Here is a 72,089-nt window from a genome sequence, read left to right on the forward strand (position 1 = left end):
ATATCACCCAACTAGTGAATTCTCATCGTATTCAAAATATTTAGAATGGTTTCAATCCTGGAGCTCATATTATATATATATATATATATATATATATATATATATATATATATATATATATATATCTATAAATTTTTTATGAATTTTCCCAGAAGTCAAGATCATGTTGAGATTAAAATGTTTTATTTAATGAAATTTCCTTCAAGTATTTTTTACAGTCACTAAATTAGTTTTATCCCTCACATAGAGGGTTTTTGACTGAAAATAATTTGTTATCATGCTATAACAGTTTATCCCTAAGTTTCCATTAAGGTTATTATGGCTATTGGGCTGTAAACCGATTTTCTTTACGACTGTTCCCTTTAGAACTAGTATCAAAGATTTGCGTGGTTACCACAATACAATTAGTTCCTTTACAGACACACTTCATGGTGTATAATATTTTCTTGAAACTGTTTCAAGGAAAAATATTTAAATTAATATTTTTGTATTTGATTCAGTTCATTTCTTTTCAAGTGAATGGTTTCTATGATTACTGCTACAATGTTATTTCCCACTTCCAGTCAGAGTATAAATGGTTCTTGATTACCTTTGTTCCTTGAATTTATTACCAACCTTTCGATTTTGTACCCATCACTGAGTTTGTTCTTATTCTGTATGTGTAGGGTTGTAAACCCTCCGAGCCTTATTGCTCTTAATTATATTTACACACCGATGGCTACTATCTTAGAGAATTGTAGTTTTGGTTTATTCACAAGTTTAATTATTTATCAGATTACTAAACATTATACAAGTAATTATGGTCTCGGTTCTTGCTTATTTTCTTATGAGTATTTGTAAAATTTTCTTTTTATGCAGAGTTTTAAAAATAATGAATACTTCAGATTGTTCGCTTATTTTCCATCGCATACAAAGTGTTTTATATGTAAATATAGTTCTCCACGTTGATACCCTATTTTTTAGGCTACTTTTGTTATGCTGAATGAATGGTCTTCACTGGAGGAAGAGCCACCTCTTACATGAGCATCAGGGTGACCATGCTGACCCCCCCTTTGTGTGGTCTCCCTCTCTGGCACGACATGTCTATGAGAAAATACCCACAACCGAGATGGATTGGCATGACACAAAATTGTCCATGGACCCTCTTCCCAACTGCTGCACCCAGTTGGTTTTCAACCAAGTACCCCTGAAGTAGGATAATTTATAGTAGTGACAGTATACCAAAACCACACCGCCCCCATACCCCAGGCACTGAAGACGAATACCCACATAGGAGAGATAGACGAAACCCCAACCTTAACCAAACAAATGTTGTAGATAAGTAAGAGAAATAGAAGGGGTAAGAAAAAGAGAAGTTTTTTAATACCAGAGCTTCCCCGAGAGGAATAATTACTGCTAGGGGTGTTGCAATTAACCACCAAATCAACCTCTCTTGGTGTAGAGAGAATATAGACAAGAGGAGAGACCACAATTTTTCACAAGACACCTGAAAAAGGAACAAAGAATACCCTGGGAGGACTTGGACTACCAAAAATGGGTTGACCATAGATTCACACCACCAGAGGTATACCAATATTCCCAACTACTTACAACCTCACGGATTGAGAAAGACCCCAACAAGAAACCAAAAGCCCACATTATCACACAAACATTCAACTCCAACTGATCGATGAAGAGAGGATTCCAAACATTCAACATAGACCATGAGTAAGGTTGGTATGTTACTCGAAGTCGATGCACCAAACAATGACACCAACCCAGAGAAGGGAAAGTTGATAGAAGAAAAAGAGGCCAACCAATTACCCCAACACCGCTTTGAGGAGCTATCCTTGCCAGAAATTTTTCACTCGAGTTTGAGGTAAAACCCAACGAATTGAACCAAGATTCCAAGCCAACTTCCACATGAAACCCTTCACCACTCTAACCTTTCGGCTTCCATCTCAGGCCTGAATAGCTACCAAATTCAACACCACCCTTCTCAACTTCCTTTCTCATTGCCTGACATGAACAATTGTTTGTCATCCTAAACCGTGCCTAAGACAAAGTAGGGTTGTAATAATTGTATGCTCCCAAGTCATCCATCGTCGGGCAGTAAACCTAGCCGCGCCCTGCTTTGTTATTTGCATGAATGACAGGTGGTCAGGGGGGTGGGGATTCCAAGGCCTCATAATCCAAGGGCCGGTCACCCCAGCGGGTGAAACCTGTTATTTAGCAAGGCCATTACATGATTTGATAAGGGTTAATACTAACATTTGTTTCCTTTTATTAATGCGGCGCTTGCCATTTTGGTGTAGTGACCTTTTAAGGTATGCGCCATCTCTCATTTTACCCATTGATTTTAATTATTTAATTTTTTGGGAATCTATGTTCTTGTGCTTTACATTTTTTCCTTCTAAATGAGTGCATGCCAGGGTTTCCCTATCTCCTCTAAGAAATGATTTAAAGCTTAAACTTACTTGGAATTATTGGTGCTTTTGCTGACTTATTCAAAATTTCCATCCTCTTCCAAGTGCTCTTTGAAATTATATCACCCAACTAGTGAATTATCATCGTATTCAAAATTTTTAGAATGGTTTCGAGCCTAAAGCTCAATTTTTTTTAATATGAATTTCCCTAGAATTCAAGATCATGTTGAGATTTTAATGTTTTATTTAATGAAATTTCCTTCAAGTAACTTTTATGATCACCGAATTAGTGTTCTTCCTCGCATAGATGGATTTAGACTGGAAATAATTTGCAATGAGACTACGACTGTTTAGCCATAAGTTTCCATTAAGGATATTATGGCTATTGGGTTGCAAACCAATTTTCTTTGTGACTATTCCCTTTATGACCGTACTTCATGGTGTATAATTTTTTCCTGAAACTATTTCAAGGAAAAATATTTAAATTAATATTTTTGTATTTTATTCCATTCTTTTGTTTTCTAGTGAACGGTTTTTGTCATTACTGCTAAAATGTTGTTTCCCACTTCCATTTAGAGTATAAATGGTTCTTGATTACGTTTGTTTCTTGAATTTATTACCAACCTTTGGATTTAGTACCCGTCACATAGCTTGTTCTCATTCCATATGTGTAGTGTTGTAAACCCTCCTGTCCTTGTTGCTCTTAAGTATATTTACACACTAGTGGCTATTGTCTTAGAGCACTATAGTTTTGGTTTATTCACAAGTTTAATTCTTTATCAGATAACCTAACAATATACAGGTGATTTAGGTCTTATTTCTTGCTTATTTTCTTATGATTATTTGTAAAAGTTCCCTTTTATGCAAAGTTATAAAAATAATGGTTGTGAGTACCCTTTATTGGGTGTAGGAATCCCTTGACCGGTAATGGTGGGATATACGGTAAATCCTAGAGGGTGGAGACCTTTTTTGGCCTAAGAATCCCTTGACCAGTAATGGTAGGATATGTTAGCGCTTGAATTTGGCCTCAGGCTGAAAAAGACAAAATCCAAGGCAACATCAAACCACTTAGCCTCGTAGCTAGCCCTACGGGGCAAGAGAGGGCTCTCTCCGGGTCTATCTCGGCAAAAGGTTTTCAAAGGGCGGAGATGACCAATAAAGAACACTGATTTTAGGCTAGTAAACTGATTGAGAAAGTTTTATTTCAGATTTTTTAGGGTTTTGGTGGAAAACAGGAGGAGAGCAATTTTGGGTGCAGGGATGGGACACAGCTTTTGCAGAGGTCTTTTTGGGGCAAGGTAGGAGATTGTCTTGATGCCTTTGATTTAAGTGAATGAATAGGAATGACCGGTGAGGAGCTAAAGAGAGCAAGAAACTTTCGAGAGTTCTCTTTAGACAGAGGAAAACATAGATATTAAGCAAACTTAAAGGCATAGCATACAAATTATGAATTCTCCCTTAACACTTCATTTACTTAATGTGCAGAAAAGAAAAGTGGGAAAATGATACACATAACACACTTACAAGTACATGAGAGAAGCGCACCATCAATACAAATAACCACAGGAATCCCAAAAAGTGCTGCAAAACCCTGGTCTTTCCTTTGCCAAAATTGCAGAGATACAAAGTGTAATATAATAGAAGCTTATCCCTCAAGAGTCCAACCATGAAAATGACTAAGAAAATACATAATATAGGCAAGCTAACACCTTTCCTTGCCTCTAGGGGTCGAGCTCATCATCCTAGGAGCTGTTTCAACCAATTCTAAACTGAGCACTACAATCTAGGCAATCAAAACAACTTGCTTTTATAAGCTAGGAAACCAATTCATTCATTAAATTTTTGACTTTTTATGAATGAATCTTCTACAAGAGATAAATAAGTGCCATGACATCATAAAATTACATCAAGGAGGATGAAAAATCACTCCAAAAAGTCAAAACTAGTCAAATCTGCGTTTTGCTGAGCTGTAGGTGAAAATCTGGCAAACTTCCCTGATGCGTAGCGCCCCAATCCTCAACGCATAGCGCGCCTTTGAGCCAACTTTTGAGGCACTTCCCAACATCCAAATGAGGCAAAAGTAGGCTTGTTGGAAAGGTCTAGATGTCTACTTTCCAGACCAAGTAGAATTTCTCAATTTGGTGGTCATTTTCCCCTCCAAAATTGCAATCTCCCAAGACTGCTCCCTGTGTGTCCAAAAAGTGGCAGAAAGTCATTTTTTGCATGTTTTTTGACCTTCTGAGGGCTCAAAACCTGATGAAATGTCTTGGTAATTGCTGAGCAAGTGTAATTTGTCATGAAAAATCCAAAAATGCTGAGTTTTTGAGGAATGGACTTGCCCATCTTCAGGGTAGCGCGCGGCGCGCTACGCGTTGAGAGCAAAAACCTGTGTGTGGCACAAAAAAGTCAAAATTGACCAAAATTGCTCAAAATTTCCTGAAATTTGAGCTGGAAGTGCATCATTGAGCACCATGCTCCTCCAAGGAAACCTTAGCCAAAATATGAAGGGGATCGGGCCTTTTCCTCCGTTTTAGTGCCTTGGCCAACCGTCCTTTGAGCACCTTCATTCTTGCTTTACACACATGCATTCGAGCCCAATAGTGATTCTTCATGTGTCGGAGCATGTCTTTTTCCGTGTTTGCCTTGGCCAGCAACTTTTCCAAATGAGTATTGACCCGGATGAGCATAGCCTCTCGCTCAATGGGTGTCAAATCACCGGGTCTCTTGCGAGCCAAGTTGCGGTCTTCATGGATCCTCCGCAACTCATCAAGAGAGTGTTCATCCTCTAATTGCTTGTTGCGCTGCTCTAAATAAGTAATTGTCCAATTTTCCATCTCCAACTTTTGCTGCAACAAGTCATTTTCAGCCCTTAATTGCTGGATGATCTCCTTTGACTCTAGGCTAGGAGAAATGATATCAAGGTCAACAACATCTATGCCTGGAACACCTGATGGCCCCTCATCAATCTTGGGCTGTTTGCCTCTCTCTGGTACCTGTGCTGTTGTCGAAAGCGAGGCCCCTTCCAGCTGATGTGGAGATAACACTCGTTGTGCTGATGAAGAAGGCGAGACCCCTTCCATCTGATGTGGAGATAATACTCGCCGTGCAGATGCAAATAAGACCCTGTGGCCTCTCTGATATGTAACATAAGGAGGAGTGCTGACATGCTCGGGCTCTGGAATATCAAACTGATGTGAAGGCCCTCCCTCATCACGAACAACCTCAGGAGGTGGCTGTGGCACTGTGAACAAGTCACGAGAAATGAAATCCTCCCATGGAATACCCTATTGTGCCAACTGATGCATGACCACAATCTTGATCAGTGCATAATGATAAATGCTCTTGTGTTGCTGTGCTGGGCTCTTTCTTTGCACCAAGGGCACCATCCTCTCTATATTTCGGCACATGAAAAATGGAATGTTCATCATTCGTACCCGTGTGAAATGCATCAACAAACGGATATGGTACGAATACAAACTTGAAAATCTGCCCTCACAAGTGAAATAGCGAATGATGATCCTCATCAAAGGTGCATACTCGTCTCTTAAGAATCTGAAGGGAAAAACACCAGTTAGGTACCTCATATATGCAGGTTTGATATATGGATCATAATGAAATCTGTCCAACTGTTGGCGCTTATTCCATTCTTCTCCAATATTGGGTATCCCTGTTGCTTGAGCAACAATATCAGGTGACAATGTGAAGTCCACTCCTGCAAGATTCACATGCCCATTGTGCAAATGTAGGACAAACAAGCGGGCCAATTCCTTGTGGTGTTGAATTTGGGAGATTCTCTCACAATATTCATAGCATGATAGATATCGGAAACATGACACTGCAAGTGGACAATCTTGTAGATAAGGCAAAGAGGTGGGTTCCTCCCTGACATGCTGACCACCCTTACCACCCCTGTGATGCCTCCTTGGCACCTCTACCTCTGGTGTTGATTCACGGTCATCACTTTGCTCATAATCTGTTTCGGTTTCTGACATGGTTTTGGAGGCAAGTGACTGAAAAATAATGCTGACTGTGCACCCAATGAACTGCTATTTTGACTTGTTTAAATTCTGTTACCAAGGGGACAAACACACATGGGAAATGTTAGGGAAAAGGGAAAATTGAGGGGATTAGGGAAAACAAATGTGAAAGGAAATTTTAGGAAAGGAACATGGAACATATACAATCATAATTTGTAGGATTGTAATGGGAAGTGGGGTTTAGGAAATTTACATAGGATTTTAGGAATTAGTAGGGTTTAGGGATTTTAATGATTTTTAGTAGGGAAATTATATGATTTGCATGGAAAATGTCAAGGAAAATGGTGAGGAAAATATGGGGAAAGAGGAATGGGAAAATGGGTAACCTTGGGCAGCAAATTTCAATGAAACCCTAGCACATTTGCATTTTTAATATTTGATACAGCAAGGTAGGGTTTTACTCCATATTAGCATGGCATTTTTGCATTTTCATTGCTCATTCATCTTAGCCAAACCAAAACCACCATGGATTAGAGGCCTACCTGAAAGATTTGGAGAGAGAAGCAGCTTTGATGGCTTGCTGGCGATTTCCTGAGCAAGAAACCCAACGCGTAGCGCGCCCAGCCTGATGCGTAGCGCGCCTCCAACGCGTAGCGCCTGAGCTAATTAACACTGGAAAATGCGCACTGATGCGTAGCGCGCCCCCAACGCGTAGCGCGCCTCCTCTGATGCGTAGCGCGCTGCTGCAACTACTCAATTCGCCCAATGAACTTTGAAATCGACTTGACAAGTATTCTCTTGAAGTGTTGAGAGGCAAATGAGTTACTAATGAGGAGTGGTATGCTTTTATAGGCTTCCTTTTAATTTTTACTTGCCCAAAACCCACTTTGTAATGTTTTGAATGTTGACACTTTTTGCTTTAATTGGCTCTGACCTTTAATTTCATTTCTTTGAAAAATTGGTTGAAATGATGATTTCTTCTGAAAATTTTTGCAGGGATAGCTTCTGGGATGCTTTGGCAAAGGAGACCAAGGTTGCACTTCGACATTTGAAGAATTTGAAATTTTGAGAATTTTTACAAAAATGAGATAATGACCTTGTTTTCAAAAACAGAGTTTTTGAGAACAAGGCAAAAATTAAGCTGTACAATGATAAGAAATGTTTAATGAAGGACATCCCTCTAGCCTGCTGGTCCTTGATGACCTCTCAAGACAAAATTAGACTCAACCCTAGACCTAAGACCTTAAAACTTAAAGCAAAATGAATGACCCTTTGAGGACTTTATTTATTTGAACAAACCTGAACTAGCAGTGCCAAACAAGATGGGAATAACGACATAAACTCCTTCCACCGAGATTATGGCATGCCTAACGGAATGCAACATGATCACACTGATGAGACACCTAACTATGAAATGCAAAGAGCTTTTGATCTCTGGTGGAGGGCTACTAGACCGACTCTAACAGGATACACGGTAAATCCTAGAGGTGGAGATGGACAAATTCCTCACGTTTTAGGTGGAGAGATTCAAAGGCATCCATGCTTGTATAGGCCTAGTGATCCCTTGGCGAGATTGCGATAAATCCTAGTTATATAGATGAGGGCTTGGGCCTAGGAATCCCTTGGTGGATTGCGGTAAAGCCTGAGGAAGCCCTGGTTGTTTTGTTGTAAGTCCCATATTCATGCTTGGAATATGGCACGGGGGTGATTGGCTGAAAGAAAGATTTGGTTCAGCCCAATCTATGGTTAGGTGGTTCGTGGAAGTCTTTAACTTGGTTGGATTATGCATACAATAATAAGAAATCCTTTTCCTTTGATATTTCATGTGTAAATGTACTTGTTAATATGTGGTTTTTATGAATGTTCTACTCTTGTTTTTATGTTGGTTATAAGCATGGTTGGCATGACAGAATTTGGTTATGGATCTCATCATGATTTTATTAGTACAATAATTGTGAATGAATATATGACCTAATATATGATAATGCAACTATTGTGATAAGGCATCAATTCTTCTTGACGATTCTTAGATAAATATGAGACCCTTATTCTAAGATATGTGGTTATGACCTATAGATTACATGTTTGTGATATGTTTGACAAAATTCCTGTCATGGCTAGTAGGGGTCAAGTAAATTCTTTGTACCAATACTTGCATTAGTAGATTTTATTCATTGTTATTTATCATTTCTAGAAGTTTCATGAAGTTCTGGGTAGAGGCTTGAGACCTAGCCCTAGAAAAGTGGCATTGAATTCAAGGTTGTTGGTTCAAAAGTGTCTGAAAAAGGCCACAGTTGCATGCATGCCTTGCTATGGGATTGACTGGAGGGTCTCAGTCACATGCATGGCTTATCATGGGAGAGACTAGGGCTCTAGCTCAAAAAAATGACAAGTTGTCTCAGGGGTTGGGCACCTGGAAGGGTTGGTTGTCTCTTGAAGGTTCTGTAGCTCCTGCGAAAGGTCATATTGGTTTTGTTTGTTGGTTCCACTTCCGTAACTATACATTGGGATTTAAATCACATTGTAGTAACTCTTCGTCAGATGTTTACCCCAGTGGACTGGTAAGCTTGGGTAAATGTGGGAGGAGGGTGGTACATAGTGGTATCAGAGCATGGTTCAACCCTTAGACTGGATGGGTGAAATGTGGTTTTCATGCATGCATGTAGGGTGTATATGTGCTTTTTGTGTATGCATGCTGATGGTCATTGTTATAGTTGTGTTTCCATGTGGAAGTTGATGATGTTGTTTTTGGTATGTGTTTGTCATGAATGCATGTGGGTTGTATATGCATTTGTTATGCATGTCAGTGTCTATATGTTGTTATGCATGAATTTTCATGGTTATAGTTATGCATGTATAGTAGGTCAGACATGCATTGTGAGGTCATTGTATGTAGTTTGTGTTATCATAACATTGTTGATAAGATATGATGTTGATATGTTGTATGAGATAGAGCAGGAGAAGTAGACTATTAGAGCGAGGTTGCAACACTAGACCTCGGGGTAAGAGCAGATCGTCAATCAGGTTTGTATGTTAGGCATGCACGTATGTTAATTAATGGTGGTTATGACAATTAGGGTTACGTACACATCTATTAGTCTATGGTTGTTGTAGTTACATGTATAATAGATGCTAGTTAATTAGTGCAGTCATATGCATATGCGTTGGATAGTCATGAATGATAGTAACTTCTTGTTGTATACATTGTGGTTAAATGCATGATGAGTATGGTTATTGCGTTAAGTTCTTGATGTTATAGGTATCATGCTTATCTAGATTGACCTGTGCAGATGGATATGGTTATGATATTCAAGTACGAGTCAATATATTTTTGATATTATGTCATACTAATATGGACTGACTTATGCAAATGTGACAACCTCCCCTAAGATACATTGAGGTATGAGTTTGATTATGTCATCTATTTGGTTTATTTAATATGGTATGTTTATAGGTTGTTTGAATGTTTGATTAATCACATGATATGAGTATGTGTATACAAGATTGCATGAAGTAATGATCTTGTCTTACGATGATTGTACTAACATAATATGTGTTGCGACAATTGATATGTACTTGAGTGTAAGTGTATGTTAGTTGTAGTATTACGTCTGATGACTGTGAGTTCACTGTTGATTATTACATGGTTGTTACTCTTGGTAAAGGTTGATTTCCAACTAATAGACTGATATATTTTTCTTTGGAACATGTGACTGACATGTGTGAATAGTTGCAAAGAAACATTCCTGGTATTAGAATGACAAGGTAAAAATTGATTTGTTTATATATCTAAAAGTTGGATGATGTGACAGTACATAGTAAAACTCAATTGCAGTGAGGAAAAACGTAAAAAGGAAGGAATCAGCTAAGAATTCCTTTGGAAATGTTTGGAAACCATAGTTCCAAATGAATGAGCACTTGCATGAGTATAGGAAGTCTTCTTAACCTAGATTTTGTCTGAAATTATGTGGATATGTGCTATATCTATGAACATGTACTTGAGAGGTAAACAAATGGTTTCTAATTATGGTTGGATCTGTCAATGAATTGGAATTCCTTGAGAGATGACACATGTGCAGGTGTTCAGGACAACTTGCTTGATACAACAAGGTAAGGTAACTGGTGTATTATTATATTTATTTATACACTGATAGTTATGTGTTTATGGTAGTATGATGTAGGGATTCCATGGAAAAGGAGACTGCCATGAGATCTTGAAGAAGGCTCGGGTTGATATTTCCTTTGGAAGCATTGGGAACCCATGGGCATTGAGTCATGGTGTTTTCTACTAGTTTGTGCTTTTTTTCTTTTGTGATTTGTTTGTGCTTGATTTGTAGGTGTTTTTATTTATTTATTTATTTTATTTATGTCTAGTGTATGGCCATACCACTTTGTTTGTGGTGTTGTATTGTTATTGGTTTTTCATGGTTTTCTTCTTGGTTTCTTTTGGTTCTTGCCTTTTGTGTTTTGAGGCTATTGGGAATTGATTTGGGAAGGAGGAAGTTAATGGAGCTTGGGGAGAGCTGAATGGAACCCAATAGGAAATTAAAGACACAAATGGAGCTCGGTGCATAAGGAAATGGAAGATGGAGGCAAGAGTATGAAAACCAGTTGGACTGGTTTGGTCCAATGGGATAAATGGATAGTGGCAAGACAATCATGAAAAAAGTAACACGTAGGTAAAGTGAATGGATGTGAGGCATCCGATGCCTTGGCTAAGTTGGGAACTATTGTTCTTAATGTTTTGCATGGATAAATGAAGTTCTCTTAAACTTGACCTTATGATATATGGTAATCTTGTTGTGATCATGGTTATGATAATGTCTATATATGTATATATTTATGTATGTCATTGTCGTAAGAAAGCATGATTTTTTAATGCTAATGTATATATGTATATATGTATGTATGTATGTCATTGTCTGACATGATCATGGTTGTTTTATGCTAATGTTTATATGTATGTATGTATGCCATTGTCTGACAGGGTCATCAGGAATCATTCTTGTGGAGGAATTATTGCTTATGCAGGTGAATGGCATGAAGAGGTTCTTTCTTTATGAGGAATCAAGTGGCAAGAGTAACCTTGACAGATCTAAAAGGCCAGTATCACGTGGATATGAATTGATGTTATATGTTTGTACTATGTCTATGTTTATGTTATGCACATTCTATGCTGGGGGATACATCAACATAATGAAATAAATATGATTTACGACATGCTGGGAGAAGTGAGGATGGTGGAAAGACATTGGAAGCAAGGTTTCTCGGTAGAGACATTGTGGTCTTTGGATGTGTGGTACTATTTTTGTGTATATATGGTGTTGTGTGCATGTTGGATATGTGATGCTATTTCCATATGGTGTTGTGTACTTGTGGGATATGCAGTGTTGTTTACATATGGTCGTGTGCACATGTTGGATATGCAACGTTGTGTACATAAGGTACTTTTTACATGTTGCATATGTGGTGTTGTGTGCATATGGCGTGGTGTGCATGTTCTACATATGGTGCTATGTACATGTGATGTTGTGTGTATGATTGTACATGTGGTGTTGTGTGCATGTGGTGCCGTGTACATGTTGTACATAGGGTGATGTGTGCAAGTGGTGCTGTGTACATGTCGTGAATGTGGTGTTGTGTACATGTGGTGCTATGTGCATGTCGTGCATGTGGTGTTGTGTACATGTCGTGCATGTGGTGTTGTGTACATGTCGTGCATGTGGTGTTGTGTACATGTGGTGCTGTGTACATGTGGTATTGTGTACATGTTGTGCAGGTGGTGTTGTGTACAGGTGGTACTCTGTACATGTTGTACATGTGGTATTATGTTCATGTCGTAGATGCTGTGTTGTGCACATGAGGTATTATGTGCATGTTGTACATGTTGTTTTGTGTACATGTGGTATTATGTATGTGCATTGCATAGTCATGTTATCGTGACATGTGTATTCATTATGTTGTACTTTGTGTATGCATTGTGTTGTGTTGTACACCAAATTTAGGTGTATGTATTATGTTGTGTTGTACACTAGATGTAGGTGTATGTATTGTGTTGTGTGGTACACCGAGTGTAGGTGTATGTGTTGTGTTGTATGCAAAGTGTAGGTCTATGTGTTGTATGCCAGGTGTAGGTGCATGTATTGTATTGTGTTGTATGTCATGTGTGGTTGTATGTGTGTGATGCACACTATGTGTCTGTGTACGTGGTTGAAGAGAAGTCACTGGGGTTTTGTCAGGTGTGGCAATTGATTCGGTATGCATATGGACAAGAAAAAGGATAGAGGTAGAAGCTAAGGACCAATTAAAGGATAAGCATCAATATTTTATTTCAGTTTTATTATGCATGTGATCTATGATTCTGATTTACTATGTTTACATGTGATATATGATTCTGATTTATGATGGTTATGTGTGATCTATGATTTTGGTTTATGATGATTGCCTTAAATTCATGATTTTGATCTATGATGATTGTGTTTTGAGCTAGCTAGATGTGATATTTTTATACATGATGATTTGGTCAAGAGCTGGTTTGGTTTGCTGTGACAGGAATTGAACATAAGTGCAAGTGTATCTTATTGATGGGCCACCAATGAGGTATGATTGGGATTTATTTCAATTTGTTTTAGATCTAATAGGAATTATGTGCTTGGTACAAGAAAGTATGGAAATGCCTGGACTGGGTGGTTGAAACTGACTGCAAGAATTAGAAGCGTAAGTGAAAGGAATTGGAACAAGAAGCAGTGTGCTGGTAAAGCACTTCAGGAGAACGACCATTTTGGGACACTGGTATTATTGTAGTGGCTACAACCACCCTCCAAAATATTGGCTTGCATGCAAATTTCAGAGCCTATTTAGATCCTATGATCAATCATCCTTGGTCATTTGTTGGTAAGCTGATGATTTCAAGCTCCCCTCCTTGATCCTAAAGAGTTGTTCGCATTCTCATATTTTTGTTGCATATGTCATTTTTAGGCATAGCGGTTGTTGTCCATCATGCAAAGGGAATGTTGTCTTGCTTCAAGGGAATTGTGTGCGTATGAGTGGTTGTCATCACATAGACATGTTTCACACTCACCTCACACACTCATGTAACAAAGGTTGTTGCATCAAGAAAAGTATGTATTACATATTCTTGATGGTCTACTTGTCCATGTGCGACCACAGTCGAGTCCTATCAATGTTTGCATATGTTTCACTGATCTCACACTTAGCCATTTTCCCAAGCAACCTAGCCTGATCTAGCTTCCTGGAACAATGCGCCTTGTTTTTTGCAACCATCAAGCTACCTCGATTGCTTGCTGAAACCCCGCAGTGCATAGAAACACCAATCTCTCTGATCCGAATTTAAATAGTAACGTAACAAATTACAGATATAACCATAAATACAAATATGTAGTAGAAATAACACTTCCTTTGATTAATATCAAATAATGAAATATGCTTACAAACAGTATGGAAATGATACTAGCTTGACGATAGTAGCTTATCTCTGAGAAGAGATGTGGTGGCTACATGCCTCTAAACTGCGTTACAATGAGGCTCAAGGGCCTTTTTATTATTGAAAAATAAGAGAAAACCATAAACAACCAAAACCCTAACCCGAGGAGATGTAACGACAAGAATTTATGGGCCCCGTTGGGGTTAGTTGGGCAACCAACTTCCCAGGGTCGTGACTTGGTCATATTATCTCTGTTTGACACGCATGATACCTGTTTGAAATATCTGTCTGAGGACTACGATGAAAAGACGACTTATCAAAAGTCGATGGTGGTAGATTGCCAAAATAACGTTCTCTAGGGCCTCAAAAGGGCTCCAGAAGTTTAGGACCCAAAAAATTGCTAAAAATAGTAAACTGTGCTACAATTAAGGAAACTGAAAAACTGAAAGAACAATGGTGGGGGTCCACGTGGAATTGGCGGGTGGACACCAATATCCACCTGGATCATTTCTCCCCCCTTAGGAAGTAATGGTCCCCATTGTGTTGAGTTCCTCCATAAGATGAGGAAACTTCTGCTGAACTTGGTCCCTCGTGAGCCACTTGCCCTGGTGAAGGAGTTGGCCTGCTTTGACAACTCGATACAGTTGGATCTTCTGCTGGCAAGTGTTCTTGATCTGCATGTCCATGATCTGATTAGTTGCAACTTGTTCCATGCAATCTGGATTTAAGTCTGTCATTGTGAGTTGTTCTACAATGTCAGATGTGTCTAGTAATGGTGGAAAGTATGGCCGAAGGCGATCCACATTAAACATTGGGTGCGGGCCAAGGAATGGGGGAATTCTGAGATCAAAAGAATTATCTCCCACATCCTTGGTGATATGTATGGCCCATATCGAAGCAGGTGAATCTTGCGGTGGGGCCTAGCGAGGCACTCCTTCTGCAAATGTAGCCAAACTTTGTCGCCCACCTAGAACTTGTGTGGCACCCGATGCTGATCATGCCGTTGCTTGTACTTGGAATTGGTTTTGTCCAATATGTCATGGACCTATTGGCGGATGTGTTGAATATGCTCAATGAAGTTATTTGCCTTGTCGGCTTTGGACTGGACATGAGCCGAATCTCCTTGAGTCGCTGCAACTGGTATGGCCACATCAATGGGACATAGTGGATGGAATCCCAAGCCCACCTGAAAAGGGTTGTGGCCAGTCGAGCTATGGAGAGCCTGATTCTATCTATGCTACACATAAGCGAGGCTCTCATCCCATGTGTGTGGATGCTTTGAGTTGTACATGCGCAGAATGTGTACGATCATCCTGTTGACGACCTCTGTCTGGCCATCAGTTTGGGGATGGAAAGTTGTGGACTTAGTGAGATTGGTGTCCAACATCGACTAGAGACTGGACCAAAATGTACTGAGGAACCTGTTGTCCCGATATGAGATGATAGACTGTGGGATCCCAAAGTGTACCCACACTCGTTCAAAGAAGAGTTTAGCAATGGCTTCTGCTATGATACTCTTCTGACAGGTTGCCATAATGGCCATCTCCGAGAATCGATCGAAGACCATAAAAACACAATCATTTCCATGCTTAGTAGAAGGAAGGCCTGACATGTAATCCATGGAGATGGATTCCCAAGGTCGGCAAGGGGTAGGCAGCAGAGTATATAGACCTTGCTTCTTGATGGTCAGTTTGGCGATGGCATAGGTAGTGCAAGATCTGATGTACTTCTTGACATCCTGTCGAAGATTTAGCCAATAGAAATACTTCTGCAGTACTGCCACAGTTTTTTCGATCCTGAAATGCCCCACGGATTGACTGTAGTGCACTTCCCAAATCATCTTCGCACGCTCCCTTGAAGGAACACAAAGGTGTCCCATATGGCATAATAGAGCATCTTGGAGGTGAAAACCTGGAACTTTCTGACCCTCCAAGAGTATATGGTATTTGTGGCCGATTCTGAGTTGCTTTTGTAGAGAAGTGGCCAATCAGAAGTCTCGTGCCCACAAGAGTTGAGCACGGTAGTTAACGCCGTGATTAGTGGTCAACTGAGGTAGTCTACAACATTATTTGTGCTTCCCTTATTGTACTTGATATTCAAATGGAACTGTTGTAGGTATGTGGACCACTTCTGATGGTGATCATTCTGCAACTTCCCTTGCGTTTGTATGAATTGCAGGGGTCGGTGGTATGTGTGGATGTTATGAAACCAGCTCAAGAAAAGATAGAAAAGATAGATCAACACCTTAGAATTCAGCCTCTTCGAGGGGGCAACCTCCTTTACATTACATAAATGAACAATTCTTGGATGATACAAATGAAAATACCTCCTTTCTATATATAGGAGTCTAAGGGGACATAACATAATCAGAGCCGACATAACAATAATAATGTAAGGGCACAATAATAACAATAGTGAGCTTCTATGGGGTAGAAGAGTAACAATATGGGCACTACATGGGTACATCAATATAATAAGGGGGTTGTACTAATAACAATAAGGGGTTACACTAGTAGTATAGGGGCCTAACATGCCCCTCTCCTTCAAAAAGTGTTGTCCTGAACACTTGAGTAGTTCTTGATGCTTTCGTATAAAATTCTTGTCCTCCCATGTGGAATCTTCAGCAGGTAAGTTCTTCCACTTGATGAGATACTCTGAAATTGATCGATTTTGTAGCTGTCAGGTTCTTGTTTCTGTGACTATTCCAGGTTCCAAAATGATTTTTCCTTCCTCTTCAATTTCTGGCAATATTGTTTGCATTGGAATCTTTTGCAACTTTTGAATAAGTGGCCATACTTCTTTGTCCTTCTTCCATTCATCCCTTGCTTCGTTTATCCAATCTGTTTGGATAATAGAAATAGCACAAAACAATGCTTCCACATCCTTATCCTTGAAGAGTCTTCCCATTCGGTAAGGTCGCCATTTGTTAAGTGCATGTAGTATTGCCAACATTTCCTTCTCATAAATAGTTTTCTTTATATGCAGCAGTAAAAATACCCAATCACCTACATCAAAACATTTTTCACTATGATGTTGATCTCCCTGTTGTTTCATTTGATTTTGCACCAAAGTGGCGTTATCCTTTAAAAGTTGGATAACTTGTTGTTGATGCTCGATGTGATCTTTCACTGCTTGAACCTTTTTCTTCTTGATATGTCCTTCTATCTTTAGAGTTTGAGGAGTGGTAATTTCTTCCAATCCTTTACAAGATATGTTCGGATTCATTTCTTGACGCTCGATGTGATCTTTCACTTCTTGAACATTTTTCTTCTTGATATGTCCTTCTAGCTTGATAGTTTGAGGAGTGGTAATTCCGACCAATGAATTACAAGATATGGTTGGATTCATTTCTTCTTTCTTGACGTGATCTTTCACTTCTTTCACCTATTTCTTCTTGATATGTCTTTCTATCTTGAGAGTTTGAGGAGTGGTCATTCTTGCTAATAGTTTACAAGATATGGTCTGATTCTTTTCTTCTTTCTCTGTGGTTGAGTCCTGGCATATATCCTCTTCTTTTGATGTTTCTTGATCCTTTTCTTCCTCCTCTTCATACTCTATGTAAAATAATTTCTTCTCGGCACACTTATGACCTTTAGTGCATTTGCTATCACAATTGTAACAAAGCCCTTTTTCTCTTTTTTCTTCCAATTGTTGTGGTGTAACCCTTGTAGGTTGTGGAAGGCTAGGAGAAACAACACTTCCATCTTTATAGTTGTGAGGGGTAGACTTCCTTGTTGCCATAATTTTACTTTCCAATATGTCACAAAGCCCTTTCACTCTTTCCAATTGTTGTGGTGTTGCTCTAAAGAAGGTGTTTCTCTTTGTATCCTCATAATGTGCTATCATTTCCTCCGTGAGAATTGACCACGTAACAAGTTGTTTACGAGAACAAAGCCCTTTATACCATAAAAATTGATCTGGTTCTAAATATGAAGATGCAATACATACCTTTTGTAACTGTGGTACACCATGTAGATCAAAATATTGCTCCATTTGAAGTATCCAATTTACCGGATCCTTCCCATCAAACTTCCTCATCTTGCTTTTTCTTGATTTTAGGACCTTGATCTTGAAACGACTATAACTCTGTAATTTCAGATATTTAAGTTCTAAATTTGATACCTATAGTAGCCCTCTATGTCCTCTTTCCAATGCCACCGGTCTGATCCAAATTGGATTCTCTAAGAAAGAGTTATGCACAATCTCCCGCAGTGACCTGATTATAGACTAGTTCAGTAGAGCGAACTTGTATGAAGTGCCACGTGTCACTGTTTCAACCTTTGACTCTGAAAAATATGTAAAAGCAAACTACAGTCCGTCCTCTTTCTGTACCTTCTTACGAAATTTCAATCCGATGCTCAGAAAGAAAGTTATGACGATTTTCCCCAGGTCACCAGTTTTGAGTGTAATTCAGGAGTCTGCAAAAAGACCAACTTCCTCAGCTCATATCTCCGAAAATATCGCGCGAAAAGCTCTGAAATTCGGACCCAAGGTTCAGCACTATTTCTTCTCAAATGGGTTTTTTTTCGACTTCTGAAATGTCACAGAAAAAAAGTTATAGCGAAAATGCCACGATGACCTGTTTGGAGTAGCGAAACCCTAGAATCCAAAGCTTTGATACCAAATGTTATGAAACCAGCTCACAAAAAGATAGAAAAGAGAGATCAACGCCTTAGAATTCAGCCTCTTCGAGGGGGAAACCTCCTTTACATTACATAAATGAACAATTCTTGGATGATACAAATGAAAATACCTCCTTTCTATATATAGGAGTCTAAGGGGACATAACATAATCAGAGCCGACATAACAATAATAATGTAAGGGCACAATAATAACAATAGTGAGCTTTTATGGGGTAGAAGAGTAACAATATGGGCACTACATGGGTACATCAATATAATAAGCGGGTTGTACTAATAACAATAAGGGGTTACACTAGTAGTATAGTGGCCTAACAGTGGATGACTGTTTCCTTCCCCAAAATGTAATGCTTCCATTATCAGCAAGCCTGCATGATGGAATACATCTCTTTATCATAAGTGGGATACTTTCGAACCGTGTCTAAAAGTGTCTCATTGTGACATGCCACTGGATGCCCTTATTGAGTAAGGACTGCCCCAATAGCATAGTCAAAGGTATCTGTCTCAATCTCAAATGGTTGTTGCAAGTTTGGTAATGTGTGCACTTGTGCAGAGAAGAGGTGATGTTTCAACTCTGTAAATGCATTTTGTTGAGATTCAAACCAAAAGAATTTTGCTTTTTCTCCTCGTTTGGTAACTTGACTCAAGGACCAAGTGATATGAGAGAACTCGAACACGAAATTGTGGTAGAAATTGGCAATACCTAGAAAGCTGCAGAGCTCTATCATAGTGGTTGGGGCTGTGCAATCCCAAATGACTTGGATCATGGCTAGATCCACATGCACCCGCCATTCATCAATAATGTATCCCAGATACTGAACTTGGGTCATGCCAAAATTACATTTCTCCAAATTGGCACACATCTTGTGCTGCCAAAGTGTTTCGAGAACCTATCAGATGTGGTGGAGGTGCTCTTCCCAACTTTGGCTGAAGATCAGGATGCCATCCAAGTATACCACTACAAATGAGTTGGTGAATGGCTGTAAGATGTCATTCGTGAGTCTCATAAAGGTTGCAAGAGAATTCCTCAACCCGAAAGGCATAACCAACCATTCGAAAAGGACTTCCTTGGCTTTGAAAGTAGTGTTCCAGACATCGAAAGGTTCGATTGGTATGTGGTGATATCTGAACTTCGAGTCGATCTTGCTGAAATATTTTTCTCCCTTTAGTTGGTCCATAAGGTCATCAATTCATGGGATCGGGTAACTATTCTAGACAGTGATCTTGTTTATCACTCGATATTCAATACAGAGTCTCCAAGTCCCATACTTATTTTCTACCAACATGATCGGGCTCCCACAAGGCGATTAACTTGACTGAATGTGACTTTCTGTAGCAGCTTCTGATTTTTCCTCTTGATTTCATCATTCTCTAGAACAGAGCGTCAATAGATTTTTCCATTGGGTAACGACACACCTAGGGTCAGATCAATGGAGTGCTTGACCTGATAGTGCAGAGGCACCCCTGCAGGGGAGGTGAATATGTCCTCGTACTCCTCCAAGACCTTGTCCATTTGTTGTTGTCGTGTGGAGGGGCCTTGTATAGAGTTCGTGTCCACTATCTTCTTCTTTCCTTGAGGGTGTATCATCTGGAAAACAAATTTCTGGTTTTTGAAATTAGCTTACTGCATCGTTTTGCGGTAACCAGAGAGATGGCAGTAGGCGGGGCTATCTCCGATATCTTGTACAACTGATTTCCTAATGTAACAATAATAGCATGAGGCCTTGACTCATACACAACATGTCGCTTCCACAAGTATGGTTGGCCTAATAATACATCACAAACATCAAGGGGAGCAAAGTCACATAAAACCTCATCCGTGAAGGGCTTGATGCTGTATGGAAGGTGACATTGTTAGCTCATGCACAAATCCCGTCCTTGGTGAAGCCACCCGATGGTGTATGGTTGTGGGTGTGCTGTGGTCGGTAAGCCCAACCGCTTCATGACCTCTTCTACAATGAGGTTCTTTTGGCTCTCGCTGTGGACAATGAGCTATAGCGAGGAACCCTTCACCCCACACCTGGGAGTGGAAGAGACACTCCTCCTCCTCTAGATCTTCGGGTTCCTCCTTCTGCATCTCTGTTGTCACGCTCCCAACTCTTTCTTCACGAGTTGCATAACATGTGGCACCGGCTAAACAATTAAACATTTCCATTTCGAAGTTATTTCCCAAACTACGCCTTACATTCACATATTTTTCCATTTTAACTTATTAATGTGCAGGATACATTAATAAATCATTAACCATGAAAAAGATGAGATAACACAATATATGTAAGTAATATTTATAAATCTGCTATTTTTATAAATTTCCCGAGAGCATAGCTCGATTGAGTTTTTACAACTTACAAATGGGGGCTGCCATGTGGTGAGCACTAGTATTACAACAATAATGTTCCAACTCCTGGGGCTTCCTACTTTACTTTTATCAACTTGGTAGTTCGTAAAAAACTTGGAAGCAACGGTGCTGTATGCACAAGTACTAGCTCTTACTGCAGGCTGTCACTTGGTCAGCTGGTGCAAGATCACTAGGAGCTTAAGCCAACTTCTATGAATTCTCAGAAGAAGCTTTTAACTGTGATGAAAGAAAGCTAACTCTACGAGGACTATTCTACTTGCAGAAAGAGAAAGAAGACTGGAATGTAAGACAAACCCTAGCAAGCCCTAAATTACCCAACCAACCCTACTTTTGCAGAAAAAGAGATAGAAGCTGATGTGATGAGTGCCATTGACTACTGAAAAAGGTAAATTACATTTATTCAAGCTACTTCTGAAAAGAAATGAGAAGAAAACATCTTTTTTTGCTTTTGAGTGTTTTTATGTGAAATTATTATGCTTGTAATTTATCTGGTTGTGATTGTGCAGAGGTTTGGTGGCGAAGGAAGATGGATCTGGTTTTTGCAGAGGCGAAGGAAGGTGTGGAGAGGTCCTAAGAAGCCCCTAGTAACCTTCTGAAGACTTCCCTTGCAATCAAACTTCGAAAAATCACTCACAAGAAATTCTACGGGAGGCTGCAGGGGATCTACAGGAGGAGGCCAAGAGCTATTTTTGGAGGTTTTGAATGTGGAAAAATGATGGGAAAGGGTAGCTGAAGGCTAGATGAAGGTGTTGAGGTGTCTAGAGCTTGTCAAGGAAGATCAAGAGGGAACATGATGGTTGGATTTGTTCAAATGGCAAGAGGGAAGCTTATGGAGAAAAACACAGAAATTAGGGCAGATTGGTGAAATGTTGCGAATGACTTGGGAAACCTATGAGAAGTGAGCTGGTGCTGGCTATTTTATGGATGTATGGTGAGTTGAGGTGTTCTGCAAGAGATCTGTACATCTACTTAGAAAAACTGATCAAAGAAATAACTAACTATGCCATGAAAACATAGATTTCTCTAACTTGACCTAATTTCTGACCTACAAACAGAAAATGCTAAATAGTAACTTTTGAACATAAAAGCATGCAGAGAGATCTATGGTAAAAGAATAGGAAATGATCTAGGCAACTAAATCTGAACCAATATCAATCTTTCCAAATCAAAGTATCACACTAGCAGTTGCATGGAAGAGCAAAAACTGTGTTTTTGGTGGCAGCAGTAGTGCCTTGACCTCAAATCATAGTCCCAGGAAGGGAGAAAGGAGATCAGGGCCTACTGTTGGCCTTTTTGAATCTTATTCTGTCACTGCAGTAACCTACTTGAGCAACTAAAAAAAAAAAAACTATGCAAACCATCAAAATCAACCTAATCTAACAAAGTAAAATGAATCTATGTAACAGAAATTAACTCATGAACTGAAGCAAAAACATATAAGTACAAAGTAAGAGGTGTTGGGAAGCTTGGGTTGGGCCCTAACCCAAGAGCTTCAGCCCTCTGAAAGAGATCAGTGCTGGCTCAAAAACTATTTCATCTTCATTACCAAAAATAATAGTCACATTACATGAACTGTTCTCAAAAGGAACTCGAAAATAAGCTGAACAATGTGCTGCACAAAAGTGCAAAAATTCTACTAATAACTGGCTAAAATCCAACTAAAAAAACTGAGCACCTAAGCCCTGCTATTTATACAACTCGAGCCTCCAACAACTCTCCTAAAATCAAGGAGCTCAACTTCCCAAAACTGCAGATAAACAACAGTCCTTCTTTACTTGCTCGGCTGCCCCTTGGATGCACTAATGTGGTTGCTTGTGCTCCAAGTTTTTGATGGATAATTTGAGGTAAGGGTTCATAAATGAAGGGGACACCCTCCTACAAATCCTCTCCCTTGTTCTTCCTCGAATTTGGCTGCCAAATGCTCATTAAACCTTTGATTTTGTCTCAAAATTGACCAAAAATCTGCATAAAGCACACATTAGACTTTTTGGCATAATGACTAACCCAATTCACTCTATTAGCATAAATATAATAAAAAACATGCAATAAACTAATGAGAATGGTGGATTAAGCTGAGTTAGGAGGCTAAATGAGCCCATATAATTACCCATTTCTGGGGCTCATCATCACCCCCCTACTGAATGGGTTGCTCATCCTTTGAGCAACTAGTCTATCTCCTCATCCATGATGGCTCTGATGGATTCCTTAACATCCCATGCTTCTGATGTGATATCCTCCTCTTTATCATGGAATCTTGCCTTTCTATCCACCTCCTCCCACTGTTGTCTTTCTTCTTCCTCTTTTTCCTCTTCTTTTGTCTTCTCTGCCTCTGTTAGCTTTGCTTCCTCAAGCTCTGTTTTGGTTTCCTTCTCATCTTGTTTAGTTTCTGCCTTCTCTGCTTTAGTCTTTTTCTTCTCTGGTTTAGTTTTTTTCTTTTCTGTTTTAGTCTTTTCCTTTTCTGTTCTGGGTTTCCTCCTCTCTGCTCTAGTCTTTTTCTTCTCTGTTTCAGGTTCTTCCTTCTCATCTTCTGTTTTGATTTCCTCCTCTGTTTCAAGTTCTTCTTTCTCTATTTTGGTCATTTCCTCTTTTTCTGTTTCCTCCTCATCTTCCCCTGCCATATTTCTAAAAATCTCCCAGGCTATGGGTATTGTGAAGGTGTGGAGGGCCTCTTCCACTAGTAATTTAATCAGCCCATGGTGAGCCAATTGGTTTGGAACTCCTGCCTTCAATTTACTACTGGAACCTATTAGGGATTGGAGGAGAAAATAAGGAATACTGAGTTTTTGGGGTGTAGGAAGATCCATGCCATATCTTAACTCATGCAAAAGTCTGAAATGGTACCCATAAACTATGTTGTACCTTCCTTCACAAGAGATGTACTTGATAATCTGATAGCTGACCTCATCCCAGGAGTAAGGTATGCTTGTTCTCCTGATGCCATTTTTGTCCTCTACAGGATGCTCATCTGGCTAGAAGAAGGTGTTCTTGGCAACTTGACCTAGTGGTTTTTCTTCCTTGCTCTAGGGTAGTCCAAGTGGGAGACTGGTAACCCTACTGATAAATTCTGGGGTGATTTCTATAGTGAGACCCTTGAGATTGACAGTGGCATGAGTTTTTGAGTGAGGTGTCAAAGACAAGGAAAATTCCTCTGTTACTTCTTCATCATACCCATGAAGCTTTTCAAAGAAGGGCATCCAATTTGCTCTAGTAAAGAGTGCTACCACCTCTGGGTGTTCATGTAGCCTGGTTGAGTTTAGAGGTTCCTTCCTCATACATCCCCCTGTCGTGATGTTCAGAGTCTTTTGGAATATCTCAGGTGAAGAGGGAGACAACAATTTTCAAAAACCAGGAAACAGAGAAAAAACTGTGTTTTTCTTTAAGAAACAGGCAGATTTTTTTTTTAATGCAATTACTCTTCTCTTCAGGCTTAATTCTTCCCTAAAATTGCATCATTCACTGTATATGTGAGTATCCAAGGTGGAGAAGGAGACAACACTTCTTTTGCAGAAAGAGGAAACAGATGAAACTGTGTTTTTTCAAGAAACAGGCAGACTTTTGAATGTAATTCCTCTCCTTTTTCAGGCTTAATCCTTCTTTAAAATTGCATCACTCCTTGTATATGTGAAAACCAGGGTGAAGAAGAGACAATACTTCAGAAACAAAGAATAGATGAAAACTATGTTTTTCTTAAGAAGCAAGCAGAATTCTTTGAATGTAATTCCTCTCCCTTTTCAGGCTCCATTCTATCTTACAACCACATCACCCCTTGTATATATGAAAATGCAACGTGGGTTTGCACTGAGCCTACCTCTTCGAGCCCAAATTTGGATGAGAATCCCGTTTTTCCTTCTGCAAGACTGCTCATTGGTCCTCCTGTAGAACTGTTACAACTTCCTGTAGAATGCTGATAGCAGAAAAATGGCTGAAAATGATAGCGGATGATGATTTCGAGGTTATGGTGGTGGTATAGAGCTTACTACAGCTAAGTGGACGAGGATGAAATGGAAGAAAAGGTGGTGAAGGTTTCGAGGAGGCATATTTAGGTTTTCTTTGAGATATTTCCACTGATGGTGAGCTGGCAAAGATGTGCATGGGAATTATTTGGATTGTTGGTCCATACTATAGTGCCATCATGAAACCTTATGCTTTTGGTCCACAATCACCTCCCATCATTTGCATTGGAGTTTAAACAGCCACCACTACCTATTTTCAGATTCTCATGAGTTGACTGGACACACGTGCAGTGTGAACTCTGGCTGAGTGCTGTTTGAACTGGACGAGGGTGGCCAGTTAGCTAGCCACCGATCTAGTTTAATCGCAACCATCTCATTTGTCCATGCAGTTTTTAAACTATACCCATGCAACAGAGGAATGAGTTTAGTCACTTACCTGTTAGTCGAGAATTGTGTGCTGCCGTGCTATTGCATGCTTAGGCTTTGGCATTCTATCCATGGATTTCTGCTACTGGCGCCCGTGGCTTTTGGATTGGTGGCTCAGCTTCCTTGTACAGGTGATCTTCAATCAAGATCCTGCTCCTTGCACGTTCTACACATCTGTGGCTGCACCGATTCTACTTCTGGAGCTTGATTTTTAAGGGTATCAGCTGCTATGCTTTGTTGCTGTCTGATGTGTGACTGTTTTTCTTGTGTAGGCATCCTCTGGTTGGATCTAAGATGTAGGAGTCTGCTTCAACCTTCAAATTTGCATGCTCATGCTGCTGATGCTAGATTTTAATGGGACAATGACTTGTTTTGTCCATATCTGAAATTTTCTGAGCATGTTTCCATCATCATTATGCATCTCCCATAGAAAAATTGTGGTCAATGGATTCATGGATTTTGAGAAAAATTGAAAATGGATGAAGGTGATGGAGGTCGTTTTCTTGGAAACCGTGCATTGGAATTGGTTGAAATTGCTTGGGCATATTACTATCACCCATATGCATCTCCCCATGAAATAGGTTTTTAAATGGATGCACGGATATGGAGAAAATGCAAAAATGGCTGAAGGTGATGGAGGATGATTTCTTGGAAATCGTGCACTGGAATTGGCTGAAATTGCTTGGGCATGTTTCCATCATCCCTATACAAATCCCCATGAAACAATTTTTTAAATGGATGCACGGTTTTCAAGTTAGGGAAAAAACAAATATCTACCCTATGTATTTTTGTATCAGAGCATCCTGCAGTTTTTGGACAGTAAGAAAAATGAGCTTGGGGTGTGATGCAAGCTTGGAAATGATGGAAGAGAGGTTTGAAGGTTGCAAGAGGATTTATAAACCATTTATGAAGCTTTTCTATTCCCCAAACTGCTTTTAAAATCCATTTCTAGCTCTCTGTAATTTCTACAGGAGCCTCCTGTAGAAAACATAGTTTTCAGAAAAGAAGCACAGTGAGGTGGAAAGAATGTCAAGAATGATGGATAAGTGTGAGGGAAGGTAGGATAGGTGCTGTTATTGGTTTCAGATCTTTCTTGGCACCTGCTACTGCTTCTTGAAGTTCTCCTGCAGACCTGCAATACAACTGAAAATTCATTTTTTTCTTTTTTCTCTTTTTTTTTGAAAACAACTAGGGCGCCTCGAGGTTTTCACCCTAATTTCTTGCCCTAGGCACCTCCAAGGGAGGTTTTCAACCAGGGATTTTATTCTCCTTTTCTTTTCTCTTCTCTTCAACCCATTGATTGTCTCATGGAGGTTTTCAATCAATGAGCCAATCTAAGGCGCCTCCGAGGAGGTTTTCACCTTAGATTTTTATTTTTTTCCTCTTATTTTTCATTTTTCATTTTTCTTTTTTCTCTACCCTACCCTACTTGAAAAAAAAATCATTGTCAAGTATAAGAATACTTCCAATGGAGCCATGTGCACATCGAGATGATAGACAAAATGATGTGGTGGCTTGAAATGCATGCTTTGATAGGTATCTGGATTTTAGAAACCAAATGATTTAACTTTGAAGGGATCAAGCATAGTTGAGGAAGAGAGTACTGCTGCAACTTAATGACTTTCTGGAACCATATTTGAATATAGTTGTGATGTCCTTGGTCCTTTTGCTGATCTGGATCATTCTTCAGGTTACCTTCTACCATGACCTTCACATCTTCCTCTTTTTGCTGATTTTTCTCTTGAATACATGGAGGATTTGATGGTAACCATGAGGGAGCCCTCTCGATCTCTGATTTTGATGTCCTTTCTTCATCAAGTGTAGCCAATGGCTCTTTGATATTCTCTTTGCATCTTCTTCTGATGGATGTGGTCCTTCAATGATATCAATATAATCTCTTTTTTGCAATACTCTTCCTGAGCTATGGTGAATATCATTGAGCTCAAGAGGAGTTGTTTGGAAGTGTTGCACCTCAACATTGTAATTGGGTTGAGCTACTCCAATTTGCGGGTTTGGAAATGGTGGTTCCCCACTATATACTTGTTGGGCCTATCTGTTGTTCAGGTTCTGTTGAGTAGACATTTGGGGTTTCCTTGGTGGAGCAGGAGGCGATGGTTACAGTTGAGCAGGTGGTGGAGGCAAAAGAGCAGGAGAAGTGTTGTATTGGGGCCTCCACCCTTGATGAGGTGTATTCCACTGAGGTTGTGGCTGAGCATAGGAGTGAAATGAATGAGTAGCTGGTTGAGCATGATATTGAGGAGGATATGACCAAGGAGGGGGTGTGGACCAGGAAGGATGAGCAAGGGGACCCCAAGAAGGTATGAATGTGACTTGGTTAGGGTTGTAGTATGCCTGAGATGTCCCTTGCATCCCCTGCTAGTATGGTCTAGGTCCATGCGACCTCTTTTGGTTTATGTAATAGATCTGTTCAGTGACTCCTTCGGCCCCTTGGTATACAAATTTAAGTCTGGGTAAGGACAAACACTTGTCTGTAGAATGATTTTCTTCACAGATTGAAAAAACCTCCATAGAGTTCAATGGGCATTCATTCCTAGGATGCCTCCTGGTGCATTTAGGGCAAAAAATGGCCAAAGCCATCTCTGATTCCTCTTATTTTCTGTTGATATGCATGGCAAGAATCTACTGCATCTCACTCTTGAAGTCTTCCCACATGTTTCCAATTTCACCTTTAATGGATGAGTTGGAAGAAAAGGTACTGCTCCCAACATTTCTGTTTTCAGCCATTGGCTCTAGAGGAATGTTTTATTCTTTTTCTTCCCCTATAGGTTCTTCAAATATGTCTGGCCATTACCTAAGGGTGTTTCTTGATTGCAGCCACCACAGAAGAGAGAAAGTTGGCTGTGTGAAGCAGTGGGGGTGTTGGGCAAACATTTTTTCTGAATTATCTCTACTCCTACGAGGCATGAAAGGAAATCTTTTTGGGTGGTTTTTGTTTTTTCTTCTTGTACCTGCAAAACTGAAATTGATTGAACAAACAAATTGCAACTAACTGAAATGAAATTGCAGAATTGAAATGAAAGCAAGGAAATGACTAATCTACTTTGCTGAAATGGAAATTGTAGAATTGAAATGAAAGCAAGGAAATGACTAATCTAATTTGCTGAAATGGAAATTGCAGAATAGAAATGAAAGTAGGGAAATGACCAATCTACTTTTGCTGAAATGGAAATTGCAAAATTGAAATGCAAGAAGGGAAATGACTAATCTAATTTTGCTGAAATGGAAATTGCAGAATTGAAATGAAAGCAAGGAAATGGCTAATCTACTTTTGCTGAAATAAACTACTTAGCAGAAAGTTGCAGTAGGAAATAGAAGAAAAGAAGTAATCACATAATACTCTGATGCTTCCTCGGAAACGATGCCAAAAACTGGTGAGCAACAGTATTGCAGCAATAATGCTGCAACTCCTAGGGCTTCCTACTTTACTTTTATCAACCCGGTAGTTCGTAACAAACTTGGAAGCAACGGTCCTGTATGCACAAGTACTAGCTCTTACTGTAGGCTGTCACTTGGTTAGCTGGCGCAAGATCACTAGGAGCTTAAGCCAACTTCTATGAATTCTCAGAAGAAGCTTTTAACTGTGATGAAATAAAGCTAACTCTATGAGGACTATTCTACTTGCATAAAGAGAAATAAGATTGGAATGTAAGGCAAACCCTAACAAACCCTAAATTATCCAACTAACCCTAATTTTGCAGAAAAAGAGATAGAAACTGATGCAATGAGTGCCATTGACTATTGAAAAAGGTAAATTACATTTATTCAAGCTACTTCTGAAAAGAAATGAGAAGAAAACATCTTTTTTTGCTTTTGAGTGTTTTTATGTGAAATTATTATGCTTGTAATTTATCTAGTTGTGATTGTGCAGAGGTTTGGGGGCGAAGGAAGATGGAGTTGGTTTTTGCAGAGGTAGAGGAAGGTGTGGAGAGGTCCTAAGAAGCCCCTAGTAACCTTCTAAAGACTTCCCTTCAAATCAGAGTTCGAAAAATCACTCACAGGAAATTCTACAGGAGGCTGTAGGGGATCTACAAGAGGATCTACAAGAGGAGGACGAGAGCTATTTTGGAGGTTTTGAATGTGGAAAAATGATGGGAAAGGGTAACTGAAGGCTAGATGAAGGTGTTGAGGTGTCTGGAGCTTGTCAAGGAAGATCAAGAGGGAACATGATGGTTGGATTTGTTTAAATGGCAAGAGGGAAGCTTATGAAGAAAAACGCAGAAATTAGGGCAGATTGGAAAAATGTTGCAAATGACTTGGGAAATCTATGAGAAGTGAGCTGGTGTTGGCTGTTTTATGGATGTATGGTGAGCTGAGGTGTCTTGCAAGAGATCTGCACATCTACTTACAAAAACTGATCAAAGAAAGAACTAACTATGCCATGAAAACAAAGATTTCTCTAGCTTGACCTAATTTCTGACCTACAAACAGAAAATGTTGAACAGTAACCTTTGAACAGAAAAGCATGCAGAGAGATCTATGGTAAAATAACAGGAAATGATCTAGGCAACTGAATCTGAACCAATATCAATCTTTCCAAATCAAAGTATCACACTAGCAGTTGCATGGAAGAGAAAAAACTGTGTTTTTGGTGGCAGCAGTAGTGCCTTGACCTCAAATCATAGTCCCAGGAAGGGAGAAAGGAGATCAGGGCCTGTTGTTGGCCTTTTTGAATCTTATTCTATCACTGCAGTAACCTACTTGAGCAACTGAAACAAAAACAACTATGCAAACCATCAAAAGCAACCTAATCTAACAAAGTAAAATGAATCTATGTAACAGAAATTAACTCATGAACTGAAGCAAAAACATATAAGTACAAAGTAAGAGGTGTTGGGTAGCTTGGGTTGGGCCCTAACCCAAGAGCTTCAGCCCTCTGAAAGAGATCAGTGCTGGCTCAAAAACTGTTTCATCTTCATTACCAAAAATAATAGTCACATTACATGAACTGTTCTCAAAAGGAACTCGAAAATAAGCTGAACAATGTGCTGCACAAAAGTGCGAAAATTCTACTAATAACTAGCTAAAATCCAACTAAAAAAACTAAGCACCTAAGCCCTGCTATTTATACAACTCGAGCCTCCAACAACTCGCCTAAAATCAAGGAGCTCAACTTCCCAAAACTGCAGATAAACAACGATCCTTCTTTACTTGTTCGACTGTCCCTTGGATGCAATAATGTGGTTGCTTGTGCTCCGAGTTTCTGATGGATAATTCGAGGTAAGGATTCATAAATGAAGGGGACACCCTCCCACAAATCCTCTCCCTTTTTCTTCCTCAAATTTGGCTACCAAATGCTCATTAAACCTTTGATTTTGTCTCAAAATTGACCAAAAATCTGCATAAAGCACACATTAGACTTTTTGGCATAATGACTAACCCAATTCACTCTATTAGCATAAATATAATAAAAAGCATGCAATAAACTAATGATAATGGTGGATTAAGCTAAGTTAGGAGGCTAAATGAGCCCATATAATTACCCATTTCTGGGGCTCATCACCGTGCAACTTGGTTAATCCACCGACTTGACCGCTGCACTGTGCAAGCCTTCTCGACCAACGTTTCACCGTGCACAAGTTTTATCGTTCCACCAAACTCCACCAACCGTGCTCGGGCACACTTGCCTACTGACTCGTGTCGCCTTACTGTGGCCGCACCTGCCCATGGGCTCATGTCGCTTTGTTGCGAGCGCACTGCCCACGGGCCGCCCTGCCCAACTTGCCTCACTCGATACCACGCTCTACGTTCAACCTTCTGCTGCCCGCTGTAAACCTGTTCACTCGATTGTGTGGCAACCTGTGGCTCGTTCATTTGGTCTGTCCACCACCTATGGTTGCCACCATTCAGCCCGACCTACAGTTGCGTTGTCTACCCTTACGCTATTCCGTCATTTTGCTTGTCTGGCAGGCGCATCTCTTGCATCGTCGCTCGGGTAGTCCCCCCTATTCACTTGGACTCCTTTGAAATGATGTGTTGAGATGTTCGCTACTCCTTTTCCACCAAAACACCGCTAATATATATGGTTGTCCACCCATGGTAGGGCCTTCAACCTCCATCAAGCCAACCCTCCATTTTTTTATTTCGCCATTCTTTAGTGTCGACCCATGGTGTGGGGCGCCCATGTGCAGGATCGCCCACCCATATAAACTCGCCGCCCCGCCAACACTTAGTCATTTTTCCACATGACTTTGTGCGACGCTCCTTGGCTTGTTCGGTTAACCCGACTCGTCGTGCGGGCGTGCCCTCCATCTCGCCAGTTAAATGTGACCGACTTGTCTCACCCATCACGCGCCCATGCTGACTTGTGCCAACTCATTGGTTAAACATGCTCGCCTAATGCGCATGACTCGCGAAATTGCAATGATGGCTCGTGGGCTTTACATCCTCCCCCACCTAAGGTCATTATTGTCCTCGACAATCCAACTATCCTCTGTAGCTTCCTATCGTACTTCTCAATCTTTCTCTTCCACCTCCATAGTGAGTCCTCCGTCTCCGAGCTATCCTCCTCTGATGCATCCTTCCATGTAATGAGAAATTCCCGTTGCATGTTAATCCCAAGACCTGTCATTTGAAGATATAAGATCATCTCCAAAACAAGGTTTGGCCTGTCAACAATCATGGCTGGTCCCCTTGGTGGCTCCAGCCTATCTGGATGTTCTACATCAAGTCGAAACTTCTTCAACTGACTAATATGAAAAACAAGATGTTTGGAATGCATGTGGTGTGGAAGTTCCAACTCATAGGCAGCTTCTCCCACTTGCTTCTTCACCCGAAATGGCCCCTCATACTTCCTTGTCAAAGATCTCGCAGTCCCCTTTGGTGGCTGAAACTAATCTTTGGTAATCCTGAGAAAAACCATATCTCCCACATTGAAGTGTGCATCCCATCTATACTTATCTGCCCATATCTTCATCCTCCTTGCAACCTCGTGCAAGTGCAACCGTACCAACTCTAAGGTCTCATCCCATTCTTTCATAAACTTCTTCGCATGAGGACTCCTCAAGAAACATCTCATCAATACAGTATGAGGAGCAACTGGAAACTGTTCATTCACCAACTCAAATGGACTATACCCTGTTGCAGAACTCTTCTGCATGTTGTAGTTGAACTGAGCTACATCCAAGAGTTCAAGCCAATTCTTCTGATCAGCCGTCACATAATGTCTCAAGTAGTCCTCCAACAATGCATTGATTTGCTCAGTTTGCCCATCTGTATGTGGATGGTAACTCGAACTCATTAACAACTCTATCCCAACTAGCTTGAATAATGTGGTTCAAAATCTACCTGTAAATCGCAGATCTTGGTCCGACACAATTCTCAATGGAATTCCCCAATACTTCACTCTGTTCTTAAAGAACAACTCCTCAATCTTCTCAGCTCCACAAGGTATCTTCGTTAGAATGAAGACGACATATTTGGAGAAATGGTCAACCATGACCATAACTGAGTGATGAAGTCCATCGAGACACTCATCCATGGTTTCTCTGGAACAATAACTGAGTGATCAAGTCCATCGAGACACTCATCCATGGTCTCTCTGGAATCGGTAAAGGCTGTAACAATCCTCCCTACCTCTGGGTGTCCGATTTGTCCTGCTGACAAATAATACATGTGTGCACATACTCCTCTACATCCTCCCTCATCTTCTCTGAAAATAATCCTCTCTCTAACAATTCCAAAGAACGACACTGCCCTGGGTGGCCAACCCAAAAAGAATCATGGCACTCCTTCAAAAGGTGTTCCTAAGTCCAGATGTCTTCGAAACATAGAGTTAGTTCCCAAAGAATAAGATTCCATCTCAGAGTAAAAACTTTTGTGTCTTCCCCTCCTTTATGTGCTTCACAATATTCTCTGCTTGAGTATCAGTCTCAATTCTCTCCTTGAGCTTATTTTGCATCTCCTTGGTCATATGTACCCAAATCCTACTTCGTGCTGCCTGGTCTTCCTCCCCCTCCAATGGTGCTAACTGTCCCTTTCCACTAAAGGCATCTACAACTACATTGAGTCTACCTAGCCTGTACTCAATAGTCATGTCGAACTCTGCCAAGAAGTCATACCAACGAGCTTGCTGCACTGATGGCTTTGATTGTGATGCAAAATAACTCGTTGCAATGTTGTCAGTCTTGACAACAAAGGGCTTCCCAATCAAGTAATGCCTCCATACCTGCAAATAGTGGATGATTACAATCATCTCCTTCTCATGAACCAGATACCTCTGTTCTCTATCATGTGACTTCCGACTCTCATACGCCACCATATGCCCATCTTTCATAAGAAATCCTCCTATCGCAAAATCTGAAGCATCTATGTGTACCTCAAATGGTTGCTCAAAGTTAGGTAGCTTTAGTATTGGTGCTGAAACCATCCTCTTCTTCAAGTCTTCAAATGCCATCCGACAATTTTGTCCGTCTAATTCCATCACTTATCCTTCTTTAACAGGTCTGTCAGTGACGAGGTCACTTTGCGGTACCCCTCTACAAACTTCCACTGGTAGTTTGTCATTCCCAAAAACACCCTCATATCATGGACATTCTTTGGTTTGGCCCAATCCTCTATCGCCTTCACCCTGTTAGGCTCCATCCGTATGTACCCTTGACCCACAATGTGTCCAAGGAACGGAATATCGGTCTGGGAAAATATACACTTTGAGTTCTTCAAGTACAACTAACTCTTCTTAAGTGCCTCAAACACCAAAACCAAGTGTTTCTCATGATCCTCCATGCTATCACTATACACCATGATGTCGTCCAAGTATACTACTATGAACGAATCCAAGTATGGACGCAGTACATCATTCATCAAAGTGAAAAACGTAGTAGGAGCATTACACAACCCGAATGGCATGACAAGGAATTCAAAGCTTCCATACCTTGTCACAATCATGGTCTTCCTCTCATCTCCTTCCGCTATCCACACCTGATAGTACCCATGCCTCAAATCTATCTTGGAAAACACTCGGGCTTTCGAAAGTTTATTGAAGAAATCTGCAGCTAATGGAAAATGATGCCTGTTCTTTATCATTTGCTTGTTGAGAGCACGATAATCACAACACATTCGTAGCTCATTCGTATCTTTCTTCCGCTGGAACAATACTGGAGCTCCATAGGGGGACCTTGAAGGTCTTATGAAACCTGCATCAGTCAACTCCTTCAATTGTCGTTTCAATTCCTCTAACTCTGGTCCTGACAACTGATAAGGAGCTTTTGCCAGAGGTTGCTTCCTTGGCTTTAGCTCAATGCTATGGTCCACCGCACACCTTGGTGGAAGTTTCTTTGGTAGCTCATCGGGCATCAAATCTGCATACTTGGCCAGCACCTCAGAAATTTCAGCTGGAACAGGCGTCCCCACTCCATCATCGCTATCAACTTCTCTGATGACTATCGCATATGTCTCTACATCTGACTCCCACATAGCCTTCTCCAAACTCAGTGCAGAAACATGCTGCACTTTGAATTCCTTCCTTTGTTTATGAGTAGTCAAAGTCCAAGTCTGTGACCCTCCAATCAGCATAATCTCATCGTAGAAGGGAATAATAACCACTCTATTTCCCTTCAAGAAATCCTGCCCCAATATCATGTCAAAGTCATTCATCTCCATCACTGTGAAGTCCAATCGACCCTGCCAGTCTTATATTCGAACCGACACTTTGTGTGCCAACCCAACCATTTTAGCCCTTGATTTCATTGCTTTGACCTCCACATCCGACGGGATAATCTGCAGCCCAAATTCCTTCCCTAAACGTGTAGTCATGAAGTTATGTGTGGCATCCATGTCCACCAATGCTTGGATGGTCTTGTCATGAACTACCAAGTCCAGGAACCCCAAATTATGGATCCAAGATTTCCTTTTCAAAACTTCAGACTGCATACATACCTGGTCTCTGCAATTTTCTCTGATACCATCTATCACGCCCCAACTCTTTTTTCACGAGTTGCACAATGTGTGGCATCGACTGAACACTTAAACATTTTCATTTCTAAGTTATTTCCGGAATATGCCTTACATTCACATATTTTTCCATTTTAACTTATTAATGTGCGGAATACATTAATAAACCATTAACCATGCAAGAGATGAGATAACACAATATATGCAATTAATATTTATAAATATGCTAGTTTATAAAATTCCCTAGGAGCATAGCTCGATCGAGTTTTTACAACTTATAAAGGGGGGTTTCCGTGCAGCTTGGCCAGTCCATAGACTCGGCTGCTGCACCGTGCAAGCCTGCCCGACCAATGTTTCACCGTGCATGAGTTTTATCGTTCCATCGAACTCCACCAACCGTGCCCAAGTGCACTTGCCTATCGACTCGTGTTGCCTTATTGCGGGCGCACCTACCCATGGGCTCGTGTCTCTTTGCTATGGGCGCACCACCCACGGGCCACCCTGTCCAGCTTGCCTCACCTGATACCGCGCTTTACATTCAACCTTCTGCCACCTGCTGTAACCCTTTCCACCTGGCTGTGTGGCGACTTGCAACTTGTCCGTTTGGTTTGCCCACTTCCTATGGTTACCACTGTTCAGCTCGACTTGTGGTTGTGCTATCCATCCTTACGCTGTTCCGTCATTCCGCCCATCTAGCGGTCACATCTCCTGCACCACTGCTCGGGTAGTCCCCCTGTTCACTTGGACTCCTTTGCGATGATGTGTTGAGATGTTCGCTGCTCCTTTGCCACCAAACTGCCGATAATATATATGGCTATCCACCCATCGTAGGTGCTTCGACCTCCATCAATCGACCCTCCATTTTATTATTTTTCCATTCTTTAGCGTCGGCCCATGGTGTGGGGTACCCATGTGCTGGACCGCCCACCCATATAAACTTGCCACCCCGCCAACACTTAGTCATTTTTCCACATGACTTCATGCGATGCTCCGTAGCTCATTTGGTTAACCTGACTCATCATGTTGGCGCTCCCTCCAACTCGCTGGTTAAATGAAACCAAGTCATCTCACCCATCGCAGACCCATGCCAACTCATGCCAACTCGTCGGTTAAACGCGCTCGCCCGATGTGCCTGACTCGCGAACTCGCGATGATGACTTGTGGGCTTTACACTTGTGGTGACGACAGTGGCTTTGGGATCTGCATTAATAATCTACTTCCCTTTGTCATTCCCCTTGTTGGGTTCTGACTCAGAGTCGGAACAAGCATCTAATTCTAAAGCCTTCAGCGCAGCCACCAGTGATTGATTGGCCCGACACTCGCTTTTGTTGTGGGTGGAGCTCTTATGGAACTCACACCTCTTTCTCATGTCCTTCTTTGGCTTTGCAACATTGTCCTTTGCTTGTGGCCTTTACGGGTTGTCCTGGGCCGTCCCGCCTTGGTTTTGTCCTTTGTTCTACAGTTTTGGGGCACCTTTACCTTGCTTCGGATTCACAGATCCAAAATCTTGCTTCTTTTTTTTAAACTTCTGCACGATCTTGATAGTGTATCAGTACGTTGTGCCAAGCGAGGAGATGTCTAAGAACTCCATCTCATCCTGGATGTATCTATGTAGGTGGCCACGGTACTTAAGTACCAAATGTTTCTCAAAATCCTTGATACCCAACTTCGTGCGCAGGGTATGAAAAACATTGGTAAACTCCAGCACATCTTGGTCCCTTCCCTACCGCAGCGTGGTCCACTTTATGTATTTGTCCTCATAGCTCCCGATAGGGTAGTACTGCTCCTTGATGGCATCATGGAATGAATTCCAAGTGGGAGCGACTGAAAATAGTGAGTTCGTACTTTCATCCTTCTGCTCACAATAGGTTTCGCACCAGTTCTTGATGTGGGGGCGGCTTTGAGAAGAGAAAAATTAATCTTTTCTTGGCTGGAAAAATCATGAATAGGAAAATATCATTCTAATAGATTCAACCATTTATCTACGACGCTTCCATCTATTGGGCCCTCAAATATGGGAATGTCAAAGTTTGCTTGTACCTTAAAAGGCGTGGAGCCTCTAGAGTGGCTGTTGGATGTGGATGCGCCGCCGGTGGGCAACTGTTGAAGGATCTGGGAAAATTTATCCATCATCGCATTCCTTTGTTTCTCGAGGGCCTCCTAGAGCAATATTTTGATAGGATCTCCTGCTCCCTTGTCTTTATTTTCTTCCTCCATGGGAGGCCGCTAGGATTTACGAGGTTGGGCTTGCAAAGGTTCGACAATTTCGAGCCCTAACTCCTTATATCCCGACCTCGTTGGGGACATGAAAAGAAAAATAGAGAAAGAGTAGACCCCTCTGATACCATTAATCTGGATTTAAACAGGAATGCAAAAAATTATAGATATAACCATAAATACAAAGATGCAACACAAAAAACACTTCCTTTGATTAATATCAAATAATTAAATATGCTTACAAACAGTATGGAAATGATACTAGCTCAACGATGGTAGCTTATCTCTAAGAATAGATGTGGTGGATACATGCCTCTACACTATGTTACGATGAGGCTCAAAGGCCTTTTTTATTATTGAACAATAAGTGAAAACCCTAAACAACCAAAACCCTAACCCAAGGAGATGTAACACCAAGAGTTTATGGGCATCGTTGGGGTTAGTTGGGTAGCCAACTTCCTGGGGTCGTGACTTGGTCATATTATCTCTGTTTGACGTGCATGATACCCCGTTGGAAAGATCTATCCAAGGAATATGATGGAAAAGATGAAATAATTAATGTTGTTGGTATTAGATTGCCAAAAAAACCTCGTTTAGGGCCTCAAAATGGCTCTGGAAGTTTAGGACCCGAAATACTGCTAAAAATTGTAAATTGTGCTACAATTAAGGAAACTAAAAAACTGAAAGAAAAATGGCGGGGGTCCATGTGGAATTGGTGGGTGGCCACCAATATCCACTTGGATCATTCCTCTCCCCTTAGGAAGTAATGGTCCCCATTGCATTGAGTTCCTCCATGAGATGAGGAAACTTCTTCTGAACTTGGTCTCTGGTAGCCACTTGCCCTGGTGAAGGAGTTGGCCTGCTTTGACAACTCGATACAAATGGATCTTATTCTGGTGAGTGTTCTTGATCTGCGTGCCCATGATCCGATCAGTTGCAGCTTGTTCCATCCAATTTGGATTAAAAGTTTTTGGTGTGAGCTGTTATGCAATGTTCGATGTGTCTAGTAATGGTGGAAAGTATGACTGAAGGTAATCCACATTAAACACTGGGTGCAGGCCAAGTAATGGGGGAATGCTAAGCTGAAAAGAATTATCTCCCATAACCTTGGTGATGGTGTATGACCCATATCGAAGTGGGAAAATCTTGTGGTGGGGCCCAATGAGGTGCTCCTTCTGCAAATGTAGCCAAACTTTGTCGCCCACCTAGAACTTGTGTGGCACCCGATGTTGATCATGTCGCTTCTTATACTTGGCATTGGTTTTGTCCAATATGTCATGGACCTGTTGGTGGATGTGTTGAATGTGCTCAATGAAGCTATTTTCCTTTTTGGCTTCGAACTAGATATGAGCCGAATCTCCCTGAGTCGCTGCAACTGGTATGACTACATCAATGGGACATAGTGGCTGGAATCCCAAGCCCACTTGAAAAGGGCTGTGGCCAGTCGAGATGTGGAGAGCCTGGTTGTAGCTATGCTAGACATAGAAGAGGCTCTCATCCCATATGCGTGGATGCTTTGGGTTGTACATGCGTAGAATGTGTACGATCATCTTGTTGACGACCTCTATCTGGCCATCAATTTGGGGATGGGAAGCTGTGGACTTAGTGAGCTTGGTGTCTAGCATCGACCAGAGATTGGACCAAAATGTACTGAGGAATCTACTATCCTGATATGATATGATAGATTGTGGGATCCCAAAGTGTACCTAGACTCATTCAAAGAAGAGTTTAGTAGTGGCTTCTACTGTGATACTCTTCTTGCAGGCCACCATAATGGCCATCTTCGAGAATCGGTCAATGACCACAAAGACACAGTCATTTCCATGCTTAGTAGAAGGAAGGACTGACATGTAATCCATGGAGATGGATTCCCAAGGTCAACTAGGTGTAGGCAGCGGAGTATAGAGACCTTGCTTCTTGATGGTCGGTTTAGCGATGGCGCAAGCAGTGCAAGATCTGATGTACTTTCCGACATCCTGTCGAAGATTTAGCCAATAGAAATACTTATGCAGTACTTCCAAGGTTTTCTCTACCCCAAAATGACCAACTACTCAACTATAGTGCGCTTCCCAAATCGTCTTCGCATGCTCACTTGAAGGAACACAAAAGTATCCCATATGGCATAACAGAGCATCCTGGAGGTGAAAACCTGGAACTTGTTGACCCTCCAAGAGCATATGATATGTGGCCGAATTCTGGGTCGCTTTTGTAGAGAAGTGTCGAATTAGAAGTCTCATGACCACAAGAGTTGAGCACGGTAGTTAACGACATGATCTGTGGTCGGATGAGGTAGTATGCAACATTATTTGTGTTTCCATTCACGTAATTGATATTTAAATGGAACTGTTGTAGGCATGTGGACTACTTCTGATGGCAATCGTTCTGCAACTTCTGTTACATCTGTATGAATTGTAGGGGTGGATGGTCTGTGTGGATGACTGTTTCCTTCCCCGAAATGTAATGATTCCATTGTTGGTAGGCTTGCACAATGGAAAACATCTCTTTATCATAAGTGGGATAATTCCAGACCGTGTCTAAAAGTGTCTCACTTTGATTTGCCACTAGATGCCCCTGTTGAGTAAGGACTGCCCCAATAGCAAAGTCAGAGGCATCTCTCTCAATCTCAAATGGTTGTTGCAAGTCTGGTAATGTGAGCACTGGTGTAGAGGAGAGGCGATGTTTCAACTCCGCAAATGCCTTCTATTGAGATTCAAACCAAAAGAATTTTGCTTTCACTCCTCCTTTGGTGACTTGACTCAAGGGCCAAGTGATATGAGAGAACCCCAACACGAACCTGCAGTAGAAATTGACAAGACCTAGAAAGCTACGGAGCTCTGTTAGAGTGGTTGGGGCTGGCTAATCCCAAATGAATTGGATCTTGGCTGGATCCACATGCAGCCCTCGTTCATCAATAATATATCCCAGATACTAAACCTGGGTCATGAAAAAAGTACATTTCTCAAAATTATCACACATCTTGTGTTGCCGCAGTGTTTCGAGAACCTATCGGATGTGGTGGAGGTGCTCTTCCCAACTCTAGCTGAAGATCAGGATGTCATCAAATTATACTGCTACAAATGAGTTGGTGATTAGCCGTAAGATGTCATCCATGAGCCTCATGAAGGTTGCAGGAGCATTCGTCAATCCAAAAGGCATAACCAACCATTCAAAAAGGCCCTCCTTGGCTTTGAAGGGAGTCTTGCACACATCAGAGGGTTTGATTGGTACTTGGTGATATCTGGACTTCAAGTCGATCTTGCTAAAATATTTTTCTCCCTTTAGTTGGTCAAGAAGGTCATCAATTCATGGGATCGGGTACCTATTCCGGATAGTGATCTTGTTCAATGTCCGATAGTCAATACAGAGTCTCCAAGTCCCATCCTTGTTTTATACCAACACGATTAGGCTCCCACAGGGCGATGAACTTGGCTGAATGTGACCTTTCTGCAGCAGCTCCTGAATTTTCCTCTTGATTTCATCATTCTCTAGAATGGAGCATCGATAGATTGGTCCATTAGGTAATGACACACCTGGGGTCAGATCAATGGAGTGCTTGACCTGACAATGCAGAGGCACCCCTGTGGGGGAGGTGAAGATGTCCTCGTACTCCTCCACGACCTTGTCCATATATTGTTGTTGTGTGGAGGGGCCTTGTCTAGAGGTTGTGGCCACTTTCTTCTTTCCTTGAGGGCACATCATCAGGAAAATAAATTTCTCATTTTTTGAAATTAGCTTACTACATTGTTTTGCAGTAATCAGAGAGATGGCGGTAGGCGGGGCTACCTTCGGTATCCCGTTCAACTTATTTCAATAACAACACAAGGCCTTGACTCATACACAACATGTCACTTCCACAAGTATGGTTGGCCTAATAATACATCACAAACATCAAGGGGAGCAACATCACATAATAACTCATCCGTGAAGGGCTTGATGCTGTATGGAAGGCGACATTGTTGGCTCAGTCACAGATCCCGTCCTTGGTGAAGTCAACCGATGGTGTATGGTTGTGGGTGTGTTGTGGTTGGTAAGCCTAGCCGCTTCACGACAAATTTTTCAATGAGGTTCTTTTGGCTCCCACTTTCGACAATGACCTGTAGTGGGGAACCCTTCACCCACATCTGGGAGTGGAAGAAATGCTCCTCCCCCTCTGGATCTTCAGGTTCCTCCTTATCGATCTTTGTGGTGGCGACGCTAGTGTTGGGCTCTGCATCAATAATATGATTCCCTTTTTCATTCCCCTTGATGGGTTCTAACTTAAAGTTGGAACATGCATCTGATTCTGAAGCCTTCAGCTCGGCCACTAGTGATTTCTTGGCCCGACACTCGCTTATGTTGTGGGTGGAGCTCATTTGGAACTCACACCACTTTCCCGTGTCCTTGTTCAACTTTACAGTGTTTTCCTTTGCTTTTGGCCTTGACGAGTTGTCTTGGGCCGTCCTGCCTTGGCTTTGTCCTTTGTTCTGTGGTTTGGGGGCACCTTTCCCTTGCTTCAGATTCACAGATCCAAAGTCTCGCTTCTTCTATTTAAACTTTTGCTTGATCTTGATGGCATATCGGTACGCCGTGCCAAGTGAGGAGATGTCAAGGAACTCCATATCATCCTGGATGTATCTATGTAGGCAACCATGGTACTTGATTACCAAATGTTTCTTCGAATCCTTGATGCCCAACTTCGTGCGCAGGGTATGAAAAACATTGGTAAAATCTGGCACGTCTTGGTCCCTTCCTGCCACAGTGTGGTCCACTTTATGTATTTGTTCTCATAGCTCCCAACAGGGTGGTACTACTCCTTGATGGTGTCCTGGAATGAATTCCAAGTGAGCAGCTGAAAATAGTGAGTTCGTACTTTCATCCTTCTCCTCATAATAGGTTTTCCACCAGTCCTTGATGTGGGGGGCGATTTTGAGAGGAGAAAAAGTAATCTTTTCTTGGTTGGAAAAATCATGAACATAAAAATATCCTTCTAACAAATTCAACCATTTATATACGACATTTGCATCTATTTGGCCCTCCAATATGGGGATGTCAAAGTTTACTTGTACCTTAAAATGTGTGGATTCTCCAGAGTGGCTATTGGATGTGGATGCGCCGCCAATGGGCAACCGTTGAAGGATCTGTGCAAAGCTATACATCATCGCGTTCCTTTGTTTCTCAAGGACCTCCTCAAGCAATATTTTGATAGGATCTCCTGCTCCCTTGTCTTTCTTTTCTTCCTCCATGGGAGGCCGTCGGGATTTACGAGGCTGGTCTTGCAAAGGTTTGACCAGTTCGAGCCCTAACTCCTTATATCTCGACCTCATTGGGGACATGCAAAGAAAAATAGAGAAAGAGAAGACTCCTCGGATACCACTAATTCGGATTTAAACATGAACGCAAAAAATTACAAATATAACCATAAATACAGAGATGTAGCGGAAATAACACTTCCTTTGATTAATATCAAATAATGAAATATGCTTACAAACAATATGGAAATGATACTAGCTCAACGATGGTAGCTTATCTCTGAGAAGAGATGTGGTGGCTACATGCCTCTGAACTGTGTTACAATGAGGCTCAAGGGCCTTTTTATTATTGAACAATAAGAGAAAACCCTAAACAACCAAAACCCTAACCCGAGGAGATGTAACACCAAGAGTTTATGGGCCCCATTGGGGTTAGTTGGGTAGCCAACTTCCCGGGGTCGTGACTTGGTCATATTATCTCCATTTGACGTGCATGATACCCCATTGGAAAGATCTCTCCAAGGACTATGACGGAAAATATGACGTATATAAAGTCGCTAATAGTAAATTTCCAAAAAAACTATTTTTAGGGCCTCAAAATGGCTTTGGAAGTTTAGGACCCGAAAAACTGCTAAAAATAGTAAACTGTGCTACAATTAAGTAAACTGAAAAATTGAAAGAACAATGGTGGGGGTCCACGTGGAATATGTGGGTGGCCACCAATATCCACTTGGATCATTCCTCCCCCCTTAGGAAGAAATGGTCCCCATTGCGTTGAGTTCCTCCATGAGATGAGGAAAATTCTACTGAACTTGGTCCCTCGTGAGCCACTTGCCCTAGTGAAGGAGTTGGCCTACTTTGACAACTCGACACAGTTGGATCTACTTTTGGTGAGTGTTCTTGATCTACATGTTGATGATCTGATTAGTTGTAGCTTGTTCCATGCAATTTTGGATTTAACTCTGTTGGTGTGAGCTGTTCTGCAATGTCAGATGTGTCTAGTAATGGTGGAAAGTATGGCCGAAGGTGATCCACATTAAACACTCGGTGCAGGCCAAGGAATGGGGAAATGCTGAGCTCAAAATAATTATCTCCCATAACCTTGGTGAGGTTGTATGATTCGTATCGAAGTGGGTGAATCTTTCGGTGAGGCCCAACGAGGCACTCCTTCTACAAATGTAGACAAAATTTGTCGCCCACGTGGAACTTGTGTGGCACCCGATGCTGATCATGCCGCTGCTTGTACTTGGTATTGGTTTTGTCCAATATGTAATGGAATTGTTGGTAGATGTGTTGAATATGCTCAATGAATCTATTTGCCTTGACGGCTTCAGAATGGACATGAGATGAATCTCCCTAATTCGCTGCAATTGGTATGGCCACATACATGGGACATAGTGGCTGAAATCCCAAGCCCACCTAGAAAGGGCCGTGGCCAATCGAGCTATGGAGAGTCCGATTGTAGCTATGCTAGACATAGGAGAGGCTCTCATCCCATGTGCATGGATTATTTCAGTTGTACATGCGCAGAATGTGTATGATCATCCTGTTGATGACCTCTGTTTGGCCATCAGTTTGGGAATGGAAAGCTGTGCACTTAGTGAGCTTGGTGTCTAGCATCGACCAAAGACTGGACCAAAATTTACTAAGGAGCTTGCTGTCCCGATCTGAGATGATAGGCTGTGGGATCCCAAAGTGTACCCAGACTCGTTCAAAGAAGAGTTTAGTAGTGGCTTCTACTATGATACTCTTCTTGCAGGCCACCATAATGGCCATCTTCAAGAATCGGTCGATGACCATAAAGACACAGTCATTTCCATGCTTAGTAGAAGGAAGGACAAACATGTAATCCATGGAGATGGATTCCCAAGGTCGACTAGGTGTAGGCAGCGGAGTATATAGACCTTGCTTCTTGATGGTTAGTTTAGCGGTGGCGCAGGAAGTGCAAGATCTGATGTACTTCCCGACATCCTGCCAAAGATTCAGCCAATGGAAATACTTCTGCAGTACTACCATGATTTTATCGATCCCAAAATGCCCAACGACCCGAATGTAGTGGGCTTCCCAAATCATCTTCGCACGCTTGCTTGAAGGAACACAAAGGTATCCCATATGGCATAATATAGCATCCTAGAGGTGAAAACTTGGAGCTTGCTGACCCTATAAGAGTATATGGTATGTGTGGCTGAATTCTGGGTCACTTTTGTAGAGAAGTGGCCAATCAAAATTCTCGTGCCTACAAGAATTGAGCACGGTAGTTAATGTCATGATCAGTGGTCGGTTGAGGCAATTTGCAACATTATTTGTGCTTCCCTTCTTGTACTCGATATTCAAATGGAAATTTTGTAGGTATGTGGACCACTTCTAATGGCGATCATTATGCAACTTCCCTTGCGTCTGTGTGAATTGCAAGGGTCAGTGGTCTATGTGGATGACCGTTTCCTTCCCAGAAATGTAATGCTTCCATTATCGGCAGGACTACACAATGGAATACATCTCTTTATCATAAGTGGGATACTTTCGGACCATGTTTGAAAGTGTCTCATTGTGATATGCCACTATATGCCCTTGTTAAGTAAGGACTATCCCAATAGCATAGTCAGAGGCATCTGTCTCAATCTCAAATGGTTGTTGCAAGTCTGGTAATGTGAGGACTGGTGAAGAGCAGAGGTGATGTTTCAACTCTACGAATGCCTTCTGTTGAGATTCAGACCAAAAGAATTTTGCTTTCTCTCCTCCTTTAGTGACTTGACGCAAGGGCCAAGTGATATGAGAGAACCCCAACACGAACCTGTGGTAGAAATTGGTAAGACCCAGAAAGCTGCGGAGCTTTGTCAGAGTGGTTTGGGCTGGCTAATCCTGAATGACTTGGATCTTGGATGGATCCAAATGCACCCCCAATTCATCAATAATGTATCCCAGATACTGAACCTGGGTCATGCCAAAAGTACATTTCTCGAAATTGGCACACAACTTGTGTTTCCACAGTGTTTCGAGAATCGTTTGGATGTGGTGGAGGTGCTCTTCCCAACTCTGGCTAAAGATCAAGATGTAATCAAAGTATATCACTACAAATGAGTTGGTGAATGGCTGTAATATGTCATCCATGAGCTTCATGAAGGTTGCTGGGGCATTTGTCAACTCAAAAGGCATAACCAACCATTCAAAATGGCCCTCCTTGGCTTTGAAGGCAGTCTTCCATACATCTGAGGGTTTGATTGGTATCTGGTGATATCCAAACTTCAAGTCAATCTTGCTTAAATATTTTTCTCCCTTTAGTTGGTATAGAAGGTCATCAATTTTTTGGATCGGGTACCTATTCTGGACAATGATCTTGTTCAACACCCGATAGTCAATACAGAGTCTCCAAGTCCCATCCTTCTTTTGTACCAACACGATCGGGCTCCCATAGGGCGATGAACTCGACCGAATGTGACATTTCTACAGTAGCTCCTGAATTTTCCTCTTGATTTCATCTTTCTCTAGAATGGAGTGTTGATAGATTGGTCCATTGGGAAATGACGCACCTGGGGTCAGATCGATGGAGTGCTTAACCTGACAGTGAAGAGGCACCCCTATAGGGGAGGTGAATATTTCCTCGTACTCCTCCATGACCTTGTCCATCTGTTGTTGTCATGTGGAGGGGCCTTGTCTGGAGGTCGTGGCCACTGTCTTCTTATTTCCTTGAGGGCGTATCATCAGGAAAACAAATTTCCTGGTTTTTAAAATTAGCTTATTGCATTGTTTTGCAGTAATAAGAGAGATGGCGGTAGGTAGAGCTACCTCCGGTATCCTATACAAATTATTTCCTAACGTAACAATAACAGCACGAGGCCTTGACTCATACACAACATGTCGCTTCCACAAGTATGGTTGGCTTAATAATACATCACAAACATCAAGGGGAGCAACGTCACATAATACCTAATCCTTGAAGGGCTTGATGGTGTTTGGAAGGTGGCATTGTTGTCTCACGCACAGATCCTATCCTTGGTGAAGCCACCAGATGGTGTATAGTGGTTGGTGTTCTATGGTTGGTAAGCCCAACCACTTCACGACCTCTGCTACAATGAGTTTCTTTTGGCTCCCACTCTCGACAATGAACTGTAGCGGGGAACCCTTCACCCACTTCTGGGAGTGGAAGAGACGCTCCTCCTCCTCTGGATCTTCGGGCTCCTCCTTCTGAATATTTGTGGTGGCGACAGTGGTGTTGGGATCCGCATCAATAATTTGGTTCCCTTTGTCAATCCCCTTGTCGGGTTCTGACTTAGATTCGGAACATGCATTTGATTTGGAAGCCTTCAGCTCAGCCACCTGTGATTTCTTGGCCCAACACCCGCTTGTGTTGTGTGTGGAGCTCTTATGGAACTAACACCACTCTCCCATGTCCTTCCTTGGCTTTGCAGTGTTGTTCTTTTATTTTGGCCTTGGCGGGTTGTCCTGGGCCATCCCGCCTTGGCTTTGTCCTTTGTTCTACAGTTTGGGGGCACCTTTCCCTTGCTTCAGATTCACAGATCCAAAGTCTCGCTTCTTCTATTTAAACTTCTGCTCGATCTTGATGGTGTATCGGTACGCCGTGCCGAGCGAGGAGATGTCCAAGAACTCCATTTCATCCTGGATGTATCTATGTAGGCAGCCGTGGTACTTGAGTACCAAATGTTTCTCAGAATCCTTGATGCCCAACTTCGTGCGCAGGGTATGAAAAACATTGGTAAACTTCGACACATATTGGTCCCTACCCTGCTGTAGCATGGTCCAATTTATGTATTTGTCCTCATATCTCTTGACAGGGTATTACTGCTCCTTGATGGCGTCCCAGAATGAATTCCAAGTGGGAGCGACTGAAAACAGTGAGTTCATAATTTCATCCTTCTTCTCACAATAGGTTTCCCACCAGTCCTTGACATGGGGGGTGGATTTGAGAAGAGAAAAAGTAATATTTTCTTGGCTGGAAAAATCATGAACAAAAAATATCCTTCTAACAGATTCAACCATTTATCTACGGCATCTGCATCTATTTGGCCCTCAAATATGGGAATGTCAAAGGTTACTTGTACCTTGATAGGTGTGGAGCCTCCAAAGTGGCTGTTTGGATGTGGATGTGCTGTCGGTGGTCAACTGTTGAAGGATTTGGGAAAAGCTATCCATCATTGCAGTCCTTTGTTTCTCGAGGGCCTCCTCGAGCAATATTTTGATAAGATCTCTTTCTCCCTCGTCTTTCTTTTCTTCCTCCATGGGAGGCCGTTGGGATTTACGAGGCTGATCTTGCAAAGGTTTGACCAGTTAAAGCCCTAACTCCTCATATCCCGACCTCGTTGGGGACATGCAAAGAAAAATAGAGAAAGATCAGACCCCTCTGATACCACTGATCCAGATTTAAACATGAATGTAACAAATTATAGATGTAACCATAAATACAAATATGTAGTAGAAATAACACTTCCTTTGATTAATATCAAATAATGAAATATGCTTACAAACAGTATGGAAATGATACTAGCTCGACGATGGTAGCTTACCTTTGAGAAGAGATGTGGTGGCTACATGCCTCTGAACTGCGTTACAATGAGGCTCAAGGGCCTTTTTATTATTGAACACTAAGAGAAAACCCTAAACAACCAAAAACCCAACCCGAGGAGATGTAACACCAAGAATTTATGGGCCCCGTTTGTAGGTTTTAACCCTGTGTAGAAATTACCTGCATATGAATTATAAAAGACAGAAAATAAACAATGCGAGAGAATAACACATAAAACACATATACACAGAGATTTTCTCCTGGATCCCAAAACCAGGACTACCAGCTTGATTTTTCATTATGTTCCTTTCAATGTTACAATACATATTTATACATGCCAAAGCATCCAATACCATGGATCAAAAAATCATCGCATCCAAAACCATGGACCGAAAACCATCGCATCCAAAACCATGGACCGAAAACCATCACATCCAAAACCATGTGCGAAAATCATGCACAAAACCATAGGTGGGTCTGCCCAACCTAACATAGGGTCCAAAACCAAAATTTTCCGGGGTGCTGCCTCAGACCCCATAGAGTGGGGTCACCTGCAGCCCTCAAACCCCCTGTGACTCCCACTGCTACGCAATCGGTGCAATGAAGGGGGGGCTTTGCCCCCGTTCTAACCCCTCGGTTAACTATGTGGGCTAGTTGTGGAAAGAATATAACACAACCCAACAACATTGGGGTTAGTTGGTCAACCAACTTCCCAGGGTCGTGACTTGGTCATATTATCTCCATTTGACATGCATGATACCCCGTTGGAAATATATCTTTGAGGACTACGATGGAAAAGATGACTTATAAGAAGTCGCTGGCGGTAGATTGCCAAAAAAACTTTGGAAGTTTAGCACACAAAAAACTGATAAAAATAGTAAACTGTGCTACAATTAAGGAAACTGAAAAACTAAAAGAACAATGGTGGGGGTCCACATGGAATTGGTGGGTGGCCACCAATATCCACCTAGATCATTCCCTTACCTACTGAAACCCCACAGCCCATAGAGGCCCCAAACAACGTTGCTCTCTAGAAGTGCGCAGAGTAGTCTAGTAGCACTGCACTCAGAAATTGCACATAGGTGTCCTCTTGGGACCCCTGTCCTGTAGCAGTGATTTAAGCCTCAAGACTACGAAGTGTTTTCCAAGTTGTTTTATCGGCCTTGCATGCAGAAATTGCGCAAACAAGCCTCCCAAGGCCTCATTCTGGCAACAACCACTGTCTGCTGAAATTGCGTAGATCTACCTCTCAGTGACTACAGGTAAAGGTGACACGTTGAAATCGCTTCCAAGGAGTTGAGGAGAAGGAAAAAGGAACCAAGTAATGGAAAAGATTAGGATCGCATGCAAACGTCATTGGATGTGTGATCATCTTGAGGGTAAGTATGGAACATCTTTCGAAGTACACATCTTATTTGAGTTTGCAGAACTTCTTGACATTAGCATATCATCCTATCCTTAGTAACATGCATGTGCGCAAATGCAAAAGGTCACTTTATGTGTTTCTTCTACATGTCGTGCTTCTTTTTCACTTGTTTGACCAACTACCATCTTCTACATGTTGATTGCTATGTAATGCTTGTGACCATGTTCTGGTCATGCACAAGGTCTTCACTTCGTGTGTACATGTTGTGTTCACTATGTAAACATCTGTCGCACTCACACACAGAGTCGTATGCACTATCGCGCAAGCGTCGTTGCGGTCGTCCAACGATCAATCACAAGCATCGCGCTTGTCGACTTGCACCGTCGGTTGGTCATGTTGAGCATGTGTGTCTGGATGGTTTGAGTCATCTCGTCGTCAAGTCATGTAAGTGTGTGTTTTCAAGTTCACATATGCACCTTTTCACTCGCTCACACACTTAGTCGTTTTGCTGAAGTTTTGACGACCAGATCACCCTCTAACAGCTGGACCTTCACCCCACCATTGACTTGATTGACTGTCACCCACAATAGTGTAGAAGCACCCACCAAGCCATTTTAAGATGCACTTTTCGCAAGCTGATCAATTAACCCTCCTGTTGGTCAACCAGAGAGTTTGACCCAGTAGTCACCCTGGGACTGACTCCCCTTAAAAATTTCATAGAGGCTGCAAACCATGCCCACTAATCTGACTAAGAAAATCGCACAGATAGGCCGGACAGACACCCAGTGCCCATTGTTGTCTCCCTCATAAAATTGCGCAGTTTTCCCAGCCATCGCACTAGTTAGTCGACTGACTACTCACCTATAAAATTGCTGTAGATTTCATGAGCAAGCCCTCTATAGCCCAGTAGTCCGCTTAGCTCAAAAATTGCACAAAGGTGGTCAGCAGGATAGCCTCCCAACATTAGCCTAGTTTCTCCCACCAGCAGCTCCCAGCAGCCCGTTGCTAGTTCCCTCTAGGAATTGCGCAGTTTTTGTGGGCAAGTTCCTACAGCCCACTGCTAGCTCCCTCCAGGAACTGCGCAGTTTTTGCTGCCAAGCTCCCGCTGCTCACTCCCTTCAGAAATTGCGGAGATTTTGTCTTCCCAACCTTCTTGCAGCCTAGATTTCTCCTCCCAAAAATTGCGCAGATTTGTCCTCCAGCCGAGCTAGATCTCGCGGACAGTCACTGTTGATCCAGATTGCCCATAACCGTCTCCCAGTGAATTTTGTGCAGTTTTCACCAGCAGTGCCTTGAGCCTACATCCCAGCTTGAAACTTTCCTCGCACGGTTTCATAACCTTGTCTTCTCTCCGGTCACCTACATCTGAAATGATCATGCATCATTGTAGATTAGGAGGTTTATGGATTTAATGTCATCTCATCATGAGTTACTATAGATACAGGTACACGAACAAACATGGCGCGATGACGGATGGGATGAACAAGGGGAGTACATTCAAAAGGACATGTTCACGAACGGATGAACAAACAATGCATGCAAAGAGATGTGTTTGCAAATGGACGATCATGCAAAGATGTGTTCTCAGACGGACGAACAGAAGAACATACACTTTTTGCGAATGGACGAACCTGTCAAGCATGCCAACATACAAACAAGGAGCAATGTGCGAATGAAACATCGCGCGAACCCAACAACCATCGAAGACTTCGTGCACCTAGTGATGCAAAGGTGAAGTTGTGATACACCATGAGGACATCAATCACCTAGCAACACTGCAACTCGACATGCACACCAACAATACCATGAATGTACCAACACTGTCATGTCGAGTCTTGTCATGAGTCATGGGCCATATTGTTGATCAATGTAATGTAACATCGAAGTCCAAGAGACCCACTTTTCATATGAAGAGTCATCTAAAGTGGAAAGGTCATGGAAGTCAAACAGTCATGAGGGAAGTCGAACAATCACAAGGGTCAGTTTCACCCTTGGCTATAAATACCCTCTCATTTGTACATGCAAAGGACTTTTCACCTTAGCTCCTCCAACATAGCCTTGAGCTAATATTTTCTTTAAGGAGTAAGTAGTGGCTCCAACGGCCCATCCACGGGGTTAGTGATGTATGGTGTATCAATGTGTCTTGGAACTTTTGCTTAATTTAGAAGTCTACTAACAAGGAAACACGGTTTCACACGTGTTGTAATTATTTGTAATATTTGTCTTGAACACTTGTCTTTAATGAAAATGTGTTGTATAAGTTGTTAATGTTGTCTTGCCCATGTTGGTTACCTCCCGGACATCAGACAAAACCTTTCACATAAACTCACTATAACGACCGTCACACTCGCGTGGATTGTTCGCTGTGTGTTGTACGTGCTATATTCCCTTTTGTGTTGTGACTTTCGCATCCATGTCGATTTCTCTTCCATAAGCTATGCACACCTTGTTGTGTTGTGTGTTCCTAACAGAGTTGGGTTTCCTCCCATCCGACTTGGGACTCACTCCCACCCTCTCTCTTTGCGGTGAAAGAACCTTGACACAAGTAACACTATCAATCACCAGGCACACGAACTTCATTGTTTAAAGATAAAGAAGACCACTCTCACGTGCTGACAAGCAAGAGCTAAGGCATATCTTTAAGATAATGGCAACTGGGCCATCGTACCGGATGGGACTCCTACACCAAATGGTGTGAGGTCTTTTTTGGACTTCATACGGGGAGATCCCCTGATGTTGGCGGGTCCAACACCGTCAACAGGTACCCAATAGTGCCCATTGATTTCCATGAGCATGTTATGACTGGTATGATGGTTTTGTGGTAGGGGTATGCCTTGATTTTTTTGACCTTCTGATGTAAGGAAACCTTGCCAAGGATGGATCGACTGGGAAAGGGGATGTCGAGGAACTTGGAAGGTGAGTGAATGCACGAAAGGGGGTGACTAGATTTCCTGAGGTACTATGTAGCAGAGAAGGGAAGGTAGGGGATGTATTTGTTTTGGTCATTAGCACTTCCAGATGGAATCAGATGCACATTGGGAGTGTACCCTGGAATAGTGAGTCAGTAACTATTAACTGAGAGGACAAGTGGTGCATGATTGTAGCACTAGACATTGGATGTAGGTTTGACTTTGGCAGTAGATTATAGACTTCCTAGGAAGGAGGCGAATCTTGGTACTACTTTTGAGGGTGGAGTTGTGAGCCTATGGATTTCCTTGTTTCTGATAGAGGCATCATATCCTTTTATTTGCTAGTTGAGAAAATTTGCATGTGTGTATATGTGTATATTATTGTAAATATTATATCGAGTTAGATTTATAAAGCTCCATGAACAATATGGCTATTTGTTGGTTGAAGAAAATGTGGTTGTTATTGTAAATACTGTAATGAGTTATGTTATAAAGCTTCAGTAAACACTATAATTTTCATGTTCTCAACATATTGATCATTGTAAATACTTCCACGAGCTAAGTTATAAAGGTCCATAGGCAATATGTTATACTTTTCAATAGTCTTGTTGCCTATAGGTGTCATTGAACACCGAGGATAGTGTTCCCCCAAGGGGGAGGATTCTATAACAACCCTGGTAAAAAATCCATGTAATAACGTTAATAAAGGAAAAATAATAACCAAGGTCATGGGACACGTATTCCAAGTTGAATGTTGGGAAAAACATCCTAGTGGGTGTTCATTTGGTTTAATATGGCTAAGGGAAACTGGAAAAGGTAATGGAAAAGGCTTTGGAAATGCAAGAGGCATCAATTGGCATTTCATTTATGAAAATAAAGGAAAATAGGAGAAAAGGATGGTGAAAGATCATAGGTTGCATGTGAGGAGGAAAATGAAGGAAAATAATGGAAATTAAAGAAAATAGAGGCCTCACTAATAAAAAGGCTTATGAGGACCTGTTCAAGGACTTTTGATGGTTTTTGGGTGGAAATATCTCTCCATTTTCTCTCTTACACACTTAGAGTATTCTTGGAGCACTCTAGCATTGGAACAAGGAAAGAAAAGGAAGTACAAAGAAGGAAAAGAGAAGAAAATATCAAGCAAGGAAGATTTGGATCAAGTGACTACAACATGATTACTTGCAGGTATTGAGTTACATGTATGGTTTCCTTGCTAGTTTTGACATGCATGGTACATGCATGTGTGTTTTTGGTTCTATTATTTTCACTGGCATGGGTGTTTCCAGGTATGGCAATAGTTTTCAGCCTTGTCTTGCCATTTCCATATAGCCATGGTGTGATGTGGTTCTATTGTTTTGGTTGAGTTGGATTGCTGGATGGATTCAAAGCTAAGTGGGATGGTCTCTGGATTAATCAGAAGGCCTAGGAACCCCTTGGTGGGATATATGGTAAAACCTTGTTGTGAGTAACTTTGATTGGGCATAGGAATCTGTTGACCCATAATGGTGGGATATATAATAAATCCTAGAGGGTGGAGACCTCATTGGGCCTATGAGTCCCTTGGCCAGTAATGGTGGGATACACGGTAAAGCCTAGAGGTGGAGACATACAAATTCCTCACGGTTTAGGTGGAGAGATCCGGAGGCATCCATGCTTGTATAGGCCTAATGATCCTTTGGTGGGATTTTGGTAAAGCTTGGTTGTATAGATAACGGATTGTGCCTAGGAATCCCTTAGTGGATTAGAGTAAAGCTTGAGGAATCCCTAGTTGTTTTGTTACAAGTCCCACATTCATGGTTGGATTATGGCACGAGGGTGATTGGCTGAAAGAAATATTTGGTTCAACCTAATATATGGTTGGGTGGTTCGTGGAAGTCCATCACTTGGTTGGCTTCTACATACATTAATAAAAACTCCTTTTCCTTTGGTATTTCATGTGTAAATATACTTGTTAATATGTGGTTTTTATGACTGTTCTACTCTTGTTATTCTGTTGGTTATAAGCATGGTTCATGACAGACTTTGGTTATGGCTCTCATCATGATTTGATTAGTACAATAAATGTGAATGAATATATGACCTAATAGATGATAATTCAACTATTGTGATAAGGCTTCAATTCTTCTTGATTATTGTTAGATAAGTATGAGACCCCTATGCTCAGATATGTGGTTATGACCTGTAGATTACATGTTTGTGATATGTTTGACGAAATTCCTGTCATGGCTAGTAGGGGTCAGGTCAAGTCCTTGTACCAATGTTTTCATTATTATCTTTAATTCATTGTTATTTATCATTTTTGGAAGTTTCATGAAGTTCTGGGCAGAGGCCTAAGACCTAGCACTGGAAAAGTGGGACAAAACCCGGGGTTGCTGGATCAGAACTACCTAAAAAAGGTCCATAGTCGTATGCATGCATTGTTGTGGGAGTGGATGGAGGGTCTTAGTCATATGCATGGCTTGTCATGGGATTGAATGGGGGTCTAGCTCAACAAAATGACAAGTTTTCTTAGGGGGTGGGCCCCTGGAAGGGTTGGTTGTCTCCTGAAGGTTTTGTAGCTCCTAAGAAAGGTCATATTGCTTTTTTTTTAAGTTCCACTTCCTTAACTGTACATGGGGAGTTGAATCACACCATAATAACTCTTCGTCAGATGTTTACCCCAGTGGTTAGGTTGGGTAAATGTGGGAGGAGGGTGTTACAGTGGATTTAAAGTGACCTAACAAGGTCTATTCAAAGACATCAAGATAATACCAGTCCAACCTACGAACTCATAGGCTCACAAGTCTGTCTTAGGGTTTCCACTGCCCACCAACTAGCTCAAGCAAACCCTAATTGGAAACATCCTACGTTACCTTCAACAACATCCTGCTTTAGGTTCCAAAGCTTAAAGGTTCAAATCCTCTCTTGGACCTCCTCCAACCAAGTACCAAGTCTCCAAGGTTTCCTTTAGTTTTCTTCCCTCTCACCCCCTTGGCTTTGTTGTCCTGGATGAGATTATTTATCTCTAGGTATAGGAATATAAATATTCTAAATGTCTAGCAAATGAAACTCTCTTTTAAAACATTTTTCCCATACTTTTATGATTGGCCATAACTTGTTTTATTTATAAAAATAAATAAAATAACATTTATGTTTTACCATCCATCTTAGGCCTTTACTTGGTCCACATTTTTACCAAGTTATTTGTGGTAAGATTAAACATTTATAGCTTTACCGAGGGGTGTTACATTTCCTCCTTAAAGAAAAACGCCATCCTCAGTGTTTCTTAGCCCTTAAAATAGTATATAATATGCCTCACACGTACACTCTTCATCTTCCCAGGTAGCCTCTCTTGGCTGAAGTGCTTCCACTGCACTTAACTTGGGTAACAACTTTGTTCTGTAGCATAATTTCTCTCTGATCAAGAATGTGTAGAGGTTCGACTAAGATTACTCCATCAAGTTCGACCTGCATTTACAATCACTATGGTCATTAGTTTCCATCAATAATTATTTAAGAACGTATATATATATATATATATATATATATATATATATATATATTCATATATATATATATATATATTCATTAAAAACACACTGGTTGTTATTTATATACCCAACAAGGATTATAAACATGCATTACAACCCAACAAGCTGATGAGCCCCAAAAATGGACAGTTATATGGGCTCATTCAACCTCCTAATTCGACTTAATCCACCATTCTCATTATTTTATTGCATGTTTTTGATTATATTTATGCTAATAGAGTGAATTGGGTTAGTCATTATGGTAACAAGTCTAATGGGTGCTTTGTGCAGATTTTTAGTCAATTTTGAGACAAAATCAAAGGTTTTAATGAGCACTTGGCAGCCAAATTCGTGGGAGAACAAGGGAGAGGATTTGTAGGAAGGTGTCCCCTTCATTTATGGGCCCTTACCTCGAATTCTCCACCATCATCTCGGAGTTCAAGGGCCACCAAATCAATTATCATAAGGGCAGCCGAGCAAGTGCTAGTAAAAGTGCTGTTAACTACAAGTTTTGGCAACCGAGTTCCTAAAGTTTAGGAGGGCTGTTGGGGTCATCAATTTGTATAAATAAGAGGGCTTAGGGCCTCATTTCCGTTAGTCACTTTGTAGGTAGAAGTTAGCTAGTTTGTAGTTCGATTTTAGTCATTTTTAGACAGTAGACTAGCTTTGCATTTCAGCACATTTTCAAGCTTTTCCTTGTGGGAAGTTTTTGGAATGTAACATTTCTTTTGATCAATAAAGATGAATCCAGCTTTGCACCAGCTCTAAATCTCTCTTAGGAGGCTGTAGCTCTTTGGGTTGTGCCCATCTCAAGTGCCCAGTACCTCCTTTGTTTACCTTTATGTGTTTTTGCTACATTCTTAGAATAAAATCTGCTATTTAGATTTAAATCTTGTTTTGTTATTTAGGTTGTTTTTGATGATTAAAATGTCTTTTCATGTTCAGATTGATTTGATAGGTTAATAACAGGGAAGATCTTCAAAAAAGGGCCATCAAACATCACTGGTTTCACCTCTCCCTCAGTGGGATCAGGAGCTGGGATCAGTGTGACCTTGCTGCCCACAAAAACACTGATTTTGCTTTGCCATGCAATCACTAGTGTTTGATTTTCATTTGTAGAAGTTGGTTACAAGTTCAGACTTTTGTTTTCTTAGTTGCATGAGTTAGTATACATGGTTTCATTACAGTTCAAGCTTCTGTTCATTCTCTTTACTAACAGCTAGATCAGATTAGGTCAACCTAACTAGGTCTTTGATTTTTCAAGTTTTCGTTGGTTCGGTTGGAAAAACGACTTGCAGAGCACCTGTACCACTTCTCTACCTACCCATACTCCATCAAACCCATATGCTCCATCCCTCAGCTCAGCTTCTAGCCTTACGTTTTCCATTTGCTCACATAACCCTAGTTTTTGTGCATCCTTGCTTCAGTCCTCCTTGAACAAATCCAGCCATCTACATCTGTCCTCAACGCCATCCACCAAGTCCTGGACCACCTCCAACCCTTATCCTACCTCCATACCCACTCCTTCATCTGTCTCCATCCACCCATCCTCCAAAATCACATTTCTGAACATCCTGTAGAAAATTACAGAACATCCTGTAGAAAATCACAGACATCCTGTAGAACCCTTGCAGACTTCCTGTAGAAGCTCACGAATGAGGTTTCTGGATAGCAAAACTCTGTGAAACTCTCTAGAAGGGTGTTAGGGACCCCTTAGGCCCTCTCTGAACCTTCCCGACCTCATCCAAGCATTTCATCTCGCCAATCCACCTCTGCACAGTCAAAACAGTCAAATCGCATGCATAATAATTCTGGCAACTTATTCGAAAATACAAAAAAGATGTTTTTTTTTTCCAGATGTTACTATAGAAGTAGCTTAGATACATATATTTACCTTCCTAGAAGTCAATGGCATTTCTTTCAGTAGCTTGCCTCCTCTTTCTTGCATCGGTAGGGATAACTGGTGAAATTAGGGTTTGCTAGAGTTACGTTTCCTTTCAGATTTTCAGTTTCTTTTTGCAAGTAGATCAGCCTTCTTTGAGTTAGCTTTCATCCATCAGTTAAAAAGCTTCCTCTCAGAGCTCATATAAGTTGGCTTAATCCCCTAGCATACTTGTGCCAGCTGACCAAGTGACAGCTGCGGTAAGAGCTAGTACATACAACACTGTCGCTTCCAAGTTTGTTACGAACTACCGGGTTGATAAAAGTAAAGAAGGGAGTTCTAGGAGTTGCAAAATTATTGTTACAATACTGGGGCTCACCAAAAGCATCAGTAACCTGCACTCAATAAGAGTTAGCAACATCATTGTAAACTCATCATTATAAATTATTTTACTTACCCAATGGTTATGCCAATTGAAAAAGACCCCACAATGTGGTTCCACTGTAAGTTTTAGACCACGAAGGTACCAGTTTTGTCTACACTATTTTCTTAGTAATAATAATATGTTCAGAAACCTTTTACAGTTCTTGTCTTTTATGAGAGATTGCAGCTGGTGCATTTTCATACTAATTAGCACTAATATAATTTTATCTTAATTCAAATGTTACATACACATTATTCATGCATGAGTAGAGTTTAAGATAACTTCCTTTTCCTACCATATTCAATATGGCCATATTGTTGTCTACTTTGTCCAAGTATACTTAGTTATGCCCATCTTGGGTTGCTTTGCAATTTTCTTTAGCGCCAACCAAAGGTCCACTTTGCAGTATTTCTCAATTTTGGCCCCTTTGTCATCCTATATTACAGGTTATTGATGTAAGTTATACACAATTTTTCTTCTGTATACAATCATGGGGTTTCTCCCTCTTGTGCTCGTATGCGTATTGATTGTCTCATACTAACCATGTTACTATAATAGATTTCTTTTCTTATAAACCAGAACATGACTTGTTATACACTTCATTCAATAACAAACCTATTTAATTAATTTGACATGTAGATCTAGTGGAATATTAATAGATAATAATTCTATTCCAACCTAAGAATAATTGGTTATCTTATTATACCTTCACATAGTAACCATACTTGTTATCATCACAAGGAGGGTTTCCTTACCTTATTTCGGTGATGGCTTTCAACCAATGATGTTATCCTTAGGCACCATCATACTTTCATAATATCAAACATGCCACAACAAAACATTACCATGTTCTAGGATAATTAATTCAACTTACCACTTCCGTGTTAAATGTTTTCTTATACTTTGTGCAGGTGGACCCAATCATGTCCTTGTTACTTACCCGCTGGTTGTTTCATGAAAAATCAGGGTCTATAATTTAATTGGTTTTCTTTGTTGTATCCTTTTCCTTCAGATCTTTCCCTAGTAGACCATAGATGCTAGAAGCACAAAAGAATATTAATAGTACCCATTATGACAATTCAAGGCACAACCTAGAGTAGCACGACACGCTTAAAATCAACACAAACTAACCGAAAAATTACATTACAAAATCTTTCCATTATTCTTTCTGACATGCCTCACCCATGAGTTCCCTCAACTCCCTTCTTGGGGTTTTCATCCATTTCTCTTTTGAAACTTATTAATTAGGGTGCTTGGAGGTCACATGTTATTCCTCTTTTTGTTGAAGTGCAATCAACTATGGGGTCTTCCCCCTATTGCATCTCCATGAATGTTAGTTACCTCAATACACTATATTAGTTATTTTATAAGCATATGTTCATTTTAATCAACTATTTGACAAAACTTTATTTGTGTATATAAAATGATTTGAAGTTCTTTAAGGTACTTATCTAGGGTACAATTGACTGGTGGCATGTTGCACTTTCCACCTTAACACATCATATGACAACATGCATAAGTAACACTTGTGCCAATATGCTACCATCATTCTGTAGAAAATCTGATGGTAGGTTAACCCGATAATGCAATATAAATCAAAGCATAATACTATAACCTACTTCTACTATCAATTTGTGGGAGCTTAAAGATTGATCTGAACATTATAACCAAAAGAAGAAGAATCAATGGCAAAATACACATGAAAATACTTTGGGGAAAGCCTCAGTTGAAAACCCCACACTATTGCATTATCATACATGGTGGAAATACATAGGAATTATACAACACCTTAGCTCTCACAGCTAGCCAGCTCTCAATACAATCCTCACAAATTCTCACAGGAAATCTTGGATTCTCTCCACCCTTCATCTCTGCCCTCCAAGATCCTATTTCCTTGCACTGTTTTTTGTGGATGATTTTCCTATTACCAAGTGGAACACTCTCTTCAAAACTGCGCAATCCTTTAAGGATGAATCCTTAACTACATGCATGAGTTTTCTCCATTTGAAAACACATGCAACTGATAGTACACTGTCCTTGACATTAATCTCAACTGGGTCTTTCTCAGAATAGACATGCATGAGTTTCTGATGAGGTAATCTTCAATTAACTGGAGTAGCACTAGTTAAGTGCATTAATGCATCAAATGACTGTTAACTCTCTATTAGTTCCTCAAACAGTTTGGAATTAATTTAACTACTGAGTTAAATAATTACAACTCAAATATAACTCAATCTTATCTCCTTAATTTAAGGGATAACTCTTGCATGATTTCAGAAAGACTTCTAACTTGAATTTATCCAGCTAATTAATTTAAAATAAATTAATTAATTCTTTCCAAGTAGTTGTTAAGACTAAATTCGATTATAATTCACAATTTAATTCAAGGACAAATTAAATTGGAATATTCTTGTTGCCATATTTCAACACTCCCTCTCAACAAGAAAGGGATTATTTTCCACCTCGATCCTGTCTCTATGGAACTCGAATTTACACTTTGACAATGCCTTTGTCAAAATGTCAACATCTTGCTCCTTTGTCGAAATATACTGCAGCAACATGATCCTCCTCGCTACACAGTCTCTTAGATGATGATACCAGATGTTGATGTGCTTGTACCTATCATGAAATACTGGATTCTCAGAGAGTTTGATACAACTCTGATTATCACAATAGATCACAGTTGGATCCATCCTCTGATCAAACAAACCAACTAGGATTTTCCACATCCAGATGGCCTCACATGCTGCCTAACTTGTAGCCATGTATTCTGCCTCTACTGAGCTGAGTGCAACCGACCTTTGTTTCTTGCTGTACCAAGAAACTACTGCTGACCCAAGGTTGAAAATCCCTCCTGATGTGCTCTTCTGATCTGATGGACTCCCTGCCCAATCTACATCAGTGAAGCCCTATAGCTTCACTCCCTCTGTCCGTCTGTACCATAATACATACTGAGATGTGCCTTTGAGGTATCTCAATACATGCTTTTCCGTCTTCTAAAACATCTTGGTAGGTTGAACCATTGCTTGAACTAGCTGGTTCACCGTATAGCACAAATCTAGTCGTGTGTTCACTAAGTAAATCAGTGAACCCATAAGCTGCCTGTACACAATAGCCTCTACCACTTCTCTTGAAATTGCAACCTCCTTCCTCCAGTTACCTGCTAGAGGAGTCTGCATGGGCTTGCACTTCTCCATGTGAAATCTCTTGAGTATATTGTTGGCATACTTGCCTTGAGACACAAACAACTCCCCATCATTTTGCCACACTTCCATGCCAAGGAAGTAATGCATGAGACCCATGTATTTCATCTTGAATTCTCTTGTAAGGTCCTCCTTGCAAAACACGATCAAATGATCATCACTAGTCAATATGAGATCATCAACATAAAGTACAATGATTAACAACTTACCTTCCACCACGATGTGGTACAGATTCGCATCCACTTCACTCTTTGTGAAGCCCAACCTGGTGAAGTAGTTGTCTATCCTGGTGTACCAAGCACGAGGTGCTTGCTTCGGCCCATACAATGCTCTCCTGAGTTGGCACACATGCGACTCACGATTGAAGGTCTCAAAACCTTCCAGCTCCTCTATGTACACCTCTTCCTCAATCTGGCCATTGAGGAATGCAGTCTTCACATCTATCTGATGGATCTTCCAACCCATCTATGCTGATAGTGCCAACATAGATTTGATAGATGAGTACCTTGCGACAGGAGAAAAAGTCTCATCATAGTCAATCCCCTTGACCTGTGAAAAGCCACAGGCAACAAATCTTGCCTTATGCTTCTCCACACTACCATAAGTAGCTTGCTTTACCTTGTAAAGCCAACGGGAACTCACAACTGACTTGTTCTTCGGTCTTGGAACCACATCCCAAACACTGTTACGAACTATGGAGTCATACTCCTCCACCATAGCATTAACCCAAATCGGCTGCTGCACTGCTTCCTCAAAGGAAGATGGCTCGGTCTCAAGACATTCCATAACAAGGGCCATGTATCCAGTGTACCTCTCAGGTGACCTCCTTTGTCTGTGCTGAGAAGATGGTGCTCCCACATTCTCTCTCGCATCCTCCAACAATCTGTCAACTTCTCTTGTGTGCTTTGGACGACTCTACTTGAGTAGATGTCTCCAGTCCTGGGACCTTTGCATGTGGCTGCTCCACATCAGTCTGAAGCTCCTCCTCCTTAGGAACCAACAGTTCCTCCATAGCCTGTAGTTGGAGCTCCCTCTCAAGAGAAACTCACATGGCCTTCTTCTCATCAAACTTGAGATCTCTGCGAACCACTGTCCTATGACTGGTAGGCAAGTACACCTGATAATTGTGAGGTGTATTAGTGTACCCCACAAATATCCGCAACTTTGTTGTTGGCTCAAGTTTCTTCCGTGCATCCTTTGTCTCATGGCAATATACCGATGAGACAAAGATCCTGAAATGACCCACATCTGGTCTCTTACTGAAGAAATCTTCCTCTGGTGTCTTCATCCCAAGTATACGATGCGGGCTTCTATTATGCAAATAGACCACTGTGTTGCATGCCTCAGCCCACAAGTGAAGTGGTAGGCCTTGGTCATGTAGCATTGCCCGTGCTACCCCTAAAATAGTTTTGTTCTTCCTCTTAGCCACCCCATTCTGCTGTGGGTTATGAGGTGCCATCAACTCTTGTTTAATTCCTTCCGCTGCACAAAAGTCCTTAAACTCTTGAGAGACATATTCTCCACCATTGTCGCTTCTCAAGGTCTTGATCTTCTTCCATGACTCTTTCTCAACCAAAGCTTTGAACTCACAAAACTTTTTGAAAGTTTGGTCCTTCTTCTGCATGAAATAAATCCAACATTTACGAGAATAGTCATCAATGAAAATCACATAATACCTTTGCTTCGAGGTGGATGACGTTGAGAATGGTCCACACAAATCAGTATGAACTCACTCTAGGATAGCCTCTGCTCGACTGTCTCGATCATGAAAGTAAGACTTGGTGTACTTTCCCAAGGTACAACCTTTGCATGTGTCAACTTGCTCAAGTTTACCTTTGGGAAGTCCTGTAGATATCTGCTGCATTATCTTCAAAGCCCCATGATGCAAATGGCCCAACTGCCTGTGCCACAACTCGTCAATTTCATGGCTTTACACCAATTCTGCTTTCGTACTCAATGTTGCACAATCATCTACCTCTAGTTTTTAGAGATCCTTCACCTGAATTCCTATCCTCTTGGTCTGACCTGTGTCTATGTGCCTTAGGAACGCCTTTCCTTTACTTAAGACAACATCGTAGCCTTTGTCCTCCAACATTGTGACCGATACCAAGTTCTTCTTTAGTCCAGGCACATACATCACCTCTGTCAAGGTGAGAGAAGCTCCATGCTCCCTTTGAAAAGAAACCATGCCCACTCTTGAAACAATATAACTTCCATCATCACGCATCTCTATGTGCATCTCGAGGTCCTTCTCCAAGGCACTGAATAAATTTTTATCATCGGTCATGTGGAATGAGGCTACACTATCAAGATACTAGCCACAACCCATCATCGATGACACCATGCATGCGATGAGGGTAAAGTCAATTTCAAACTGAGAGGCTAATGCCTCACCTTCTGATCCTTCTGAGGATCCCTTATTGGACTTCTTCTATGGGCAATCAGTCGCATAATGTCCCGTATTGTGACAATTAAAGCATATTACTTTAGACATGTCACCCTTCTTCCCTCCATGAGAAGAATTCGATTTTAAATGGGAAGCCTTCGCCTTCCCTTTCCTTGCCTTACTTGCTAAGGCCATATTTTCTTCATCATCATTCTTGGATGTAGAACCATCTCGTGTGCTCCTCTTGATCTCCTCCTGCATAAGATCCGACCATAGTCGTTCCCAATCCGGTAGTTTCTTCCTTCCATTCATAAAGTCCTGGTAGCTATTCCAACTCTTTGGAAGGCCAAGGAGAGTGAGGCTCACCATATCATCATCGGCAGTAGTTATTCCCACACTGCCAAGCTCATCTCTGCAGGTGGTGAGCTTGTTCAGATATGTGGAAATAGTATCACCCTTCTCCATCTTAATTCTTCGAAGCTTATCCTTGAGTGCCAATTTCCTCTGGTCACTACTGTTCTGGTACAGGTCCTTCAATGTCTTCCACATTGAAAATGGAGTATCCTTCCCATGGAGACTCGAGAAAATATGGTCTTGAACTCCCTCAAGGATGATCCGTCTCGCCTTCGCCACACACTTCTTCCACTCAGCCAACTCTTGTGCATTAGTTTAAGTTGGCTTTGGGATTTCTTGATCAATGAATTCCTTCAAGCCATTGTCTTCTAATACAGACTCCATTTTGTCTTTCCATGGTATGTAATTCGAGTTACCTTCCAAGGCATACTCAAATCTCAAGCCATAGAACGCCATTGGCCAACCTTGAAGTATGATATGAATTTGATTTGCACTTGCAACCCCGAACTTCAAACTTCGAATTCTCTTCTCAGTATACTGTTCAAACCTCTGATACCATGTAGAAATTCTGATGATAGGTTAACCCGATAATGCAATATAAATCAAAGCAGAATACTACAACCTACTTCTACTATAAATTTGCGGAAGCTTAAAGATTGAGCTGAACAATATAACCAGAAGAAGAAGAATCAATGGCACAATACACATGAAAATACTTTGGGGAAAGCCTCAGCTAAAAGTGTGGTGGAAATACATAAGAATTATACAAATCCTTAGCTCTCACAGCTAGCCAACTCTCAGTACAATCCTCATAGATGCTCATAGGCAATCATGGCTTCTCTCCATCCTTCCTCTTTGCCCTCCAAGCTCCTATTTCCTTGCTCTGTTCCTTGTGGATGATTTTCCTATTACCAAGTGGAACACTCTCTTCAAAAATGCACAATCCTTTAAGGATAAATCCTTAACTGCATGCATGAGTTTTCTCCATGATAAAACACATGCAACTGATAGTACACTGTCCTTGACATTAATCTCAACTGGGTCTTTCTCAGAATAGACATGCATGAGTTTCTGATGAGGGAATCTTCAGTTAACTGGAGTAGCACTAGTTGAGTGCATTAATGCATCAACTGATTGGTAACTCTCTATTAGTTCCTCAAATATTTTGGAACTAATTTAACTGGACTTAACTCAGTAAATTGAGTTAACTAATTACAACTCAAATATAACTCAATCTTATCTCCTTAATTTAAGGGATAACTCTTGCATGACTTCAAAAATTCTTCTAACTTGAATTTCTCCAACTAATTAATTTAAAATTAATTAATTAATTATTTCCAAGTAGCTGTTAAGACTAAATTCGATTTTAATACACAATTTAATTCAAGGACAAATTAATTTGGAATATTCTTGTTTCCATATTTCAACACATTCTTTTATATTATTTTCCATATTTTCTTTGGTTACCTTACTCGACATCATACCTATGCTCACTATAATTCCTTCAAGTCACGTTAAGACAACAACCTCCTTAGAATATCAGTATACACATTTATTATAGTGTGTACCTAACATACATACACACACACACACATATATACATACTTTCTCAGGTTGTCCTCTTCCCAAGTTACGATATTTTCCAAAACTTTCAAAGAAAAAGCATGATGTTTCCACACTAAATTTCCTAAGGGATCTTGCTTGCATCTATTCCTGTTCATTTATTGCATCAATAATCATTTCAATTAATTAAAACTCTCTTGTCATCTTGATTTTGATAAGACTTAATCTTTTAAATTGTGAGGAAGTTATAAAATAAACTAATTAGCGAATCACTCCCAAATTTGGTATTACAAGTCTATAACTCACACCATCTCGAGCCCCCCCGCCCCCTAGGTTAATTAGGTAGAGGAAATTCAAAGTTGTCAACATTCATTTTGTATATTCTAGGGGTCATTGCATACTCTTCCCATAAAACTTTTGTATTCTTGAAATTGATTCTTATCTTTCTCTCTATATAATTATTAAATTTGGTGTAAATTGATATCCTTTCGAGTATCAACAACACTGCTCCAATGTGCTTCTATTCTTACTTGATGTCTTGGAGTAACCTAGATATTATTATCCTGTCACTTTCAACTTAAAAGTCTCGTATATGCCACTCACTTCACCATTTTCGAGACTAGTCTCCTTTCCATCACAAATTATTATGACAACTTATCACATTTTTTTTTCTATTTCACTAGTTTTAAACAAGTATTTTATCTCCTGGTTCTATTGCGATTCTGAATTACTTGACTTTTACAATCCTTCATGCATATGATTTATGCTAATTGTTCTACTGTTGTAACTCGTCTCTTTGTGGCTCCGCTTTGTTCATGAAGAGACTTTTCTATGAGAAAGTTCATTAATTTTCTTATCAATTTATTTTCATCAGTCATGAAATATATACTAACCAATTATTACTTCATTAGACTTATTTATTCCTGAGTTATACTATTGACATATAAATTTGATCTTTTATTGTCACAATTATCAATGTATGTCATATCATTTGCTAATGCTTAGCTTGATGATTTTTTTTTCAAATATTACCATTAATCACCTAAGATAAATCTAATTGACTCATATCATACATGCATTTTGTAATTGTAAGTGTTCTATATCCTCAGTCAATCTTTAATAACATTTATCATTAAGTATGTTGGGGAAGATTCCTTGGGTATACTAATACCCCAAATCTTTTTCTTACGCATTACAGGTTTTCAGTCCCTTCCATTCCTTTTTATAATTCCTATATACACTTTGTTATGTGTATACCCTCTTGTTTTTCTTTTTTGATTAGATGCCTCAGATTTTTTTTTAACATACAATGTGCTTATTATTGTGGGTATGTCACTATGTTATTGTGGATTCTTCCCTTCTCAAATTTCTTTCCATACAAAGATAATATTACACTTTTGTTAGGATTAAAGATTATTTTTACTTCCAAGTATTTCCTTTCATTCACTCTCTCAGCTAGGTTCTTGGTCAACATCCAGTACATGTGCAAGGAAGTAATTTATATCAATTAAGTAATTACTTTCCAACTGTAAGTATTACTTACCAATAGTATCCTTACTTCTTTTATACCTAGCTCTTCTTCAACATGACATATTAGTGGTTTAATTTAAGACATCCTTATGACTATTGACCTTATAAATTATGTATGGAAACATAATTTAGTTTTTTTTTTTAATTAACAAAAAGGGATTGCAACTAGGAACATATAATCATCATGTAGATAACCTTGAACTCTTCAAGGTGTTTTCATATGCAACACCCTACATTCTCTTTTTACAAACCCATATGATGTTTCATATGTGTTTAACAGTATGGGATTTAATTCTTCATTTACACAGGTATATGTATCCTGATTTGTCTACCCATACACTTCCCTATTGTTATAAATTATAAACTTCTCTCTATTCACTATTCCACAATCATGGGATATGATTTACTAATTAACATGTGTTGATACTTAAGTCATCTAAGCAATTTTTTTCTCTCCTAAATGCTGAACATAATAGTTATTGTAAGTAAGAGTGTCCTAACCATAATCCAATTAGTATTTGATAACTTAACTTATGTAACATAATTTTTTTCATTGTACCCATGACATGATTCTTCATTTCTAGCTCAAATAATACTTAACTGTTGTCTAAAACAACATAATTTCTTTACCTTGCTGTGTCCATATCTCAAACTTTGATTTAGGTAAGGGTGTAGAATTTGGTCCTGTAGGCGTAGTTGCCATATTTCTAACTCTTTTTTACTATGGAACAAAACACAGGTTGTTACTATGTTACCTTAAACAAGCCTTAGCGCTGAACCCTTTAGCTCCGATACCACAACAACATCTCTCTATTATATTTTTTATTTTTTTATCTTAGCTATTTACCCTTGGTAACTCATAAATTTAGTGTTAACAACAATGTGTGTGAAGGAGATATATAATTATGTTTCCTTGATACCCCTTATCTGAAGGTAAATTGCTTTCTTAACCAACTTTGTATTAAGTTGTGGCTACTTAATGATGTACATAGTTTACTTAGATGCATGCTTCTATAGTTTCAACATGGCCTGTGTCAACCTGACATTTCAGGATATGCATTACCATTCATTAGGGTTATATATATATATATATATATATATATATATATATACTTAGATGCATGCTTCTATAGTTTCAACATGGCCTATGTCAACATGACATTTCAGGATATGAATTACCATTCATTAGGGTTATATATATCTATATATATATATATAGATATATATATTCAACTTTAAAATAAGCAAGGAACTCAACTGACATTTATTTTTAAATGGTAATTAATATTTGATGTATCACTCATACTATAAGCCCAACATATTTTATATTTAGGTAATGCACATTAGTGTTTTTTATGTGACAACACCTTGTAAATACACCTAAATATAACCTTGTGTATAATAATTAATTGGGTTCATATTGGTTATATAAGGTTCTGGTGTATGTTACACTTCATCGCTTGGATTATTATGTTATACCTAGATCCTTTTAGAGTTTTATAGAAGCTATCTATCACACACCTTGTTATGGTTTTGAGGTTAACTTCACTTCTTACATATATCACGATCTCCACCGTCGATATATTAGGGTTCTTATCAGACAGTCTATGGTTTTACGGGGTGGTTATGGGGTAACTTCCTTTGTCTTGCACTTGCCACCAGTTCATTCACATTCCTCAACTTGCTAGTGAAGCTCTGTCGTCTAAAACTAAACACTAGGTTTAGAATGGAGGGTTTCTTGCGTCCTTTTTGGTATCTGCTTGAGCGATACAGGTATGTTGAGAGACTTTGTGTTTTACAGTTTCTCATCTCCTTAAGTTCTTCAAACCCTCACTATTTATTTCTAATTTTGGTTACATTTCAATTAATATCTAGAACCAACAACAATGGGTAGACTGGAGTATTTGGGTATTAACCCTCACATTGAGCCTCATCACTTTGTTTTCTCTAGTAAAAGAGTCTTACAATCTGTTTCTACTCCGAAATGTTTCTACAACATGTTATTTTGCAAGGCCGTCACATGATTTGATAAGGGTTAATACTAAAATTTGTTGCCTTTTATTAGTGCGACGCCTGCTAGTTTGGTGTGGTGACCTTTTAAGGTACGAGTCATATCTCATTTGAACCTTTCATTTTAATTATTTTATTTCTTGAGAATATAATTTCTTATGCTTTACATTTGTTCCTTCTAAATGAGTGTAGGTCAATGTTTCTCTCTCTACTCTAAGAAATGATTTATAGCTTAAACTTACTTGGAGTTATTGGGGCTTTCGGTAACTTATTCTGAATTTCTCTCCTCTTCTAGGTGCTCTTGGAAATTATATTACCTGGCCAATTAATTCTCATTGTATTCGAAATTTTTTGATTGAGCCTGGAGCTCATTTTTATTTTTTTTTCGAATTGCATTGGAATTCAAGATCATGTTGAGCTTGTAATGTTTATTTAATGCATTATAATTCGAGTATTTATTATGACTACCAAATTAGTGTTCTCCCTTTCATAGAGGGTTTTCGACTGGAAATAATTTTCTATCAGGCTACAATTGTTTAGCCCTAAGTTTCTATTAACGCTATTATGGCTATTAGGTTGCGAACATGTTTTCTTCGTGATTGTTCCCTTCAGAATTAGCATGAAATATTTGTGTGGTTACCACAATATAGTTATTTCCTTTAAGATCGTACTTCATCGCTTCACTGTGTATAATATTTTTATGAAATTCTTTCAAGGAAATATATTTAAATTAATATTGTTGTATTTTATTCTATTCCTTTCCTTTCTAGTGAATAGTTTCTGTGATTACTGCTACAATGTTGTTTCTCACTTCCAATCAAAGTATAAATGGTTCTTGATTACCTTTGTTTCTTGAATTTATGGCCAACCTTTCAGTTCAGTACTTGTCACAGAGTTGTTCTCATTCTATATGTGTAAGTTTGTAAACCCTCCCATCCTTGTTACTCTTAATTCTACTTACAGACCAACGGCTACTACCCTTAGAACACTGTAGTTTTGGTTTATTCACAGCTTTAATTCTTTATCAGATTATCTAGCAATATATAGGTAATTCTGGTCTTGGTTATGGCTTCTTTTCTTGTGAGTATTTGAAAATTTTCCTTTTTATGCAAAGTTATAAAAATAATGAATACTTTAGACTTTTCACTTATTTTCCATCGTATACAAATTGATTTATATTTAAATATAGTTCTCCATGTTGGTACCTCATTTTTCAGACTACTTTTGTTTAATATGGAATTCCTAAGTAGAGCTAACCTCGGAATCTACTCATTCCATTGTAGACTTCCTATCCTAAACTCAAGATTGTTTTCTGGGTTGTTAGTTAGTTGAATTGGCCTAAAATATAACCTAGTTTATAATTATTGGTTTACCCTTACATTGCACACCGATTCACAAGACTTTATCTTTCATGATGAGAAATGAAATATTATAGTTTTCTGAATTTTTGACCGGAGAACCCACAGTAATGGAATTTTTACACCAACGTTTCGAATCCCAAATGGGATCCATCATCAGGGAAAAGAGAAAGATGATAAAAAGAAGAGCCAGATGAAGGAAATAAATACTCATGAGGGATGAATGTTAAAGGAACAGCACAGGTCGGCCAGAGAGATAAATAATGAAACCTAATTTTAATTTTAAAATAATATCATTCATTTAATATCTATAAAATAAAATTTTTTAACCTAAAATCTAAATTAATATTAATATTAAAAACTAATAAATATATATTAATATTAATATCATAAAACATTAAATAACCTAAAATCTATAATGATAATGATATCTAAAACTAAAGTATATGTTAATATTAATATCATGAATCCTAATATATAACATTAAAATTAAAATTTTTTATTTTAAAATTTTTATATACCTTCATATTTATGAAATATGATTACTATATAACTTAATAATTGAATAACCTAAAATCTATATAACTTAATATATATATAATATAGTTAATATCAATAAAGCCTATTACCTATATCAGACTCTAAAACTAATATAAATATTAATATCATAATTCTTTATATATAACATAATTTTTTTTTATAATAATATTAATGTCTAAAAACTAATATATGTATTAGTATTGATATCATAAATACTAATATCTATATAATATTAATATAATATTAATATTTATATAACCTCATATCTATATAATATTAATAAAGAAGACTATGTTAAGAAAATGAATGATCACCTAAATTGTGGCAGTTATAAGAAGCTGAACAGTAATCCCATGGCCAAGATTATGAAGGATGTAAAAAAGATTATCTCAGATTCAAACCTTGACGAAAAATTAAAAAAGAAATTAACCCCCTCTTGTGAAACCATTCCTAGAATCTATGGATTACCCAAGATCCATAAGGAAGGGGTCCCCCTTAGACCGATAGTCAATACTATTGGCTCCCCAACCTATGAACTTGCTAAATATGTCGCCAAGATTCTAAAGCCCCTGGTTGGAAACACTGACTCCTTCATTAAGGACTCACATGACTTTGTGAATCTCATTAAAAAGGAAAGAATGGAAAAGGATGACATCCTTGTGAGCTTTGACGTGGTTTCCTTATTCACGAAGATTCCTCTTGATGAAGCCATTCAGGTTATAAGAAGTGTCACTGATCCAGAGACCGCAAAGCTGGCTGAAGTCTGCCTAAGGTCAACTGTATTCACATTCCAAGGAACATTTTATGAACAGACCTCTGGTGTAGCAATGGGATCACCCCTCTCGCCAATTGTGGCCAACTTATACATGGAATATTTTGAGAAGAAGGCCTTGGAATCTTATCCTTTGAAACCAGCTTGGTGGAAGCGGTTTGTCGATGACACCAATATAAAATGGACCCATGGTAAAACAGAACTCG

The sequence above is a fragment of the Pinus tabuliformis genome, chromosome 4_1 (assembly GCF_031772625.1).
Source record: "Pinus tabuliformis cultivar Carrire ecotype Pingquan chromosome 4_1, CPIR1, whole genome shotgun sequence".
Lineage (NCBI taxonomy): Eukaryota > Viridiplantae > Streptophyta > Pinopsida > Pinales > Pinaceae > Pinus > Pinus tabuliformis.